At 47.0% G+C, this 72,089-nt stretch overlaps 1 protein-coding gene across 1 annotated transcript; it reads left to right on the top strand.

The window, feature by feature from the left end:
• Positions 1–40,581: 40,581 nt before the first annotated feature.
• Positions 40,582–61,428, top strand: LOC136573581 (ankyrin repeat domain-containing protein 33B-like). The gene is given in 6 exon segments (XM_066574852.1): positions 40,582–40,770; positions 40,999–41,247; positions 59,999–60,192; positions 60,250–60,501; positions 60,503–61,292; positions 61,294–61,428. Coding segments are annotated over 6 exon segments (1,809 nt in total).
• Positions 61,429–72,089: the final 10,661 nt, after the last annotated feature.

The following is a 72,089-nucleotide window of genomic DNA, read 5'->3' as shown; positions in this document are numbered from 1 at the left end:
CAACCTTTCAGTAATAGCGTTCTCAGCCTGCAGTGCCGTACAACCAGCTTTCACTGTGAAACTCAACTCTAAAATTTCCTAGCCTACTGCAAAGTAGTTCAGTCATACCGTTCTGTGTCCGCAGTGCATCAGACAGAGGTCTCACCGCTAAACAGTACTGTAATATTTCCTGGGCCACTGAAAAGTATTTCAGCTCTGCCACTGTGCAGAGAGTCTCACAATACCCTTTCCTTGGTGGGGTTGAGATAGCCGCAGTTACCAATACTATCCACTGGCTTTAGAGTCTTCTCCCACTCCATATTGCTTCTTTTATCTACAAGTCTCTGCGAGCAGTAAATTACCCCTAGGTATCAGCGCAAGTAGGCGGGTTAATTTTTTCAAGTCACAGCATAGAGCCTCCGCTATCTACAAGTCTCTGTGTGTGGTGAATTAGCCACAGTTGTCAGTGCTATACAGTGGAGTAATTTATTTGGGCCCTACTCTATTCTTAATCCGCCGTGATGAGGAATAGGGGTAAGGGTCGAGGACACGGACGCAGACTCGGATGTCCAAGCGAGGGTGTGGGCACAGGCTGAGTTCCTGGGCGGGGTGAATCACAGCTGGCTGCTGCGGGATTAGGAGAGAGGCAAGTTTCTGGGCTCCCCAGCTTCATATCACAATTTACGGGTCCGCGTGGTAGACCTTTATTATAAACAGAGCAGGTCCCATCGTGGATGGCAGAAAAGGCGTCCAGCAATGTATCGACCACCCAGTCTTCTACGCAGTCCACTACTCCCGGCCTAGGAACTGCAACTCTGAATCCTCTGGCTGCTGCTCCTTCCTCCCAGCCTCCTCACTACATGAAAATTACATATTCTAAGCAGGAAGACTCCCAGGAACTGTTCTCGGGTCCCTGCCATGAGTGGGAAAAAACGGTTCCTCTCTCACCTGAGGAGTTAGTCGTGACCGATGCCCAACCTTTGGAAAGTTTCCCAAAGCACCCCCTCGCAGCAAGCCTCAGTGCAGAAGGCTAGGTGTTCAAAGGGGTGGATGTTTTTAGTGACAGCGCAGACGACTGACAAACAGTGGTGTGCAACCTGTGTCGCACCAAGATGAGCCAGGGAGCCACCACTACCAGCCTCACCACCACCAGCATGTGGTGGCATATGATGGCCAAGCACCCCACAAGGTGGGACGAAGGCCGTTCACCGCCTCCGGGTCACACCACTGCCTCTTCCCCTGTGCCCCAACCTGCCACATAGATCCCATCCCCCTCTCAGGACACAGGCACGAGAGCCTCCCAGCCTGCACCCACACTATCACCTCCACTGCCCTCCACTCCATACAGCAATGTCTCTCAGTGCAGCATTCAGCTGTCGCTAACATAAACGTTGGAGCGAAGGCACAAATGCGCCGCCACCCACCCGCATGCGCAAGCTTTAAACGTGTACATTGCCAAATTAATTAGGCTGGAAATGCTGCCGTACAGGCTGTGGAAACGGAGGCTTTCAAAAACATGATGGCGGCGCAGGTCCTGCGCTACTCAGTCCCCAATCGCCACTATTTTTCCTGGTGTGCCGTCCCAGCCCTACACCAGCACGTCTCCCAAAAAAATAAATCATGGCCTCACCAATGCGGTTACTGGGAAGGTCCACTTAACCACGGACACGTGGACAAGTACTGGCGGGCAGGGCCACTATATCTCCCTGGCGGCACATTGGGTGAATTTGGTGGAGGCTAGGACCGAGTCAGAGTCTGGGACCGCTCATGTCCTACCCACATCCAGAATAGTGGGTCCTACCTCGGTGCTGGTATCTGCGGCGCTTTATGCCACCTCCTCCAAAACCTCCCCTCCTCCTCCTCCTCCTATGCCACCTCTACTTCTCAATTAAGAAGTGTGAGTACGTCGCCAGCTGTCGGTATCGTGCGGCGCGCCAGCACAGCGGTGGGCAAGCGTCAGCAGGCCATGCTGAAACTGATCAGCTTAGGTGAAAAGAGGCACACGGCCCCCGAACTGTTGCAGGGTCTGACAGAGCTGACCGACCTCTGGCTTTCACCGCTAAACCTCCAACCGGGCATGGTCGTGTGTGACAACGACCGTAACCTGGTGGCGGCTCTGCAGCTCGGCAGCCTCACACACGTGCCATGCCTGGCCCACGTCTTCAATCTGGTGGTTCAGCGGTTTCAGAAAAACTACCCCCACTTGTCTGACCTGCTCGGCAAGGTGCGCCCCTTCTGCGCACCTTTCCGCAAGTCCACCACGGACGCTGCCACCCTGAGGATCCTGCATCATCGGTTTCAGCTGCCAGAGCACCGACTGCTGTGCAATGTGCCCACACGGTGGAATTCTACGCTGCACATGTTGGCCAGGCTGTATGAGCAGCATAGAGCAATAGTGGAATACCAACTGCAACATAGCTTAGTGGTAGTCAGCCTCCCCAATTCTTTACCGAGGAGTGGGCCTGGATGGCAGATATCTGCCAGGTCCTCGGAAACTTTGAGGAGTCTACCCAGATGGTGAGCGGCGATGCTGCAGTCATTAGCGTTACCATTCCGCTGCTTTGCCTGCTGAGAAGTTTGCTGCAAAGCATAAAGTCCAACGCTTTGCAGTTGGAACAGGAGACGGGGGATGACAGGATGTCGCTTGATAGCCAGACCACCCTCATATCTATATTTCAGCGCGTTTTGGAGGAGTAGAGGAAGAAACAGCTGGGCACACTGCAGAGGTTACCCATGCTGCTTGCCTGTCATCTGCTCAGCGCGTATGGGCTGTAAAGGAGGATCCTGAAAGTCATCTTCCTAGTGAGGACAGCGATGTGTTGCACACTGGTACCCTGGCACGCATGGTTGACTTCATGTTAGGCTGCCTTTCTCGTGACCCTCGCATTAGACGCATTCTGGCCAAAACGGATTAATGGGTGTACACCCTTCTCGAACCACGGTATAAGGAGAACCTTTCCACTCTCATTCCCGAAGAAGAAAGGGGTACGAGAGTGATGCAATACCACAGGGCCCTGGTGGAAAAAGTGATGCAAAACTTCCCATCTGTCAGCTCTAGTGGCAGAGACACAATTCCGAGGGCCAACTAGCAGGGGAGGCGCGGAGATCAGGCAGCATGTTCAGCGCAGGCAGGGGACACTCTCCAAGGCCTTTGCCAGCTTTATGGCTCCCCAGCAAGACTGTGTCACCACTCCCCAGTCAAGGCTGAGTCGGAGGGAGCACTGTAAAAAGATGGTGAGGGAGTACGTAGCCGATCGTACCACCATCCTCCTTGATGCCTCTGCTCCATACAACTCCTCTGCTCCATACAACTATTGGGTTTCAAAGCTGGACACGTGGCACGAACTTGCGCTGTACGCCCTGGAGGTGCTGGCCTGCCCTGACCCTTGTGTCTTGTCAGAGAGGGTGATTAGTGCAGCTGGGGGAATCATCACGGATAAGCGTACCTGCCTGTCAACTGCCAGTGCCGACATGCTTAAACTCATATAGACGAACAAAGGCTGGATTTCCCCAGACTTTTCTTCTCCACCAGCAGAGAGCAGCGGAACATAAAGATTCTTTTCGCTGCAACCGGAGAAAAAAGCCTTCTCTACCACCGGAAAAAGGGGGAATTAGCTTTGTCAATCACTCTCAGATATTATTGCTCAACCTCCTAAAACAGCATGCCATCATGCTGAGCTCCCAATTTGTCTGCTGCCCAAAAGGTTCTGCTTATAATTTATATACAATTTTTCATAATTTCTAAAGTATTGATACTTTAACAGAAACCAATTTTTTTCACAGAGCTGCCTCCAGGCTCTGTTACAAATTAAGCAACAGCGAGCTCTATCTTTAAATGAGCAAATTTTTCAGGGGTACACTTGTACTCTTGGTACACCAATTTTTCTGGCCTTCGCCTATACTTTTGTCTAACAAATTTTTCCGGCCATCGCTTACACTCATGGTACACCAATGTTTCAGGGGTTCACATATACTCTTGCTACAGAAATGTTACAGGGGTCTGCCTATACTTTTGCTACAGAAATGTTACAGGGGTCTGCCTATACCTTTGCTACAGAAATGTTACAGGGGTCTGCCTATTCTTCTGCTACAGAAATGTTACAGGGGTCTGCCTATACCTTTGCTACAGAAATGTTACAGGGGTCTGCCTATACCTTTGCTACAGGAATGTTAAAGGGGTCTGCCTATACTTTTACTTCATGAATGTTACAGGGCTGTGCCTATTCTTCTGCTACAGAAATGTTACTGGGGTCTGCCTATACCTTTGCTGCAGAAATGTTACTGGGGTCCGTCTTTACTTTTACTACAGAAATGTTACTGGGGTCTGCCTATACCTCTGCTACAGAAATGTTACTGGGGTCCATCTATACTTTTACTACAGGAATGTTACAGGGGTCTGCCTATACTCTTGGTACAGGAACGATACAGGAGTCTGCCTATACTATGGGTGCACAACGACTTCTCATCGCGGTGTTTTACCTATCTGGCACAAATACACTGACTGACTAGGGCAGAAATGTGGGCCGTGGCCAGGGTTCTTGCCGGGGTGAAACTCTCCCATGTTTGGGCACTCTGATTTCTTGTAATACTATCTTTGTGCACTGACAGCATTGGCGAGCCCAAGGAACTCAAAGACTTCCCCTTGCGGTGTTAAGCTATCTGACAGCTACACTGAATGAATTGTGTGGGGACACATGGATTCCCCATTGCTATGTAACTCAGGGCACCTTGGGTCACACAAGGTGGAGGCTGGGACCGAGCCTGACCCTGGGCCCGCTCATGTGCTTCCCACACAGACTATAGTGGGTCCTGGTCATGGTTTCTTGGCCTTGTAATGCCACCTCCTCCTCCTGCTTGGGGTCAGGGGATAGGCACTGGGCAACATGTATTTTCTCTTGTGTTACCACAGTTATCTGAGGCACTGGTTTGGGCCAAACAAAAGCAGCGTTACTGCATTAATGAGACGTTCACAGCTGCACTAGCATCGGAGTCCGCTGTCGTGGCTTTCCTTTGTGGAACCACGGCTTACTCAATTTGGAATGTTTACACCCCTCCATATTAATTCTGAATTGATAATGCGCATAAGAAGTTTTCACACTGACACGAGGTTCAGCATGTATAGCTTCCTCAATTCTAACTTTAATGTTGGGCGTGTAGCCTCTTTTAAGAGTTTAACATCTGGGCAGGTCAAAAGATTACATAGATACAACGTATTGTTTAATTATTGGATAAGCATCTTGCAATTCTTCCATCCTCCGGTCATCTGTGATTGGCCATCAGGTGGTGGATGAAATGAGTGGGTTGTCTTGTGCCCACGTGTGGTTCCTTCGATATAATTGGCTGTTCCATCATGAGTTAGTAATAGCATAGACCTCCCATGTTATTTGCATACGTTTCCAGTAAAATTGCTTGGGTAATTATTGCGGTAGCTGTTTCAGACTGCGGTTGTCCATGTCTGAGTTATACTGTCTTCCAAAGTTGCAAAACAGATGGAAAATGTAACATGTTTATACTATATATTATCTTGTCAGCGTTTTGAGAACAGAAGTTTCATAAGAGGATGTATTGCATATTGCGTAAATGTAAGAACAGAAGGCAAACATGACATTTGGTTATACAGAATGTTAAATTCACTAATGTCCACTACCAAAGGCCCACAGTCCAAAATATAGAAATATTGGGTTTCCACTACAGACCCCCCTTGAAACTATCTGTTTCACTAAACTCGCCCTGCTCCGTCCCACCCCCACCGCTGACCTTAGACTCGCATTGTGTTGTACACTGGAGCTATTGCTGTCATGGGGGTATAGGATGGTTTGACATCATCGTATTCTGGATCCATGATGACGACGTTTGCGCTGACAGTGGGCTTTTTGTTGGACATCGTAGTGAGACAGGTGGACCAGGTAGTCATCAGGGTCGGAATACACTGTATGCAACGACAAACAGAAATTAGGATGACTATAAAGGTGACAAATATAATTAATAACTTCCTTATCAGAATAACCTCTTGTGTAGAACGTTCTGAAAACTCAGTAGAGTGGCGGTCTTTCACAACTGTCGCCTAGGCTGCAAATGCCCCTCTGATACCTAGGTGTGGGTTCATGGCAATCGGGTCTTTTGGTACATGTGGAGGTCTAGGCTACCACCTGGAATCTCGAGGCATTAGGTTAGGAGAGGTGCGACTTTTACTATTTCAGGTAAACACTGCATAACTTGTATAGAACCCCGCCTTCTTGACGCTACCTCGATTCATCAACAAGAGTGCAAAGTCAGGACTATCTAATTACTGATCAACATGACTGAATCTTTGTCTTATTAGTAAGTGCATTATCATATATATTAGTCTGGAAGGAAAGAGCTACAAGGTGATTGTTCCCACTTCCCTTTTCCAGAGGCGGCAAGGTAACAGGACCAGGGGCGTTGTAACACCGGCATGTTGCGTGGCATGAGCAGAGTGCACTGCAGATAAAATAAAGCAAAATCTTAGCGAAAACCTATCACAGTGTTCTAAATACACAATGTTTCAAAATTTATTTTATATATATTTTTTCCTTCTCCTGTTAGGTACCTTACTGAGGAAAACAGATTAAGGTTAGCTCTTTTTAGTTAGTGCGGTCAGCTTCTTAATGGCAACTGCGTCTTTACCTGCGGGTCACGTTTTGTCTGGAATGTAGCTACAAGTCTCCCCTATCATCTTACAGACACTCCCTTTTTTGGCTAAAATCGTACCTAGTGCCATTGTATTTTGAAAAGTCATAGTCGAGGTAGGTCCTATTCGTCGACTAGTCGCTATAAGGCGTCCCTAGTATAACTTATAAATCACTTTTAATTGTAATAAACATAATTAATCCAGTCAACATTTTATTTACCATAATAATCAGGAAAATTTTTTAAAAACTCGTCAGGTACCCCCCTTGGCTGTCTTATGACGTCAACGTACACGTGTAGGTCCAAACTATCACCAGGAGCCTCTCTTCTCACTCTAATGTGCTGTTACAATACTAGTAGTGTGCACAGGTACGCACGGATTGGGATTCCCTGATCTTCGCCCACACCAATGTCCCTCCTGGAGATAGTCCTGATGGTGAACACGTCCAGGCCGCCTACCCTGTCCCTACACTACCTAGTGACAAGACTGGAGAGAGCCGTCATACCTATGCAGAAAACAAGGGTAGACCAACATGACAGGATAACTACAGAACACAGACTGAGTTGGATCAAGATAGAGTAACTATGGGGGGTAACCTCATTATCTTCAATGCTGGATGTGGACAGGATGTGGAGGAGCATAAGGGCTTTATTAAGGCACACTCCCCTGTCCAATTACTTTCCAGACATGATGTCACATTATTTCACCTATGAAGTGTGTACCTTTGTTTACCTCATTCACTTCCGGTACCCTGTATCTGCAGATTACCTCATTCATGAGCTTCTGTGTGGTTATCTGCTCATTTACCTTAGTATCAGGGTGGACCTCCAACCTGAAAAAGACTCGAGCAACAACAAGCACATATTCATACTCCCCAACAGGTGTGAGCTGAGTGTGGTCAAATTGGCAATCTCTGAAATGGGTAGAGTGGTCAAGGCAAGTGTTATATGGCCACCTTACTTCTGTCCGGACTCGCATATGGCAAAGATCATGCTAACTGGACAAATGATGCAGCAGCTACAGAGAACCTAGGTGTCACCCATTCTTGTTCAGTGTCGCCGTCATCGCTGCTTTTGATTCTGTGTACCGGTTGGGCCATCATGGGGGACAGGGACCTCTGTAGGCAAGTTCTGTTGATTGTTCACCATACGCCGTCCTGTTCTGTCGCTCCCGTCTTTTAGCCCATCTGCTTTCTTTCCTCGTTGACTTGCAACTGTCAAGTCCTTGACATATCAAAGTCCAAAGTTTTTATCAAAGTCCAAAGTTTTTATCAAAGTCCAAAGTTTTTATCAAAGTCCAAAGTTTTTATCACTGACTCATGCTGTCAGTATCTATTCTTCTTTCTTCCACGGCTTGAGGGCCGCTGCCCTTTGCTGTGTTGTCGGCGAGGGTGTCATCTCTCGCTTCTCCATTGTAGAAATCGGTGTGAATTCTCCATTGCCAGGTAGTAGTAGTAGGGTTTCCATGAGACTCTGCACCGCTGCACCATTCTTAATTGGCTGTCCTACTGAGATAACAAGCTGTCTGGCCTTCCATATTGGGCCGTAATCATGAGCTATGCCAAATGCATTCCAGGAGTCAGTGTAAAGAGTTGCCGTCTTACCTTCTACCACTCCACACGCCTCAGTGAGGGCCTCCGATTCCGCTTCTTGCCCTGAGACATGCGGAGGCAGAGCTTCTGCGTTTAGGAAATCCTGTTGTGTGACCTCTGCATATCTGGTTCGGAATCATCAATCCTCACCCTGATACCATCTACAAAAGAAAGCTCAAAATATGCATCATTAACAGTGTATTCTAATAACAGAATTTGTCAGAATTTTGTTGCACAGAATCTTAAAAAACTTAAAAAAATAGCTGATCTGTTATACTCAGATCACCTATGCCTCCCCTCCCCCGTTTGAACCGGAATACCTGATTAAAAGAAGAGTAGCCGGGTTCAAGGTATTACAACATTGGGAAGAAATATTGGGGGAGGCATGGAAAGAGCACATTGTAGCCGGATCTAATAGGCCAGAGATAAGTGCTTGGGTTGCACTTGCATGAGTATGTTCTGGATGTCATTTGGGGTGTGGACCACTAGGGGGTAGTCCAATACCAACTTAGAAGATTTGTCAACCATTGCCTGTACTGCTGCCACCGCACAAACACATGAGGGAGCTCCTCGAGTCACTGGATCTAACCTCATGGCTGTGGTTGTCCTCCGTGCTTTTGTGTCAATACTGTCGTATGGGCGGCAGTATGAAACAAGGCCCAGAAAGGTGCGGAATTTGGCAACGGGTGTATGTACAGGTATGGCCTGGCCAGGAGAACAACCTTTCTTGCAGAATTTGGTTAGTCTTTGGATGCCTCCAGGCCTTCTACAACCTTCTGCAAGAGAAATTAACAGTGAAATTGTGGCCGGTCGGCAATTTTTTCCAAAGCATCAGCACACAGCACCTGGTATGCGTGGCTGACCCTTCACCCTTTTTTTTAAAAAATGTTTTTTAAATTTTTTTTAAACTAGGGAGATACTGTTTGACCCAGGGGTGTGTATCTGGCTCTCGTATATATCATCATGGTGGATATATTCAATTTCCCTATGCCTGTCTTGTGGGTGTCCCATAATTTGTCAGGAACCGTGGAAAGCTGAGTTTGGGACAGGAGAAAAAACAAAACTTTTTCTTCTGGCTATCTATGATTCTTACCCCCTCCTTGGATAAGAGACATGTTCTTGCATCATCTAGCTCCACCCCTCTGAATCAGGCTAATCCCTTACTTCCTTATTCTCTCATTCAAGGTTGGCAGTCCTCGGATACACATCACAACCCAATAAAGATAAAGTCTTATGCATCACACAATTTACATTTTACAAATTACGGGTCAATCTGCCCCGTTCCTCCTGTGGATACCTGGCCTTATCGTTACCTGCTTGTTTCCTATTCCTTGGCTTCTCTGCAGTTTCTCTTACTCCCTGTAGTTTATTTATTTATTTTATATTGTCTGCGAATGTACTTTACTGGTGCTGGGACGTTGTCAGGGCTAGTAACTTCCTCTTTTTAAAATCTCTCGCTCCCGTGACAGCCCAGCGACAGGATTATAAGGGAGAACGTGGCTAATTTTTACTTTTACAACAGTTTTTGTCCCAGACTTCCGGCGACCGGGCAGATGCAGTCTTAGATGCCGGGCATCTCCATCTGATTGGTAATGTACTGCAATTCTCTCTATTTACTAAACTGTTATATTGAACGCTGGTGTCTTTGGCGTGTGCTGATACAGACGCCATTTCAGCCCACCTTCTCTTCCTCTTTCTGACACTCAGGGAAATTCTAACGTCTAATGCATAAATCTTATGTTGTAACCTTACGGTCACAGCGGTGACCACCTAACATTGTATGTGGTTACAATTGAATTGGGGACTTGGCAAACATAGATGTATTTTCTTGTGGGCATGGTGGGCTACGCAGTTTGTTACAGTTTGTATTCTTAAGAGCCCCCTCAGGATGTGAGTGGCATATAACTTTTTACATTTGTCTGACAGACGTATAACAAAGATTAGATTACATAACAAGACATCCGCAGTAGTTATTTATTACAGCAGATGAATTTGCTTTGCCTCTATTCAGAGATACACACTTCCTCTTTTTAAATGAAGTAAGCAGCCTTTTTTTTTCTCTCTAAACAATTACGGGCACAGTTGAGCAGGACTGATACTAATTCTATATGATAGACAAACAAACTATTTCTATATAACAACTGAGCAGGATTAGCTCTACACAACAGACAAGCACACTAACTTTATATAGGTAGGACACACAGAAAGATTGCTTGATTAATCAATGATAACTTGACTCTCCACCCCTTCCACACTTTTCTGGAGGGTGTAAGAATTGACCTCGGTACAATGTTTGTTGCCTTTCAATTTCAATCATGGCTGCCAGATTCATGATTATAAAAGTCTCCTCAGACGCCGGACACAGTATGTCCCGCCCTAGAGTCTCTAGCATTTCTGTCGCTACACAGTTTATTAATCTACCCTCAGACGGAGGGATCTACTCGTGGACATTTAAACGATAAACAAATATTTGTGGACCACCATCCTCAAACAGTGGACCGTAACCACAGCGTTGGGCCGGGTAGGGATTATTTTGACTACAGATCTCCCATCCGAGGGTACTTATCGTCAATAACAATCCTTTTTGGCAATTTGGGCAAGACATGGGTGGTATACCCACACAATTAGACAGACAAACAGACGGAGCACCAGTACGGCTGGTTTAGTCTAAACTGCCCCTCGGGATACTGTCTGGCAGCCCCTCTCTCCTAGGTCTCTTACCAAACTCTACCGGAGCAGCGGTGCCTGTCCAGACGTTTGACCGTTTCCTGACTCTAAGGTTTTAAACACCAAACCTGACCCGAGCAGGAACACCCAGTCAAACTACCCCGACAGGTCCCCTTACTCTAAGGTTTTAGACACCAAACCTGACCCGAGCAAGGGGCCCCTGTACAGGGTCTTCCTCCCCCTTAAGGCAATTCACTGACCTTGCCAACCGACCATTACTCTCAAGACAACAGGCATGTAAACATTCCTTTTAATATCTTATGACAGGTTCTTATCGAGTGATCGAGACTTATAAAGTACCTGTCGTGCAGTTCCAAATCGTTCGGCCTTGACACGGCACATAGGCGAGCCTGGAGTTAGCCACACAGGTATAGATAATTAATTTATCTTACCGTGTTCTGATGATTTTATTGGGCCCACCAAGTCCAAGGTCGCATATGTCCGTGTCTTCTGTCCGAGCTCTATGGAACCTATCGATCACTCCCCGTACGGGCCACCAGCTGTCGCGGAACCTTCCTTTGTGGAACCACGGCTTACTCAATTTGGAATGTTTACACCCTTCCATATTAATTCTGAATTGATAATGCGCATAAGAAGTTTTCACACTGACACAAGGTTCAGCATGTACAGCTTCCTCAATTCTCCTTTAATGTTGGGCGTGTTGCCTCTTTTAAAGAGTTTAACATATGGGCAGGTCAATGGGGGACCCGAGCATTTTTGTATATCGCCTATGCTCGCTAAGGTTTTCATTTGTGAAAATCTGGGCAATTCAAGAAAGTGATGGGAACGACACAGCAACGGATAGGGCAGGCGAGGGGCTACATGTTGGGCTGCATCTCAAGTTCCCAGGTCCCACTATTAAGCCACAATAGCGGCAAGAGTGGCCCCCCCCCAACAATTTTTACTTCTGAAAAGCCCTCATTAGCAATGCATACCTTAGCTAAGCACCACACTACCTCCAACAAAGCACAATCACTGCCTGCATGACACTCCGCTGCCACTTCTCCTGGGTTACATGTGCCCCCCCCCCGCACGACCCAGTGACCACAGCGCACACCAAAGTGTCCCTGCACAGCCTTCAGCTGCCCTCATGCCACACCACCCTCTTGTCTATTTATAAGTGCGTCTGCCATGAGGAGGAACCGCAGGCACACACTGCAGAGGGTTGGCACGGCTAGGCAGCGACCCTCTTTAAAATGGGCGGGGCGATAGCCCCCAATCCTGTACAGAAGCAATGAGAAATATAATCCTGTGCCACCGCCATCAGGAGCTGCACACGTGGGCATAGCAATGGGGAACCTATGTGCCACACACTATTCATTCTGTCAAGGTGTCTGCATGCCCCAGTCAGACCGCGTTTTTTTATAAATAGTCACAGGCAGGTAGAACTCCGCAATGGGAATTCCGTGTGCACCCACAGCATGGGTGGCTCCCTGGAACCCACCGGCTGTACATAAATGTATCCCATTGCAGTGCCCTGGACAGCAGAGCTAACGTCAGATTAAATGCAGGTGGGCTTCGGCCCACACTGCATGCCCCAACCTGACCGGGGTTTTTAATTCATAGACACAGGAAGGTACAACTCCCTATTGTGAAGTCCCTGTGGACCGACAGCATGGGTGGGTGCCAGGAAGCCACCGGCGGTACATAAATATATCCCATTGCATTGCCCATCACAGCTAAGGTAATGTCATGTTTAATGCAGGTGGGCTTCGGCCCACACTGCATGCCCCAGTCAGACTGGGGTTCTTTAGAAGTGGACACATGCAGTTACAACTCTGTGTGGACCGACAGCATGGGTGGCTCCCTGGAACCCAACGGCTGTACATAAATGTATCCCATTGCAGTGCCCTGGACAGCAGAGCTAACGTCAGATTAAATGCAGGTGGGCTTCGGCCCACACTGCATGCCCCAGTCAGACTGGGGTTCTTTAGAAGTAGCCACAGGCAGGTACAACTCCCTATTGTGAAGTCCGTGTGGACCGACAGCATGGGAGGGTCCCAGGAAGCCACAGGCGGTACATAAATAAATCCCATTGCATTGCCCAGCACAGCTGAGGTAATGTCATGTTTAATGCAGGTGGGCTTCGGCCCACACTGCATCCCCCAGTCAGACTGGGGTTCTTTAGAAGTGGACACATGCAGTTACAACTCCGTGTGGACCGACAGCATGGGTGGCTCCCTGGAACCCACCGACGGTACATAAATATATCCCATTGCAGTGCCCAGCACAGCTGAGGTAACGTCAGCTTTAATGCAGGTGGGCAAAAAATTACTAGGATTACAATGTAGGCGAGGGCCCCAAAAAATTGGTGTACCAACAGTACTAATGTACGTCAGAAAAATTGCCCATGCCCAACCAAGAGGGCAGGTGAAACCCATTAATCGCTTTGGTTAATGTGGCTTAATTTGTAACTAGGCCTGGAGGCAGCCCAGTTAAAATAAAAATTGGTTCAGGTGAAAGTTTCAACGCTTTAATGAGCATTGAAACGTATAAAAAAAAATTGTTTACAAAAATTATATGACTGAGCCTTGTGGGCCTAAGAAGAATTGCCCGTTCGGCGTGATTACATCAGGTTTCAGGAGGAGGAGCAGGAGAAGGAGGATGACTATTATACACAGATTGATGAAGCTAAAAGGTCCACGTTTTTGATGGTGATAGAGAACAATGCTTCCATCTGCGGGTGCAGCCTACGTATTGTTTAGGTATCGCTGCTGTCCGCTGGTGGAGAAGAGAAGTCTGGGGAAATCCTGGCTTTGTTCATCTTGATGAGTGTAAGCCTGTCGGCACTGTCGGTTGACTGGCGGGTACGCTTATCTGTGATGATTCCCCCAGCCGCACTAAACACCCTCTCTGACAAGACGCTAGCCGCAGGACAAGCAAGCACCTCCAGGGCATACAGCGCGAGTTCAGGCCACGTGTCCAGCTTCGACACCCAGTAGTTGTAGGGGGCAGAGGCGTCTCGGAGGACAGTCGTGCGATCGGCTACGTACTCCCTCACCATCCTTTTACAGTGCTCCCGCCGACTTAGCCTTGACTGGGGAGCAGTGACACAGTCTTGCTGGGGAGCCAGAAAGCTGTCAAAGGCCTTAGAGAGTGTTCCCCTGCCTGTGCTGTACATGCTGCCTAATCTCCGCACCTCCCCTGCTACCTGGCCCTCGGAACTGCGCCTTCGACCACTAGCGCTGTCGGATGGGAAGTTTACCATCAGCTTGTCCGCCAGGGTCCTGTGGTATAGCATCATTCTCGAACCCCTTTCCTCTTCGGGTATGAGAGTGGAAAGGTTCTCCTTATACCGTGGGTCGAGCAGTGTGTACACCCAGTAATCCGTAGTGGCCAGAATGCGTGTAACGCGAGGGTCACGAGAAAGGCATCCTAACATGAAGTCAGCCATGTGTGCCAGGGTACCTGTACACAACACATGGCTGTCCTCACTAGGAAGATCACTTTCAGGATCCTCCTCCTCCTCCTCCTCAGGCCATACACGCTGAAAGGATGAGAGGCAAGCAGCATGGGTACCCTCAGCAGTGGGCCAAGCTGTCTCTTCCCCCTCCTCCTCATCCTTCTCATGCTCCTCCTCCTCCTCCTCAACGCGCTGAGATATAGACAGGAGGGTCCTCTGACTATCCAGCGACATACTGTCTTCCCCCGCCTCTGTTTCCGAGTGGAAAGCGTCTGCCTTTATGCTTTGCAGGGAACTTCTCAAGAGGCATAGCAAAGGAAAGGTGACTCTAATGATTGCAGCATCGCCGCTCACCATCTGGGTAGACTCCTCAAAGTTTCCAAGGACCTGGCAGATGTCTGCCAACCAGGCCCACTCTTCTGTAAAGAATTGAGGAGGCTGACTCCCACTGCGCCGACCATGTTTGAGTTGGTATTCCACTATAGCACTACGCTGCTCATAGAGCCTGGCCAACATGTGGAGCGTAGAGTTCCACCATGTGGGCACGGCGCACAGAAGTCGATGCACTGGCAGATGAAACCGATGTTGCAGGGTGCGCAGGGTGGCAGTGTCCGTGTGGGACTTGCGGAAATGTGCGCTGACCCGGCGCATCTTTCCGAGCAGGTCTGACAAGCGTGGGTAGCTTTTCAGAAAGCGCTGAACCACCAAATTAAAGACGTGGGCCAGGCATGGCATGTGCGTGAGGCTGCCGAGCCGCCACCAGGTTACGGCCGTTGTCACACACGACCATGCCCGGTTGGAGGCTCAGCGGCGCAAGCCAGCGGTCGGTCTGCTCTGTCAGACCCTGCAGCAGTTCGTGGGCCGTGTGCCTCTTCTCTCCTAAGCTGAGTAGTTTCAGCACAGCCTGCTGACGCTTGCCCACCGCTGTGCTGCCATGCTGCGCGACACCGACTGCTGGCGACGTGCTGCTGCTGACACATCTTGATTGCGAGACAGAGGTTGCGTAGGAGGAGGAGGAGGAGGGTGGTTTAGTGGAGGAAGCATACACCGCCGCAGATAGCACCATCGAGCTGGGGCCCGCAATTCTGGGGGTGGGTAGGACGTGAGCGGTCCCAGGCTCTGACTCTGTCCTAGCCTCCACTAAATTCACCCAATGTGCCATCAGGGAGATATAGTGGCCCTGCCCGCCTGTGCTTGTCCATGTGTCCGTTGTTAAGTGGACCTTGGCAGTAACCGCGTTGGTGAGGGCGCGTACAATGTTGCGGGAGACGTGGTCGTGCAGGGCTGGGACGGCATATCGGGAAAAGTAGTGGCGACTGGGAACTGAGTAGCACAGGGCCGCCGCCGCAATCATACCTTTGAAAGCCTCCGTTTCCACAACCCTATACGGCAGCATCTCCAGGCTGATAAATTTGGCTATGTGCACGTTTAACGCTTAAGCGTGCGGGTGCGTGGCGGCGTACTTGCACTTGCGCTCCAACACTTGCGCTAGCGACGGCTGGACGGTGCGCTGAGAGACATTGCTGGATGGGGCCGAGGACAGCGGAGGTGAGGGTGTGGGTGCAGGCCTGGAGACGGTAGTGCCTGTGTCCTGAGAGGGGGGTTGGATCTCAGTGGCAGGTTGGGGCACAGGGGGAGAGGCAGCGGTGCAAACCGGAGGTGGTGAACGGCCTTTGTCCCACCTTGTGGGGTGCTTGGCCATCATATGTCTGCGCATGCTGGTGGTGGTGAGGCTGGTGGTGGTGGCTCCCCGGCTGATCTTGGCGCGACAAAGGTTGCACACCACTGTTCGTTGGTCGTCTGCACTCTCAGTGAAAAACTGCCAGACCTTTGAGCACCTCGGCCTCTGCAGGGTGGCATGGCGCGAGGGGGCGCTTTGGGAAACAGTTGGTGGATTATTCGGTCTGGCCCTGCCTCTACCCCTGGCCACCGCACTGCCTCTTCCAACCTGCCCTGCTGCTGCACTTGCTTCCCCCTCCGAAGACCTGTCCTCAGTAGGCGTAGCAAACCAGGTGGGGTCAGTCACCTCATCGTCCTGCTGCTCTTCCTCCAAATCCTCCGTGAGCTCCTCCCTCGGACTTACTCCAATTACTACTACCTGAGTGATAAACAACTGTGTCTCATCGTCATCGTCCTCCTCACCCACTGAAAGCTCTTGAGACAGTTGCCGGAAGTCCCCAGCCTCATCTCCCGGACCCCGGGAACTTTCCAAAGGTTGGGCATCGGTCACGACAAACTCCTCCAGTGGGAGAGGATTTGGAACCATTGCTGCCCATTCTGGGCAGGGGCCCGAGAACAGTTCCTGGGAGTCTGCCTGCTCCTCAGAATGTGTCATTGTAATGGAGTGAGGAGGCTGGGAGGAAGGAGGAGCAGCAGCCAGAGGATTCAGAGTTGCAGCAGTGGACGGCGCAGAACACTGCTCATTTTCTAATAAATGTCTACCGCGTGCACCCATTCATTGTGAGATGAATGTGGGGACGCCAGAAACGTGCCTCTCTCCTAATCCCGCAGCAGTCGGCTGCTATACACCTGGATCAGGAGCTCGGCCTGTGCCCACGCTTATTGGCCTGTGGTTGGAGGCTGACTTCGCTTACGGAACGCACAGCAGAGGCAGGAAAGAATTTTGCGCAAGCCTGCTGTAACACTTAGCTGTCTGCGTATGAATTAGGACAACTACCCCCAGCAGAGACGCAGTACAGTCAGGACGGTCACAGGCAGCCCAAATAGATTTTTTTTCCCAAATTTTTTTGGAAAAGCCCACTGCCTATATAGACTGTATATGTCTTTCACTGTCCCTGCCTCACCACCACTACTGGCCCTGGACTATGTAAAATTACTGTAGACTGTTTCACTCTGGACAGGATGACAGCGGTGATGTAAGAGGCAACGCAGAGCCAGGAAAGAATTTTGCGCAAGCCTGCTGTAACACTTAGCTGGCTGCGTATGAATTAGGACAACTACCCCCAGCAGAGACGCAGTATAGTCAGGACGGTCACAGGCAGCCCAAAAAGATTTTTTTTTTCCCAGATTTTTTTGGAAAAGCCCACTGCCTATATAGACTGTATATGTCTTTCACTGTCCCTGCCTCACCACCACTACTGGCCCTGGACTATGTAAAATTACTGCAGACTGTTTCACTCTGGACAGGATGACAGCGGTGATGTAAGAGGCAACGCAGAGCCAGGAAAGAATTTTGCACAAGGCTGCTGTAACACATAGCTGGCTGCGTATGAATTAGGACAACTACCCCCAGCAGAGACGCAGTTCAGTCAGGACGGTCACAAGCAGCCCAAATAGATTTTTTTTCCCAAATGTTTTTGGAAAAGCCCACTGCCTATATAGACTGTATATGTCTTTCACTGTCCCTGCCTCACCACCACTACTGGCACTGGACTATGTAAAATTACTGCAGACTGTTTCACTCTGGACAGGATGACAGCCATGATGTAAGAGGCAACGCAGAGCCAGGAAAGAATTTTGCACAAGCCTTCTGTAACACTTAGCTGGCTGCGTATGAATTAGGACAACTACCCCCAGCAGAGACGCAGTACAGTCAGGACGGTCACAGGCAGCCCAAATAGATTTTTTTTCCCAAATTTTTTTGGAAAAGCCCACTGCCTATATAGACTGTATATGTCTTTCACTGTCCCTGCCTCACCACCACTACTGGCCCTGGACTATGTAAAATTACTGCAGACTGTTTCACTCTGGACAGGATGACAGCAGTGATGTAAGAGGCAACTCAGAGCCAGGAAAGAATTTTGCGCAAGCCTACTGTAACACTTAGCTGGCTGCTTATGAATTAGGACAACTACCCCCAGCAGAGACGCAGTACAGTCAGGACGGTCACAGGCAGCCCAAATAGATTTTTTTCCCCAGATTTTTTTGGAAAAGCCCACTGCCTATATCGACTGTATATGTCTTTCACTGTCCCTGCCTCACCACCACTACTGGCCCTGGACTATGTAAAATTACTGCAGACTGTTTCACTCTGGACAGGATGACAGCGGTGATGTAAGACGCAACGCAGAGCTAGGAAAGAATTTTGCGCAAGCCTGCTGTAACACTTAGCTGGCTGCGTATGAATTAGGACAACTACCCCCAGCAGAGACGCAGTACAGTCAGGACGGTCACAGGCAGCCCAAATAGATTTTTTTTCTCAGATTTTTTTGGATAGCCCACTGCCTATATAGATTGTATATGTCTTTCACTGTCCCTGCCTCACCACCACTACTGGCCCTGGACTATGTAAAATTACTGCAGGACGCAATGCTCTGGACGCAATGCTCTGCACGGCCGATATACAAAAAAAAAAAAAGTGCAACACTGCAAAAAGCAGCCTCAACAGTACTGCACACGGTCAGATGTGGCCCTAAGAAGGACCGTTGGGGTTCTTGAAGCCTAAAATCAATCCTAACACTCTCCCTATAGCAGCTCCGGCATCAGCAGCACTTTCCCTGATCTCTGTCAGAATGCATCTGTGGCGAGCCGCGGGAGGGGCCGATTTATATACTCGGGTGACACCTGATCTCGCCAGCCACTCACTGCAGGGGGGTGGTATAGGGCTTGAACGTCGCAGGGGGAAGTTGTAATGCCTTCCCTGTCTTTCTCTTGGCCAGAAAAGCGCGCTAATGTCTCAGAGATGAAAGTGAAAGTAACTCGAACATCGCGTGGTGCTCGCCTCTAGTAATGAGCATCTCGAACGCGCTAATACTCGAACGAGTATCAAGCTCGGACGAGTACGTTCGCTCATCTCTACTAAGGAGCATTTTTTCAAATGGGGTCTCTGGTCTGGTGGATTTAGAAGTTTTCTGGAACTCCCTAAAAGCTTGGAGTATGTGTGCCCTTTGTAGGAAAGAAAGGGAAAGCTGTGGAGCCAGGGTGTTCAGGATGTCCCCTGGCTGTCTGTGGGCCTGTGTTTGCAAGTCGCTTATCCTAAGGGGAGCAAAACTCTTACAGAGACTTCTGACTGCTCTGTCTGTAACCCAACCCAGGTGTTTGCTAAGTGTGCTTAGTGGAGCTGTGGGAGATGTGTCTGAAGCCAAGAAATGCCTAAGCTTGTCCCAAACCTCACAGGGTCCCCATAACAGCGGGTTGCAGTTTTTGGATCTGTATACATTTTTAGATGGATACCAGAGGTCCTCCAAGAGGGCATCCCCCTCCCTGCCCATAGTCAGGGAATGTAGCAGTTTGTCCCCAGAGGGGGAGACTAGATCCATCCTGTATCTAAGTTGGACTGCCTGATAATAGTCGTGGACGCATGGCAACCCAATCCCCCCCCTCTGTTTTCCTTTTGGTCATAAGGCTAAAGGCCAATCGGGGTCTTCTCTGTCTCCAGGTATATCCAGAAAAGGCAGAGCGTAGGGCTTTGAAGAAGGATTGGAGTAGGTGGATAGGGAGCATCCTAAGCTTATATAAGATTTGAGGTAGTACGTACGTCTTTAAGATGTTTTTCCTGCCGAACCAAGAGGCGTATGGTATGTCATATTTCTGAAGTAGGGATTTAAACTGGGTCAAGAGAGGTAAGAAATTGGCGCTAAACAGGTCTTCGATATTTTTTGTAATCTTTACTCTGAGACCATTCAAAGGGTGAGCTGAACTTCAACTGGGAGCAACGGGCTGAGGGAATAGAGATGTTTAAGATAGTGGATTTGGTGAAGTTTATCTTGAAATTAGATATGCTTCCAAAGGAGTTTAGAAGGGTAATCAAATTTGGAATTCCTGACTCTGGTTCGGATATTACAAACATAATATCGTCTGCGAATGCAGCCGTATTTAGGCTAATCGGGCCTACCTCCAGTCCCTTAATATCGGGGGATATCCTGACCATCCTCAACAGAGGTTCCAGCGTGAGGATAAAGAGAGTCGGAGAGAGTGGGCAACCCTGTCGGGTACCATTTCTGTTATTAAATGGAGGGAAAAGTGTATTATTGATCTTTAGTCTGGCATATGGTTCTTTGTAAAGGGAAAAGATTGCGGAAAGGAAAGGGGGTGGGAAGTTAAAGTGGGTTAGAACTCTCTCCATGTAAGTCCAGCTCACCCTATCGAACGCTTTCTCAGCATCTGTTCCAACAAGTGCTAAAGCTATGTTATGGGTCTGTGCATACCTGATGGCGTGGAGTAGTCTGTAACAGTTATCTCTGCCCTCTCTATTTTTGACAAAACCTGATTGTTCTCTGTCAATCAGCGAGGGAACTATGCTTTCTAATCTTTTGGCCAGTAGTTTAGCCCAGAACTTAACGTAGGCGTTAATAAGAGAAATGGGCCTGTAACTGCTACAGAGCTCAGAGTTTTGTTTTCCTTATGGATGAGCGTTATGTGCGCCTCCTATGCTTCTTTAGGTAATTGTTTTCCTAACATGGGAGCGTTCAGCAGATCTTTCAGTTTAGGGGGCAGAGTTTCCTTGAAAGTTTTATAATATAAAACTGGGAAGCCATCGAGGCCAGGGCTCTTGCCGGTAGGGCTATTTGTTACTATCTCCTCCACCTCTTGTAGAGAAATAGGAGATAATAGAGCCCGGGCCACGGCATCCCCCAGCTTGGGAAGGTTAACAGAGTTTAAGAAGTGGTCGATTTGTTCTTCGGTGCAATTAGGGTTTAATGTGGGATCCGGATTTTTTAGGTTATAAAGGTCTGCATAAAACCTTTGGAAGGTCTCTGCTATTCCTTTGTTGAGGAAGTGGACTTGCCAGAGTGGTCCTTGATAAAGGCCATATGGTTCTCAGTTTTGGCCTTCTTGATTAGGGGGGTGAGAAGCTTACTACCCTTATTGCCGTGAACGTAAAACTTATATTTGACGTAAAGATGCTTTTTGTTGTATTTGGATTCTAGCAAACGTTTAAGCTCTTGTCTTAGGTCCATCAATTCTTCTAGATTGTTTGTTACTTGGGATAATTTAGAGAGTTGTTTCAACTTCGAGATCCGACTAGGAGATTGTCTATTTCAACCTGTTGTTGCTTCTTAACTTTAGAACCCAAAAAGATGAACAGGCCCCTCATGTATGCCTTATGGGCTTCCCAGATAACCGGAAACTCTAGGTCTCCGGTGTTATTAAGTTGGAAAAATTCCTCCATCATACCGGAGAGGTGGTCCCTCTCTATCTTTGAGTCTAATAAGGAGGTGTTAAGTTTCCATATCCATTCCCTGTGGCCTTCTGCAGTGAGTTTAAGGTCTATGTGGATGGGGCATGGTCTGAAACAGTAATTGGTTCTATTTTTGCTCCCCATACGTTTGTCAGGATGTCCTGAGAGACATAAATGTGGTCTAGCCTCTGGAAAAAGGCATGAACTTGGGAAAAGTATGTATAATCTTTTGTTGAGGGGTTAATAGATCGCCACACGTCCACGACTCTCATGTCCTGGAGTGTTTTATTTAATTTTTTGACCTGCCTCTGGGAGATCCAGGATCTGCCCTTTGACGAATCAAGAAGGGGGTTGAGGAAGACGTTGAGATCTCCTCCTAAAACAATTGGCCCCTCGGCGAATTCTTTCAGGATGTTAAGTTGCTCAATCAGCCAGCTCACCTGGTTTGAGTTGGGTGCGTATAGTAACATAGTAACATAGTTCGTAAGGCTGAATGAAGACTATGTTCATCTAGTCCAGCCTGTTTAGCCTCCTGTTTTGTTGATCCAGAGCTAGGCAAAAAACCCCAAGAGCAGAAGCCAATTAGCCCTTTTGGGGAAAAAATTCCTTCCCCGACTCCCTAATGGCAATCAGACTGTTCCCTGGATCAACCCCTAATAGTCCCTACCTGCCTGTGTACCCCGATTAACAAATAACCTTAGATTTATAGCCTATAATATCCTTCCTCTCCAGAAAGACATCAAGTTCCCTTTTAAACTCCTCTAAGGATTTTGCCATCACTACGTCCTCAGGCAGAGAGTTCCACAGTCTAACTACTCTAACAGTAAAGAATCCCTTTCTATGTTGGTGATGAAACCTGCTTTCCTCTAAACGTAGCGGATGCCCTCTTGTTACTGTTGCAGTCCTGGGTGAGATCCTTGTATTGTCCCCTAATGTACTTATACATTGTTATTTGGTCGCCTCTTAACCTTCTTTTTTCTAGAGTAAATAGTCCCAATTTGGATAGCCTCTCTGGGTATTCCAGTCCCGTCATTCCATGTATTAGTTTAGTTGTCCTTCTTTGAACCCCCTCCAATACCGTAACATCTTTCCTGAGCACCGGTGTCCAGAACTGTATGCAGTATTCCATGTGGGGTCTGACAAGTGCCTTATATAATGGAAGGATAATGTCCTCGTCCTTCGCCCCTATACTTCTTTTAATGCATCCCAAAAATGTATTTGCCTTTGCAGCAGCTGATTGGCATTGGTTACTCCAGTTTAGTCTACAATCCACTAGTACCCCCAGGTCTTTTTCCATATCACTTTTCCCTAGCAGTATAGATTTGCTATTGTTAGTCTTTTATTGTTAATGGAACCTTTTAGGAACAATGACCTACCCATCTCATCTGAGTACTTGGCTTTGAGGGAAAACACGACAGACTTATGAAACATGATGGACACCCCTTTAGATGTGGAGACTGGATGTGTACTATGGAAGCACTGGGAGAAGGTTTTCCCAGGTAGGTGACTGCAATTGTTGGCTTTTAAGTGTGTTTCCTAAAGAAGCAAAAGCTTTGTGTTGTATTTTTTGACCAATTGGGAAACACTGTACCTTTTTTGAGGAGAATTTAGGCCCCTGACGTTGAAGGATGTGACTCTCAGTGACTCTGCGACCCCGGGGACGTCCATCGACAGCAAAAGTTGTAGAGTGATACTTTTGCACTAAAGAAGAGAGAAGTATAACTCAAATTACAAACTGTATACAAGGTGTCAGTGAGAGGAAAGAGATGATGCTGACGTTGTAGCCCGGTCTGTCTCTCTGGTAGCTTTAGTAGGTAAAAGTTGGGTGTGGGGGGGAGGTGGGGAAGGAAAGTTTAGGTGAGGTAGGAAATAGGAAGTCAAGAAGACAAACAATAACGATAACAATAGGTTGATGCATCAGCGATCTCTGGTGCTTAGATAGATACGGGTGAGCTCTACAGAAAAGATTCCGGAGCTCGTCCGTATGTGTGAGGCGGTGAGAAAATATGCAATAAAAACTGAGAAAATTTAACTTTCACCTGATTAGGAGGGGGGGGGGGGCACACATAGGCACTTTTTTATGGGGGAAGGGAAAAAAGACGAAACTTCTGGTGATCACAGTCAACATGGACCGATTAGACAGTCAAATTGACAGAGTCCAGAGTCCGGGCCCCCTCTAGTCTTCCAGGCGATCTTCTCTGGGAAAGCCAGGGGGAGTAAATTGAATGTGAGGATGGGGGGCGTGGCCTGGATGGCAGTGATGGCGGTCGACTTTCTGTGAGCTCCGTTACATAACCTCACCCGCAGCAACTCACAGCGACATAGGAGATCAGCACTCACCGAATTCAGCCGTCGGACAGCACCAGGAACCCGAGGATGTCACGTAGGAGACAGAACAAGCCGGGACCTAAGCGCCTCACAGATTTCTTCAGCGTGCGGGACAGAGAGGGAGAGCGGGAGCTGGAACTTGCAGCAGAGGGAGACCCAACTAGCAGAGGTGCAGGAGCAGCAAGCAGAGGGAACCCCACGCTCAGAAGAGGAGATAAGCGTGCCTCCTCCTGTCCCTCATCTCCAAATCGCCAATGCATGCGATCTCCTCATAAATTTAAAGAAACAGAGCAGGACAACACAAGTAAAAATAAAATGGCCCCGCTCAGCTCAGAAAGAAAAGGGGAGGGGCTTGCCATTAAAGCGCCATCTTCCACTTCACATACTCCACAAGCAGAGGAGACTGGGTATAGTTTCACCTAGCAACAGTCCAGAAAAGAGAAGACAGAAACCACAGGAGAATGAATCTGATCTTAATACTCAGGAAAGCAATAGCGACAAAGACAATGCAGACCCTATACTTAGCATAGAATGCTCTAGCCAAACTGCATCAGAATTCTTTATAAGAGACATGGTGCTTGCTCTCAGAGGATCACTGAAAAACGACCTAAGTGAGATAAACACCAGAGTCAGCTCTGCCATAGCAAACCTCGGCGACAGAGTAGATCACTTAGAGAATAAAACAGGAGAAATTACCAGCTCCCACAACGACCTCATAGATGCCCCTTATAAATTAGAAGATGAAGTTGAAACGCTCAAACAAAAACTAGCGGACTTGAAAGACCGCAATAGGTGCAACAACATCAAATTTAGGGGGATACCGGAGACGGTAAAACCAGAAGAGCTTAACAATTATGCCCAAGATCTCATTCAAACTCTCCTCCCCAACACTAACCCACAAGAACGGATTATAGACAGAATACATAGACTGCCTAAGCCAAAGAACATACCTGACAATGTACCAAGAGATGTGATCGCCAGATTACATTTTTACAGCACTAAAGATGCGCTAATGAAAATTTCAAGAATTGCAAAAGAGCTACCATCTCCATTCGGGAGTATTAAACTGTATTTAGACTTTTCACAACTTACGATGATAGCCCAAAAAAATCTCTCAGCGATTACAGCAGCTCTCAGAGAAAGCAAAATTCTCTACAGATGGGGGTTCCCCACCAAACTCATAATAAACAAAGAAGGCAAAATGAACATCATCACCACTTCCGAAGAGGGCTTGTCTTACTGAAAAAGTGGAACATTCAGGTCCCGAAAGACCCTAACCCCCTCCTACGTGACCAAAGAATGGTCTCAAAAACAAGCAAGGCACTAGACGGAACGCCATCTACACCTTCTTCTTAACACTTTGTCCTCAAAACAAAGTAAATAGGGTGACATCCAACACAGGTCGGTCTCTTAACACCCTAATCTCTGGCCTTTCGTACGTGGGCTTTGGTTGTTTACCAGCCCCGATCAGGCCTGTTTTTCTATCTTTGTTATACCATTACAAGATGGTTATCCAAAAAGTGAAGACCATCAGTTCAGTTACGAAATGTATCTTTATACCCCCTTCTACCCTAACTCGGATCCACTTACAGGACTCATCTTTCCACATTGGGAAATATTATCAAGCCCTACGCCATTATTCTAGGAATTACTATCGAAACAAGCACTCAGCACACAAAGGTTTCCCCTTAAATAACAAATGGAGTTAAACTTACTCTCTCTAAATGCCAGAGGCCTGAAAACGCCTTTCAAAAGATCCGCTCTATGGAAGGAAGCTAGAGATTCAGCTGCAGACATCCTTTGTGTCCAGGAAACTCACTTTGCCTAAGACAAGGCTCCTCTTATGTCCCATCAAAAGTTTCCCAAGATATTCCTAGCAAACGCCGCCAAAAAGAAAGCCGGAGTCATGGTAGCAATAAGAGACTCACTAGACTTCAAACTAATCGAGAAGATAACGGATGAGGATGGAAGATTCATCATACTGATTTGTAAGATCAACAGACTTCTGTTGACATTAGCTAACATATACGTTCCCAACTCCAAACAAATTACGTATCTGAACAAGGTGATGAGAAAAATCAAAAGAGTTCAACAAGGTAGTCTAGTGATATTTGGCGATTTTAACCTAATAGCTGATGATACCCTAGACACTAGCTCATCGAGTAGAGGCAGAAACCCAACCTTATCCACCTGGATCCATGGATCAAAATTATATGATTTTTTCAGATGCCTGAATGTCAGTTCTAGAGAATATACTTTCTACTCTTTCCGACACAAGTCATTCTCTAGAATCGACATGTTTCTGGTGGACCTCCCTAACCTCAAGAGAACTCTAGAAGCAAAAATTGGAACCACATCATAGTCAGACCATGCTCCAATCACTCTCAAACTAGAAATAGGCCCCCAGATCACTTCATTTGGAAATTGGAGAAACAATGTGTTCCTAATGAAGGAACCAAATTACGAAAAGAAAGTCAAAAAAGCAATAGAACAATACTTTAAATTTAACGACTCCCCAGAAACATGCCGATTTACCCTTTGGAATGCTCATAAGTCTGTTGTTAGAGGGATAATGATCCAGCAGGGCTCCATTTATAAAAAAAGAAAGAGATAAGCAATAGAGATGAGCGAACGTACTCGTCCAAGCTTGATACTCGTTCGAGTATTAGCGTGTTCGAGATGCTCGTTACTCGAGACGAGTACCACGCGATGTTCGAGTTACTTTCACTTTCATCTCTGAGACGTTAGCGCGCTTTTCTGGCCAATAGAAAGACAGGGAAGGCATTACAACTTCCCCCTGCGACGTTCAAGCCCTATACCACCCCCCTGCAGTGAGTGGCTGGCGAGATCAGGTGTCACCCGAGTATATAAATCGGCCCCTCCCGCGGCTCGCCACAGATGCGTTCTGACAGAGATCAGGGAAAGTGCTGTTTTGCTGGAGTTGCTATAGGGAGAGTGTTAGGAGTATTTTAGGCTTCAAGAACCCCAACGGTCCTTCTCAGGGCCACATCTAACCGTGTGCAGTAGTGTGGACGCTGCTTTTTGCAGTGTTGCACATTTTTTTTTTTGTATATCGGCCGTGCAGAGCATTGCGCCCTGCAGTAATTATACATAGTCCAGGGCCAGTAGTGGTGGTGAGGCAGGGACAGAAGACATATTTATTGAATATAGGCAGTGGGCCTTTCCAAAAACATTTGGGAAAAAAAATCTATTTTGGCTGCCTGTGACCGTCCTCAGTGTACTGGGTCTGTGCTGGGGGTAGTTGTCCTAATTCATACGCAGCCAGCTAAGTGTTACAGCAGGCTTGCGCAAAATTATTTCCTGGCTCTGTGTTGGCTGTTAGAACACCGCTGTATTCCAGTCCACAGTGCAACAGTCTGCAGTTATTTTACATACTCCAGGGCCAGTAGTGGTGACGCAGAGAGAGAAGACATATACAGTGTATATAGGCAGTGGGCCTTTCCAAAAACATTTTGGAAAAAAATCTATTTGGGCTGCCTGTGACCGTCCTCAGTGTCCTGGGTCTGTGCTGGGGGTAGCTGTCCTAATTCATACGCAGTCAGCCAAGTGTTACAGCAGGCTTGCGCAAAATTATTTCCTGGCTCTGTGTTGGCTGTTACATCACCGCTGTATTCCAGTCCACAGTGCAACAGTCTGCAGTTATTCTACATACTCCAGGGCCAGTAGTGGTGACGCAGAGAGAGAAGACATATACAGTGTATATAGGCAGTGGGCCTTTCCAAAAACATTTGGGAAAAAAAATCTATTTGGGCTGCCTGTGACCATCCTCAGTGTACTGGGTCTGTGCAGGGGGAAGTTGTCCTAATTCATACGCAGCCAGCTAAGTGTTACAGCAGGCTTGCGCAAAATTATTTCCTGGCTCTGTGTTGGCTGTTACATCACCGCTGTATTCCAGTCCACAGTGCAACAGTTTGCAGTTATTTTACATACTCCAGGGCCAGTAGTGGTGACGCAGAGAGAGAAGACATATACAGTGTATATAGGCAGTGGGCCTTTCCAAAAACATTTGGGAAAAAAAATCTATTTGGGCTGCCTGTGACCGTCCTCAGTGTACTGGGTCTGTGCTGGGGGTAGTTGTCCTAATTTATACGCAGCCAGCTAAGTGTTACAGCAGGCTTGCTTAAAATTAATTCCTGGCTCTGCTGTGCGTTCCGTAAGCGAAGTCAGCCTCCAACCACAGGCCAATAAGTGGCACATTTAATTACAGCGTTCTGTTTCTGCACTACTGGTAATACAGCATGCTGAGGGGTAGGGGTAGGCCTAGAGGACGTGGACGCGGGCGAGGACGCGGAGGCCCAAGTCAAGGTGTGGGCACAGGCCGAGCCAGTGCGGTTGCCAGGGGTAGAGGCAGGGCCAGACCGAATAATCCACCAACTGTTTCCCAAAGCGCCCCCTCGCGCCATGCCACCCTGCAGAGGTCAAGGTGCTCTACGGTGTGGCAGTTTTTCAAAGAGACGCCTGACGACCGACGAACAGTGGTGTGCAACCTTTGTCGCGCCAAGATCAGCTGGGGAGCCACCACCACCAGCATGCGCAGGCATATGATGGCCAAGCACCCCACAAGGTGGGACAAAGGCCGTTCACCGCCTCTGGTTTGCACCACTGCCTCTCCCCCTGTGCCCCAACCTGCCACTGAGATCCAACCCCCCACTGAGGACACAGGCACTACCATCTCCTGGCCTGCACCCACACCCTCACCTCCGCTGTCCTCGGCCCCATCCAGCAATGTCTCTCAGCGCAGCATCCAGACGTCGCTAGCGCCACTGTTTGAGCGCAAGCGCAAGTACACCACCACGCACCCGCATGCTCAAGCGTTAAATGTGCACATTGCCAAATTGATCAGCCTGGAGATGCTGCCGTATAGGCTTGTGGAAACGGAGGCTTTCAAAAGCATGATGGCGGCGGCGGCCACGCGCTACTCGGTTCCCAGTTGCCACTACTTTTCCCGATGTGCCGTCCCAGCCCTGCACGACCACGTCTCCCGCAACATTGTACGCGCCCTCACCAACGCGGTTGCTGCCAAGGTCCACTTAACAACAGACACGTGGACAAGCACAGGCAGGCAGGGCCACTATATCTCCCTGCCGGCACATTGGGTGAATTTAGTGGAGGCTGGGACAGAGTCAGAGCCTGGGACCGCTCACGTCCTACCCACCCCCCGAATTGCGTGCCCCAGCTCGGTGGTGGTATCTGCGGCGGTGTATGCTTCCTCCAGTAAACCACCCTCCTCCTCCTCCTACGCAACCTCTGTCTCGCAATCAAGATGTGTCAGCAGCAGCACGTCGCCAGCAGTCAGTGTCGCGCGGCACGGCAGCACAGCGGTGGGCAAGCGTCAGCAGGCCGTGCTGAAACTACTCAGCTTAGGAGAGAAGAGGCACATAGCCCACAAACTGCTGCAGGGTCTGACAGAGCAGACCGACCGCTGGCTTGCGCCGCTGAGCCTCCAACCGGGCATGGTAGTGTGTGACAACAGCCGTAACCTGGTAGCGGCTCTGCAGCTCGGCAGCCTCACACACGTGCCATGCATGGCCCATGACTTTAATTTGATGGTTCAGCGCTTTCTGAAAAGCTACCCACACTTGTCATACCTGCTCGGAAAGGTGCACCGGGTCAGCGCACATTTCCGCAACTCCAAGACGGACGCTGCCACCCTGCGGACCCTGCAACATCGATTTAATCTGCCAGTGCACCGATTGCTGTGCGACGTGCCCACACGGTGGAACTCTATGCTCCACATGTTGGCCAGGCTCTATGAGCAGCGTAGAGCTATTGTGGAATACCAACTCCAACATGGACGGCGTAGTGGGAGTCAGCCTCCTCAATTCTTTACAGAAGAGTCGGCCTGGTTGGCAGACATCTGCCAGGTCCTTGGAAACTTTGAGGAGTCTACCCAGATGCTGAGCGGGGATGCTGCAATCATTAGCGTCACCATTCCTCTGCTATGCCTCTTGAGAAGTTCCCTGCAAAGCATAAAGGCAGACGCTTTCCACTCGGAAACGGAGGTGGGGGAAGACAGTATGTCGCTGGATAGTCAGAGCACCCTCCTGTCTATATCTCAGCGCGTTGAGGAGGACGAGGAGGAGGGGGAGGAGCATGAGGAGGAGGGGGAAGAGACAGCTTGGCCCACTGCTGAGGGTACACATGCTGCTTGCCTGCCATCCTTTCAGCGTGTATGGCCAGAGGAGGAGGATCCTGAAAGTGATCTTCCTAGTGAGCACAGCCATGTGTTGCATACTGGTACCCTGGCACACATGGCTGACTTCATGTTAGGATGCCTTTCTCGTGACCCTCGCGTTTCACGCATTCTGGCGACTACGGATTACTGGGTGTACACACTGCTCGACCCACGGTATAAGGAGAACCTTTCCACTCTCATTCCCAAAGACGAAAGGGGTTCCAGAATGATGCTATACCACAGGGCGCTGGTGGACAAACTGATGGTAAACTTCCCATCCGAAAGCGCTAGAGGTCGAAGGCGCAGTTCCGAGGGCCAGGTAGCAGGGGAGGCGCAGAGATCAGGCAGCATGTACAGCGCAGGCAGGGGAACACTCTCCAAGGCCTTTGACAGCTTTCTGGCTCCCCAGCAAGACTGTGTCACCGGTCCCCAGTCAAGGCTGAGTTGGCAGGAGCACTGTAAAAGGATGGTGAGGGAGTACGTAGCCGATCGCACGACCGTCCTCGGTGACGCCTCTGCCCCCTACAACTACTGGGTGTCGAAGCTGGACACGTGGCCTGAACTCGCGCTGTATGCCCTGGAGGTGCTTGCTTGTCCTGCGGCTAGCGTCTTGTCAGAGAGGGTGTTTAGTGCGGCTGGGGGAATCATCACGGATAAGCGTACCCGCCCGTCAACCGACAGTGCCGACAGGCTTACACTCATCAAGATGAACAAAGCCTGGATTTCCCCAGACTTCTCTTCTTCACCAGCGGACAGCAGCGATACCTAAGCAATACGTAGGCTGCACCCGCGGATGGAAGCATCGTTCTCTATCACCAACAAAAACGGGGACCTTTTTGCTTCATCAATCTGTGTATAATATTCCTCCTCCTCCTCTGCTCCTCCTCCTGAAACCTCACATAATCACGCCGAATGGGCAATTTTTCTTAGGCCCACAAGGCTCAGTCATATAATTTTTCTAAACAATTTTTATACGTTTCAATGCTCATTAAAGCGTTGAAACTTTCACCTGAACCAATTTTTATTTTAACTGGGCTGCCTCCAGGCCTAGTTACTAATTAAGCCACATTAACCAAAGCGATTAATGGGTTTCACCTGCCCTCTTGGTTGGGCATGGGAAAATTTTCTCAGGTACATTAGTACTGTTGGTACACCAATTTTTGGGGGCCCTCGCCTACAGTGTAATCCAATTAATTTTTAGCCCACCTGCATTAAAGCTGACGTTACATCAGCTGTGTTGGGCACTGCAATGGGATATATTTATGTACCGCCGGTGGCTTCCTGGCACCCACCCATGTTGTGGGTCCACACGGAGTTGTAACTGCATGTGTCCACTTCTAAAGAACCCCAGTCTGACTGGGGCATGCAGTGTGGGCCGAAGCCCACCTGCATTAAGCACGACGTTACCTCAGCTGTGATGGGCAATGCAATGGGATATATTTATGTACCGCCAGTGGCTTCCTGGCACCCACCCATGCTGTGGGTCCACACGGAGTTGTAACTGCATGTGTCCACTTCTAAAGAACCCCAGTCTGACTGGGGTATGCAGTGTGGGCCGAAGCCCACCTGCATTAAACACGACGTTACCTCAGCTGTGATGGGCAATGCAATGGGATATATTTATGTACCGCCGGTGGGTTCCAGGGAGCCACCCATGCCGTGGGTCCACACGGAGTTGTAACTGCATGTGTCCACTTCTAAAGATCCCCAGTCTGACTGGGGAATGCAGTGTGGGCTGAAGCCCACCTGCATTAAGCACGACGTTACCTCAGCTGTTATGGGCAATGCAATGGGATATATTTATGTACCGTCGGTGGCTTCCAGGGAGCCACCCATGCTGTGGGTGCACACGGAATTCCCATTGCGGAGTTGTACCTGCCTGTGATTATTTATAAAAAAACGCGGTCTGACTGGGGCATGCAGACACCTTGACAGAATGAATAGTGTGTGGCACATAGGTTCCCCATTGCTATGCCCACGTGTGCAGCTCCAGATGGAGGTGGCACAGGATTGGATTTCTCATTGCTTCTGTACAGCATTGTGGGCTATCGCCCCGCCCCTTTTAAAGAGGGTCGCTGCCTAGCCGTGCCAACCCTCTGCAGTGTGTGCCTGCGGCTCCTCTGGCAGACGCACTTATAAATAGACATGAGGGTGGTGTGGCATGAGTGCAGCTGAAGGCTGTGCAGGGACAGTTTGGTGTGCGCTGTGGACACTGCGTCGTGCGGGGGGGGGGGGGGGGGGTTGGGCAGCATGTAACCCAGGAGAAGTGGCAGCGGAGTGTCATGCAGGCAGTGATTGTGCTTTGTTGGAGGTAGTGTGGTGCTTAGCTAAGGTATGCATTGCTAATGAGGGCTTTTCAGAAGTAAAAGTTGTTGGGAGGGGGGGGCCCACTCTTGCCGGTATTGTGGCTTAATAGTGGGACCTGGAAACTTGAGATGCAGCCCAACATGTAGCCCCTCGCCTGCCCTATCCATTGCTGTGTCGTTCCCATCACTTTCTTGAATTGCCCCGATTTTCACAAATGAAAACCTTAGCGAGCATCGGCGATATACAAAAATGCTCGGGTCGCCCATTGACTTCAATGGGGTTCGTTACTCTAAATGAACCCTCGAGCATCGCGATAATTTTGTCCCGAGTAACGAGCACCCGAGCATTTTGGTGCTCGCTCATCTCTAGTAATTATCAATAAACAATTTTTTATTATCAATTCTGCAGTCCTATTTTGGACATTAGTTTTGGGTTTACACTATAGGGGGGACGGAACAGTAAGAAAAAATTGGAACTAAGTAAAAGGTCATTGCTTGTAGTGGAACTATAGGCATTAGGAAGACAAACCAGAGACTGATGCAGGAGTGTAGTCGGGAGGAAGGCCAAGATCTGAACTAATCCAGAAGTAGGGCTGTACATAGTAGCCAGATGTTAAGGGGATGGGACTTAACCATTGTTGGAAACGAGGTCAAGCTCGGACTGGCCCATTTTAGAGCTGGTGAATTCCCTGGTCAGACCCTGAGCCAGATGTACTGGCAGATTACAATGAATTGCAGGCAGCACACTGCAGTATGCTGGACAACCACCAGGGACTGAAGGCTGGAGACGGCCCAGTTAGTAAAATCTGTAGTCATTCAGCAGGATGCAGGAGTGATCATGTGGAAAACTGCATTTGCTAAGTTTCCTTCCAGCCTCAGTGTGTGTCATGTTGGTACTGGTACTACTGGATAGCATTAGAGGTCACCGATACATCCAGCCAATAAGCAGCGGTACCTGGGACCTCTAATGCTACCAGTGGTCCCGGCGCCGACATGACACGCAGTGAGGCTGAAGGGAAAATTACAAAAGCAACTCTTCTCTTTTCCAACAGTCTGGAGTTGGCCCTGCTGTGCTTCTCCCTCCTTCCATGCTGCTGGCCTCACAGGCAAAGGACCGTAATTTCTGCCGTCAGGGGCCAACAGACTCGAATACATTTTGCTCATTTGGCAATCATATAAGTCATCCTAAAACACAGGTCAGGCACATCGGTTTAGTATAGATCTAGACTTTAAAGAAGAAAGGGTTACCCTGCATGCAGACTTTATGGAGGACACAGACAGAAACCAGGGGCTGTGAGGAGTGTATGTCGGGGTAGGGGGTTCCAGGATTCCTCTCCTCTGTATTCCCCATCCCCCCACACACACCTGTAACATGGGATGTTACGGACTTTGTTTTATCTCTTCATTACAAAGTTGTAATCTACAAAAAGTGCCTTCAGGAGCCGCAGTGTCAGATACAGAGACAGGGAGGGAGGGGTATAAAACATTAGGAGTAATTATTTATTCACTAACATCTGTTATATGGTGACAATTTACAGTATCCATCCATCCAATTGTGAGAATGGGAGTCCATTTCCTGCGCACTGCATTCTGCATATACTCAAAGGGGATATCTGACTTTTTTTTTGTTAAAAAAAGGGCTGCCCATGATGAAAAATAACAAACAGCCATAAACTCACCTTTCCTGGCTCTCTGCATGTCACATGCTGCAGCTCTGGGTCTCCGTTATGATATAATGTTTACAGGCTGCAGCAGCATAAAGCTATGTGATTGGCTGTCTTGCTTGTGTACGGGACATCACAGGTTCCTGCAGTTAATCATAAACCTCAGTGCTTGAATGGCTATGTAATTGGTCATAGTCATCCTTTGACATCCCGTGCAACCTTTTTAAAACAAACAAAGCTAACTTGAAATTGACGTATTTAGAGAATACAGTGGCGGGGAATTTGTGATCAATGGTCAGGTATTATTTATATGTACCTGTACAGTGGGCCCCCAGAATTAATTTTATCAGGATTTAGTATCAGGAATAGTCAATAGCAAGGGACGCTGTTGCACCTAGTAGGAGGAAGGGGAGATACTCTGGCACAGTGTGGGTCTAGCTGGGTTTAAAAAGCAGTATTTATCAGCCAATTGTCATTGATATGGGATTAGCTGTATCAATGTTGTGGCCACCAGTGATTACGAAATAGCTACAGTGAACTGCTCCCGTAACTCTCAATAATGTTTATGAGAGATTCAGAAATGGCAAAGACCAGGCAGTTTGATTGATTTTATAATCCTGGACACCAGCAGTCATGGAGGTGAGCCAGGATTTGGTTGGGAAACCCCCATTATGGAGATTTTGGGGTCCAGAAATTCTTTAAATCCTTTTACTTTTTACATTTTGTTATGTTGTGACTTTGTACAAATTAAAAAAAATTCCACATCATTCTGCACTCAATACTACATAATGACTAAGTGTAAACAGAATGTTACAAATCTTTGTAATGTTTCTCTTTAATGAAACACTAATATTTTGCATTGCCATAAGTATTCACACCCTGTGCTCAGTGCTTTGGTGAAACATCTTTGGAAGTGATTGCAGCCTCCGGTCTTCTTGGGTATGATGCCACAAGGTTTGTACATCTGGATTTGGGAATTTTCTGTCATTCTTCTCTGCAGATCCTCTTTAGCTTTATCAGGTTGGATGGGGATAGTGTATGGACAACCATTTTCAGATCTCTCCATGTTTGATCAAGCTCAAGTCAAGGCTCTGGCTGGGCCACTGAAGCACATTCACAGTGTCACTCTCAAACCACTCCTGTGTTGTATTGGCTGCATGCTTAGGGTCATTGTCTTGCTGGAAGGTGAAACTTCTATACAAATAAACTTACCTTCCTTTTTTATTTCAGCCACCTATATCTGATCTCATTAGTCTATCTCTTAGGGCTTATTCCGACGTGCGTATATCGGCTGGGTTTTCATGCCCGGCCGATATACGCTGTTCCTCTTTGCAGGGGGAGTAGGTGGGCCGGAAGCAGTGCACTAAGCTTCCACCCCCTCTCTGCCACTCGCCCCTGTTTGCAATGGTGGGAGTAGGATGGGCGGAACTAAGTTACGCCCCATCCCCTCTCATTGCAAATAGTGGTGAGGGGCAGAGGGAGGGCAGAGAGGGGACGGGAGCTCAGTGCACTGCTCCTAGCCTGCCTCCCCCATCCTGCAGAGAGAGACAGTGTATATCGTTCGTCCCAAAATCAGGAACCATAGGCAGTCCTCTTTTCCAAATGTGGCCATCCTCTACTATAATTACTGAAAATGAGTTGTGAATCCACCTAACAGTTGCCTTGTTGACCCCGTATTAGGTCATTTTTTCAATGAGGATGGTATGAAATACTTTGTCAAATGCTTTAATAAAGTCAAGATGTACTATATCTACCACATTTACCTTATCAACCCAGTCAATGATTCTGTCATAGAGAGAAAATAGATTACCATATATACTTGAGTGTCAGCCGACCCAAATATAAGCCGAGGCTCCTCACTTTACCACAAAAAACTGGGAAAAATTATTGACTCAAGTATAAGCCTATTGGGGAAATGCAGCGTTGTTCTCCCGTTGCTTTCAGTGGGGCCACTGCTGTTGGTGGCCCCATTGAGAGCAACGGTCTACTAGCACTCCTGCAGTGGTTTTTCAGGGAAGGGCTTTAAATATAAGCCCTTCCCTGAAAATCATTCCTAGTTGTAATAAAAAAAATCTATATTCACCACTCTGCTGCCATCGGGGCTCAGATGCACCTAGCCACTTGGGTCCCATCACTGTAATGAAGTTCTTTCAGCAGGCGGGGATTTAAAATCCACGCCTGCTAAAAGGGCTGTATCTGATTGGCTGAGCGCTCAGCCAATCACAGACAGTGCTCAGCCACTTTTTGAATGACAGCTGAGTGCTGCCTGTAATTGGTTACAGTGCTGAGCCAATCACAGGCTGAGCATTATGACCAATCACAGGCAGCATTCAGCTGGCATTCAAAGAATGGCTGAGCACTGTCTCTGATTGGCTGAGCGCTCAGCCAATCAGATACAGCCCTTTCAGCAGGCGTGGATTTTAAATCCCCAACTGCTGAAAGAACTTCATTACAGTGATGGGACCCAAGCGGCTAGATGCACCTGGGCTCCGACAGCAGCGGAGTGGTGAATATAGATTTTTTTTTTACTACAACCAGGAATCGCAGCAGCCGCGGACCCATTGAAAGCAATGGAAAACATCACGATCTTCTGCCATAGCTGTGACAGCTGTGGCAGGGGATTCTTCACTCCCCATGGGGAGTCCCTGTAAGTAACACTGTAAGTGGGACCTTCACTCGAGAGTAAGCCAAGGGGAGCCTTTTCAGCAAAAAAATTGTGCTGAAAAAGTCGGCTTATACATCAGTATATATGGTAATCTGGCATACAAACCCATGTTGCTCTCCTGACTAGGCCACAAAATCAATTTTGACCCAAGACTAAACTAATTTAGATGAGAAAGCTAAATATATTCTGGGCTCAGAATATAGGTGTGTTACACTGTACCGGCACAGTCACATCGGCTTACTGTGTCTGTGTATTATGCTTATAATACAATATGCAGAGCTAAAAGTGCATAAAAGACATAGTAAACACACAATTCACGCGTACTTGTAGCATACTGCATATTACCTCCACTTCATAGGCTTCCTCAGGCACTACACATGGCTCCAGATTCACTGCACTTCTTATCACACTCATTCATTATATTAATCTCTGCCCTAAACAGTTAACTTCATATAGTGCCCTCTAGCACAGACCGTATATTATGTTGTGATGTTGGACATCATCAGGACCCAATCTGGTAAAGCTGAAGGATGCCAGAACGGTTAGTGCTCATTCACATCAGCTCTAAGGAGTTCTGTGGTATGAGGACATAGAAAAATTAATGTACATTAACTGCTATTGCCTCTCTATTATCAGCCAGAGAGAGACCTGGAGTATATTGTAAGTCTCCTCTGCTCCCACTGTTGTAATTTGATAGTAAGATTGCCCACATTGCATTCTAACCCCCCTTGGTATGACACTGTTCTCCTCAGCATGCATCTGTATGTACGCGGGTATAAGAGATAAGATGAACCAATAAGTGTTAGCCTTTAATAAGACTGCCCACACTGTATAAGGCTGTTAGAATCCTATTTTCAAGCACTCTAGGAGAAGGATGTGAATCGACCAGAGCCTGTGCGCACATAAAATAAAATAACTATTTCCTGAGAAGATCCTGAGTTGTATCAAATCTCCTATTTCAGTTCCGTCTTCCTGCTCCATTTGTGGAAGAGAAAAATGGCAGCCCATTACTGAAGAGTACCATCAAATTACAGAACAAAGTAGCAACTGGCTACTGTAAGGGGTCGCGGTTACAACTTATCCAATAGTGAGCTCATGGGCTCATGGGCCCTGCCATAAACTGCATCACTGTCATGGGTTGGCTCTGTGACGTTCAGAGAGGAAAAGTCAAGGCTGCAGACTCCCTCAGTGTAGGTTACTCCCGACCACTGAGAGACTGCAGTTGTGATTTGTCTCTGCAGGATGTATGGCTGGTCCAGCTAGCGGTGGCTGATAGTGTAGAAGGTTGCAGCCTGTCTTAGCCTTAAAGGCATGTTCCATCCATGCAGTCTATGGCTGCTCCCTCATGCCCTTTACAGTATATGCACACAGAGGTCAGTTAAAGTCTCCTCAATATATACAAGAAGATGAGGTAGATTCTTCTCAGTTAATACAAATAGAGGTGATGGAGATTCTCTTCAGTATATGCACATGCAGATAAGGTAAATACTCCTCAGTATACAAATCCTTTCCCCAGGCTTTATGCTTTCTGAGAAAAGAACTATGTCATGTATTGCAGATTTTCAAAGTTTTTCATGCTTCGAATTGAATATTAAAGTTATGACACCTATACCTTTCCTATTTTTGACCTAACAAATGGTTGTGGCAAATTTCACGTTGTGCGGTACATATATATTTATATATATATATATATATATATATATATATATATATATATATATATATATATATATATATATATATTATTAGTTACTTTAAATAGGGATCACTTACTTTGGTGCTTAGAATTGAATAATCAAGTTGCGGCCTCTTTACATTTCAAATGTAGGATCTATAGAATGGTCATGCCAAATTTCAAATTTGTACGACACCTGGAAGTTAGAGAATTAGACACTTACTTTTGCACCTACCGTGTTTCCCCGAAAATAAGGCACCCCCTGAAAATAAGGCACTCCCTGAAATTTGACAGAAGTCCCAAATATAAGGCACCCCCGATAGTAAGGCATAGTAAAGTGTGCAGGCAAGTCAAGAGGCCTGTCCCCTGCTGCCATCCCCGTTGTCTCCTACCTCCAGATGTATAGGTAGATCTGCAGACAGTCTGCTGTTATCCTGTCCCTGCTGTGCTGTACGAGTGTGCTGTTGTGAGCTCCCTTAGCTGGCTGGAAAAGTCCATACTGTACGTTCTGTTCCTGCTGTACACGTCGGCTGTGATGAGCTCCCCCTGGTGGCCGGAAGCTGCAATACTATCCCTGCTTACAGGTGGTCCAGGACCTTCTGTCTGCAGGAAGGTACGTTACTTTACAGCCCTTATTTTTTTATGGTTGTGTGTGTGAGTCAGGCACCCTGTGTGTGATTCTTAAGACTGGGTTCTCACAGAGTGTATTTCCAGCGGAAATCTTGCAGTTTGGCCACAGCGATAAACAGCGAGATTTCTGCTGGGAAAACGCTGCTTTAAAACCCATGGCACTCAGCCGCTTGTTTTGAAGCGACCTGGCTGCATGCTTTTCCGTTTCTGTGGCCGGTGAATCCGCACCACAACACAGGCTTCTCCCAGCTTTGCTGTGACAGATTTGCTGTCCCATGTGGACGAGATTTCTGAGAAATTTCGTCCACAAAGCTGGCCAATTGAGGGATTAGCGGCCACAGACGGATTTGCTGCTGCGAAATAAGACACCCCCTGAAAATAAGACGTAGCGCATATTTGGGAGCAAAAATTAATATAAAACGCGTCTTATTTTCAGGAAAACAGGGTAGTATTAAATAATCAAGTTGCAACCCTTTTACTTTTACTATTTAGGATCTAAAGAATGGTTATGGCAAATTTCAAGTTTGTGCAGTACAGATGTGTGTTATTAGTTACATTACACAGAGGCTCACTTACTTTTTAACTTATAATTGAATAAACAAGTTGCAACCCCTTTATTTTTCCTATTTAGGATCTAAAGAATGGTCATGGCAAATTTTATGTTTGGTCGATAATGGAAAGTTAGAGAATTAGATTAGGTACTTAACCTAGGAGATCATTTACTTTTGTGCTTAGAACTAAATAATCAAGTTGTTACCCCTTTACTTTATATACGACCTAAAACATGGTTGTGCCTAATTTCAAGCTTGGATGACACCGGGAAGTTAGAGAATTAGTGGTGAGTCAGTCAGTCAGAAAGTCAATCAGCAGCTGGTATAAGTTATACATCTCCCTGTGTATAGTGATATAGACCATGCTGGCATGACCTGGGTATCTCCTGTATATTATTTCACACTTTATATACAATTTAAAAAAAACGTGTCAGAAACCTGCACATGGTATTGTTTAAATCCACAACTGTTTTTCAATAGTGTATGCAGTTTTTTAGAAACACGTGGTTTTTGAATACTGCATAGAGTTTTTTTGATGTGTTTCAAAAATGCAACAAACACCCTGAAAACAGCATAGGGGCTACAAACTAATTTTCACATAGTCCAGGAAATGAGTCATGTTTAGAAAGTTTATGCCAAGTGGTCTACCTTATATATGTAAGTTCATTTTGCAGCTGTATGCATCACGGTTTAGATATACGTACGGGTACAAGAGGAGGGGGGACCCGAGCTGCACTTTTGCACCTGGGCCCTTGAGCTTTTAGCTACACCCCTGGTATGTATCATCAACATGTTGGTGCCTCTGAGCTCAATAAGCTTTTGACTGCTGATCAGCTGCCTGATTCCATTCACGGATGGGCATCTAACAGTTCTGAGAGTGTTAATAGGGTCCACATCCTCACCAAAAGAGTCAACGTCCCAAAACAGTTAGACTCCTGCTCAATGTTAGTTTTAGCCCTGTTGGATTGATCAATATGATAGATAGATAAACATAAATAACAATAAATATATTATAAAATATTCCTACAGATGCTGAGAGCTGTATTAAATGCCAAAGTGATAAATGGCCAAATGAGAAGAGAGACTGATGTCTGCCCAAAGTCATGGAATTCATCTCTTACCAGAATGACACAATGGCTTCTATATTTTCCAGTGTCTCGGTCTTTGGATGTCTTGTGACCGGCTTCATATTTAGAATATTTATTTCCCACCGGAACACTCCTATTGTTAAAGCTAATAACCGGAACCTGAGTTATCTCCTCCTGGTCTCCATCATCCTCAGCTTCCTCTCCATCTTCTTGTTTTTAGGTTGTCCCAGTGACGTAACTTGTAGATTCCGGGAAACCAGTTTTGGGATTTTTTTCTCAGTAGCCGTCTCTTCACTTCTCGCCAAGACTGTTATGGTCTGCGTAGCATTTAAGTCTACCAAGCCTGGTAGCCCCTGGAGAAAATGGCTGAATGTGAAACTGCCCTATACCATAGTGCTGTTGTGTTCATCTTAACAAGTTGTCATCTGTGTTATCTGGTTGTCTCTTTTTCCTCCATTCCAGGACTTTGACACTCAGTCTTATCCTGGAAAGATCATCATTCAGTGTAATGAAGGCTCAGATGTTTGCTTCTACTCCATGTTGGGTTATATGGGGCTCCTGGCAGTGGTAAGCTTTGTTCTAGCTTTCATGGTGAGGACCTTACCAGACAGTTTTAATGAAGCCAAGTACATCACCTTCAGCATGCTGCTATTCTGCAGTGTCTGGATCTCCATGATCCCAGCTTATTTGAGCACCAGAGGGAAATACATGGTAGTGGTGGAGATATTTGCAGTGATGGCGTCCAGCACTGGACTTTTAGGTTGTGTGTTTTTCCCCAAATGTTTTATTATTATGTTTAAATATGAAATGAATAGAAAAACTGATCTGCTGGGGAAAAGGAAGTAATCTTGAAAAAATATGACCCCCTGATAATAAAGAGTAGTACAGCTTGAACATATCTTGTCAAACCACCACTTCTGGTAAAGTGACAGGTGACCCACCGACTTATTATATCTCTTCAACCCACCTCCTCCCCACCTCTTGTAGAAGTGTAAGTGGCGATACCCTTAAGTACAGTTTATCAAGCCACCCCATCCCTGGAGTAGTGAAGGCCCCAGCCTATGACTTATCAACATTTTCCTGGGAAAAAAAAATTATATATAAATATATATATGTATTTTTTTGTCCCGGCTGTGGCCTTTAGTTGCATTATGTACCAAGTGCAGCATGTTAGATCTAGGAATAACAGTGCCCCTGTAAATAAATTTGCTTTTATCATTCCATGTTGTAATATTTTTGCTCTGCAACAGTGTGTTTAGTAAAAACGCAAAATCTTTTTTGAAACAGTGTGGGAAGTAATTACACTGTAAAATAACATCTGTTACCCATATCACTGGATGCTGTCTCCCCTTTTCACCCAGTGTAGCTCAATGCTGGTTAAGCCTGATATTGCAGAGAGGATTGTGTGTGATGCCGTCCAGAATAACAATGAAGCATGCATGTTTGTGCGACCAGAATGTGGGCGACTCCACCTAAATTCTACAAGGTCCCAGTATTTCAATTATAAGCAGTACTTCCCGGTAGTGTTGTTGGCAGTTGTTGATAGTAACTATCATTTTCTGCTTGTAAATATTGGGGCCTACGGAAGCATTTTGTATGCTCTCATTTTCAGGGCTTCCAAAATCAGTCAGCAGTAGAGATGAGCGAACACGTTCGGCCCCGCCCCTTTTTCGCCCGAACACCGAACTTTGCGAACACTTCAGTGTTCGGGCGAAAAAGTTCGGGGGCCGCCGTGGCAGCGCGGGGGGGTGCGGCGGGGAGTGGGGGGGAGAGGGAGAGAGGGCTCCCCCCTGTTCCCCGCTACTGCCGCCCGCGCCGCCGCGCATCTCCCCGCCCCCCGGCGGCACCCGGACCTTTACGCGCGAACACTGCAGTGTTCGGCAAAGCCGGTGTCCGGGTGCGGATGTGTCCGTAACGGACACGTTCGCTCATCTCTAGTCAGCAGCTTTGTGACGACCAGCTATACTTGCCAGAACCATGGGTTCTTCCTGGCTTGTTATCTCCATTTGTCATTGTGGGGGATGAGAATTTGGTCTCAGGTTTCATGTCTTATGTCTCTTTGTTCATAGGGAGATGGACACCAGGAGGCTGGTGTTTAATTATCTTCTCACCAATGCTGGGCGTTTCATAAATTGTGACTTCGGGGTTCTCACCAACAAGTAGAGAGTTTTCCACAGTGCCCTTTAGCACTGACAAAATTGGTGCAGTAATTAGAGCCTGAGTGGTTTTGCATAATTATTAGAGATGAGCGAACGTGTTCGTCCGAGCTTGATATTCGTGCGAATATTAGGGTGTTCGGGATGTTTGTTATTCGTAACGAACACCATGCGGTATTCGGGTTACTTTCACTTCCTTCCCTGAGACGTTGGCGCGCTTTTCTGGCCAATTGAAAGACAGGGAAGGCATTACAACTTCCCCCTGTGACGTTCAAGCCCTATACCACCCCCCTGCTGTGAGTGGCTGGGAAGATCAGATGTCACCCGAACATAAAAGTCGGCCCCTCCCGCGGCTCGCCTCAGATGCCTTGTGAGTTAGATGAGGGACAGTGCTGCTGGTACCGGAGCTGCTGTAGGGAGAGAAATAGCAGTTAGTGTAGGCTTCAAGAACCCCAAAGGTCCTTATTAGGGCCAGTAATACCTGTGTGTTGGCTGCTGTTAGCAGTGCCTTTTTTTTTTTTCTCAAAATCGCCTCTGCAGAGCGTTGCACCCGGCATTAGGGACAGAAGTGTTGGATAGGCAGGGAGAGTGTTAGGAGTGAGTGTAGCCTTCAAGAACCTCAACGGTCCTTTCTAGGGCCATATTTAACCGTGTGCAGTACTGTCCAGGCTGCTGTTAGCTGTGCTGCATTTTTTTTTTCTCAAAATCGCCTCTGCAGAGCATTGCACCCTCCATTGATACTACAGGGAAAGAATTGTGTAGGCAGGGCCACAACACAGTTATTATTCATTGAATATACACAGTGGGTCCTTTTGGTGTAAAAAAAGGGAACCGAAATCTATTTGTCCTGCCTCTGTCCGTCCTAAGGGCTGTGGACACGTGTGAGCTGCGTGTACAACGTTAAAAAATCAGACGCACCCAGCTACGGTTTACTGCTGGCTTCGCCATTTGCTTTCCTTAATTGGGAAAAAAATACCTGCTCTGCCAGAGTTAATAACTCTGCTACCCTCAAGTTCTGTGACAGATTAGCAGGGACACAGCACAGTTATTAAACTTAGATTATTCATTGAATATACGCAGTGGGTCCTTTTGGTGTAAAAAAAGGGAAAAAATTATATTTGGCCTGCAGTCTTGCGCCAATTTATTTCCTGCCTGTGAAATCAAATCACTGGTAATACAGCATGCTGAGGGGTAGGGGTAGGCCTAGAGGACGTGGACGCGGCCGAGGACGCGGAGGGCCAAGTCAGGGTGTGGGCACAGGCCGAGCTCCTGATCCAGGTGTGTCGCAGCCGACTGCTGCGCGATTAGGAGAGAGGCACGTTTCTGGCGTCCCCACATTCATCGCCCAATTAATGGGTCCACGCGGGAGACGGTTATTAGAAAATGAGCAGTGTGAGCAGGTCCTGTCCTGGATGGCAGAAAGTGCTTCGAGCAACCTATCGTCCACCCGCAGTTCTGCGCCGTCCACTGCTGCAAATCCGAATCCTCTGTCTGCTGCTCCTCCTTCCTCCCAGCCTCCTCACTCCACTACAATGACACCTGCTCAGGAGCGGGAACACTCCCAGGAACTGTTCTCGGGCCCCTGCTTAGATTGGGCAGGAGTGGTTCCTCTCCCACCAGAGGAGTTTATCGTCACTGATGCCCAACCATTCGAAAGTTCCCGGGGTCCGGGGGAAGAGGCTGGGGACTTCGGCCAACTGTCTCAAGAACTTTCTGTGTGTGAGGAGGACGATGACGATGAGACACAGTTGTCTTGCAGTGAGGTAGTAGTAAGGGCAGTAAGTCCGAGGGAGCAGCGCACAGAGGATTCGGAGGAAGAGCAGCAGGACGATGAGGTGACTGACCCCACCTGGTGTGCAACGCCTACACAGGACAGGTCTTCAGAGGGGGAGGCACGGGCAGCAGCAGGGCAGGTTGCAAGAGGCAGTGCGGTGGCCAGGGGTAGAGGCAGGGCCAGACCGAATAATCCACCAACTGTTTCCCAAAGCGCACCCTCGCGCCATGCCACCCCGCAGAGGCCGAGGTGCTCTAAGGTCTGGCAGTTTTTCACAGAGACGCCTGACGACCGACGAACAGTGGTGTGCAACCTTTGTCGCGCAAAGCTCAGCCGGGGAGCCAACACCAACAGCCTCACCACCACCAGCATGCACAGACATATGATGGCCAAGCACCCCACAAGGTGGGACGAAGGCCGTTCACCGCCTCCGGTTTGCACCCCTGCCTCTCCCCCTGTGCCCCAACCTGCCACTGAGATGCAACCCCCCTCTCAGGACACAGGCACTACCGTCTCCTGGCCTGCACCCACACCCTCACCTCCGCTGTCCTCGGCCCCATCCACCAGTGTAGTTCAGCGCACCGTCCAGCCGTCGCTTGCGCAAGTGTTGGAGCGCAAGCGCAAGTACGCCGCTACGCACCCGCACGCTCAAACGTTAACCGTCCGCATAGCAAAATTCATCAGCCTTGAGATGCTGCCGTATAGGGTTGTGGAAACGGAGTCCTTCAAAAGTATCATGGAGGCGGCGGCCCCGCGCTACTCAGTTCCCAGTCGCCACTACTTTTCCCGATGTGCCGTCCCAGCCCTGCACGACCACGTCTCCCACAACATTGTACGCGCCCTCACCAACGCGGTTACTGCCACGGTCCACTTAACAACGGACACGTGGACAAGCACAGGCGGGCAGGGCCACTACATCTCCCTGACGGCACATTGGGTGAATTTAGTGGAGGCTGGGACAGAGTCAGAGCCTGGGACCGCTCACGTCCTACCCACCCCCAGAATTGTGGGCCCCAGCTCGGTGGTGGTATCTGCGGAGGTGTATGCTTCCTCCACTAAAGCACCCTCCTCCTCCTCCTCCTCCTCCGCAACCTCTGTCTCGCAATCAAGATGTGTTAGCAGCAGCATGTCGCCAGCAGTCGGTGTCGCGCGGTGTGGCAGCACAGCGGTGGGCAAGCGTCAGCAGGCCGTGCTGAAACTACTCAGCTTAGGAGATAAGAGGCACACGGCCCACGAACTGCTGCAGGGTCTGACACAGCAGTACGACCGCTGGCTTGCGCCGCTGAGCCTCCAACCGGGCATGGTCGTGTGTGACAACGGCCGTAACCTGGTGGCGGCTCTGCAGCTCGGCAGCCTCACACACGTGCCATGCCTGGCCCACGTCTTTAATTTGGTGGTTCAACGCTTTCTGAAAAGCTACCCACGCTTGTCAGACCTGCTCGTAAAGGCGCGCCGGCTCTGCGCACATTTCCGCAAGTCCCACACGGACGCTGCCACCCTGCGCACCCTGCAACATCGCTTTAAGCTGCCAGTGCACCGACTGCTGTGCGACGTGCCCACACGGTGGAACTCTACGCTCCACATGTTGGCCAGGCTCTATGAACAGCGTAGAGCTATAGTTGAATTCCAACTCCAACATGGGCGGCGCAGTGGGAGTCAGCCTACTCAATTCTTTTCAGAAGAGTGGGCCTGGTTGGCAGACATCTGCCATGTCCTTGGTAATTTTGAGGAGTCTACCCAGGTGGTGAGCGGCGATGCTGCAATCATTAGCGTCACCATTCCTCTGCTATGCATCTTGAGAAATTCCCTGCAAAGCATAAAGGCAGCTGCTTTGCGCTCGGAAACGGGGGCGGTGGAAGACAGTATGTCGCTGGATAGTCAGAGCACCCTCCTGTCTATTTCTCAGCGCGTAGAGGAGGAGGAGGAGGAGCATGAGGAGGATGAGGAGGAGGGGGAAGAGACAGCTTGGCCCGCTGCTGACGGTACACCGGCTGATTGCCTGTCATCCTTTCAGCGTGTATGGCCTGAGGAGGAGGAGGGGGAGGAGCATGAGGAGGAGGGGGAAGAGACAGCTTGGCCCACTGCTGAGGGTACAGATGCAGCTTGCCTGTCATCCTTTCAGCGTGTATGGCCTGAGGAGGAGGAGGAGGAGGAGGAGGAGGAGGAGGAGGATCCTGAAAGTGATCTTCCTAGTGAAGACAGCCATGTGTTGCGTACAGGTACCCTGGCACACATGGCTGACTTCATGTTAGGATGCCTTTCTCGTGACCCTCGCGTTGCACGCATTCTGGCCACAACGGATTACTGGGTGTACACACTGCTCTACCCATGCTATAAGGAGAACCTGCCCACTCTCATTCCCGAAGAGGAAAGGGGTTCGAGAGTGTTGCTATACCACAGGACCCTTGCGGACAAGCTGATGGTAAAATTCCCAGCCGACAGCGCTAGTGGCAGAAGGCGCAGTACCGAGGGCAAGGTAGCAGGGGAGGTGCGGAGATCGAGCAGCATGTACATCCCAGGCAGTGCAACAGTCTTTAAGGGCCTGGCCAGCTTTATGGCTCCCCAGCAAGACTGTGTCACCGCTCCCCAGTCAAGGCTGAGTCGGCGGGAGCACTGTAAAAGGATGGTGAGGGAGTACGTAGCCGATCGCACGACCGTCCTCCGTGACGCCTCTGCCACCTACAACTACTGGGTGTCGAAGCTGGACACATGGCCTGAACTACCGCTGTATGCCCTGGAGGTGCTTGCTTGTCCTGCGGCTAGCGTCTTGTCGGAGAGGGTGTTTAGTGCGGCTGGGGGAATCATCACAGATAAGCGTACCCGCCTGTCAACCGACAGTGCCGACAGGCTAACACTCATCAAGATGAACAAAGCCTGGATTTCCCCAGACTTCTCTTCTCCACCAGCGGACAGCAGCGATACGTAAGCAATACGTAGGCTGCACCCGCGGATGGAAGCTACGTTCTCTCTCACCATCCAAAACGGGAACATTTCTGCTTCATCAATCTGTGTCTAATATTCCTCCTCCTCCTCCTGCTCCTCCTCCTTAAACCTCACGTAATCACGCTGAACGGGCAATTTTTCTTAGGGCCACAAGGCTCACTCATCTAATTTTTCGAAACAGTTTTTATATGTTTCAATGCTCTTAAAAGCGTTGAAACTTTAACTTGAACCAATTGTTCGTTAAACTGGGCTGCCTCCAGGCCTAGTTACCACTTAAGCCACATTAACCAAAGCGATTAATGGGTTTCACCTGCCATCTTGGTTGGGCATGGCCAATGTTTACTGAGGTACATTAGTACTGTTGGTACACCAATTTTTTGGGGCCCTCACCTACAGTGTAATCATAGCAATTTGTATGTTCTTCGCCTGCACTCATGGTACAGAAGTGTGTGTGGGGTTGGCCTACACTTTAGCTACATAAATGTAACTTGGGCCTTGGCTATACTAAGGCTACTGAAATGGAACTAAGACTGCGCTCCCACTATACTGCTGCTTTAGAATTGTTACTGGGGCCTGTCTTGAGTGCTACTATTGCTGACATGGAACGAAGACTGCGCTCCCACTATACTGCTGCTTCAGAATTGTTACTGGGGCCTGTCTTGAGTGCTACTATTGCTGACATGGAACGAAGACTGCGCTCCTCCTATAATGCTGCTAGTGACATGTTAGTGGGGCCTGTCCTAATGCTACGGCTGAAATGTTACGAATTATGGGCTCTGCCTATACCGCTGCTAATGGTATGTCTCTGGGGTGTGGAAACAGAGGCTTCCCAAAGACATGATGGCGGCGAGGCCATTTCCCACCAACGCGGTTACTGTTAAGGTGCATATAACCACGGACACATGGAGAGGACACGTAGTGCCTCAAAAACATCCCCCTCCTCCTCCAACAGGGAAAACATTCTTGGCAAATGCCTTTGCATTGGTTCGTCTGGTGGCAGTCCAAGAATTTCACCTTTACCGACACTACAAGAGAGCCCCCCCACCATCCCCCCGCCACGGCCCACTTAATCCTGGCCACATTCCGTAAACCAACAAAATAAAACCGCGCTACTAGGTCCGCAGTCACCACCACATTACCACCAACGCGGTTACTGATAAGGTGCATATAACCACGGACACGTGGAGAGGACACGTAGTGCCTCAAAAACATCCCCCGCCACGGCCAACTTAATCCTGGCCACATTCCGAAAACCAACAAAATACAACCGCGCTACTAGGTCCGCAGTCACCACCACATTACCACCAACGCGGTTACTGTTAAGGTACATATTACCAGTCTGACTGGGGCATGCAGACACCTTGACAGAATGAATAGTGTGTGGCACATAGGTTCCCCATTGCTATGCCCACGTGTGCAGCTCCTGATGGCGGTGGCACAGGATTATATTTCTCATTGCTTCTGTACAGCATTGTGGGCTATCGCCCCGCCCCTTTTAAAGAGGGTCGCTGCCTAGCCGTGCCAACCCTCTGCAGTGTGTGCCTGCGGTTCCTCCTCATGGCAGACGCACTTCTAAATAGACATGAGGGTGGTGTGGCATGAGGGCAGCTGAAGGCTGCGCAGGGACACTTTGGTGTGCGCTGTGGGGGGGAGGGGGGGGGGCGGTTGGTCAGCATGTAACCCAGGAGAAGTGGCAGCGGAGTGTCATCCAGGCAGTGATTGTGCTTTGTTGTAGCTAGTGTGGTGCTTAGCAAAGGTATGCCATGCTAATGAGGGCTTTTCAGAAGTAAAAGTTTTTGGGAGGGGGGGGGCCCCACTCTTGCCGCTATTGTGGCTTAATAGTGGGACCTGTGAACTTGAGATGCAGCCCAACACGTAGCCCCTCGCCTGCCCTATCCGTTGCTGTGTCGTTCCCATCACTTTGTTGAATTGCCCAGATTTTCACACATGAAAACCTTAGCGAGCATCGGCGAAATACAAAAATGCTCTGGTCGCCCATTGACTTCAATGGGGTTCGTTATTCGAAACGAACCCTCGAACATCGGGGGAAGTTCGTTTCGAATAACGAACACCCGAGCATTTTGGTGTTCGCTCATCTCTAATAATTATTGCTGGGACATTTATGCACGTTGGAATTCAGAAGTGGCTTCAACTCCAACTCTCCCTGCGTACAAGTAACCAAGAGAACTGTTCTTTTCAAACAGTATTATTTTTTGAAGCTGGTTGCACTTCCATTTTTGTTTATAGCTGGATATTTATTGGCAGATGTTGAGTAATGGACTCGCAAGACAACGAGGACCCTTGACGTGGGTTTTAAGCTTAACCTAATTTGGCAAACTTGCACCTCTTTTGTTTTTCGTTATAGTCACTTTAGACACTTAGCCTATGTGTAGAGGTTTGCCAAATTAGTAACAAATATCTAGTAATTGTTCTCAACTAGCCCACTAAATCATAATAGTGATATAAAGACAATGTGAAACCAAATTTCTCTTTTTTCAGGTACTAAGCAAACCATGTGTTGTGTGTCACAAGCTGACTGTTTAGAAATGTGTAGGACAGCACTGGCTGTGTCATTACCAGGTGGAGAGCACAGTATTGTAATATTGGCACCCTAATTTTGGTAGATCCAATATTGCTTTCAGCCATTGTGGGAAACTACATGCCAGCACAGCATCTGAAAGCAATGCAATAGCCAACATTTACCAGGCTTTTGCACCTATGTTGTCACATTACTTCCCTTGGCAAGTAACAGGGTCACTGTTTTTCATACTTTCAGAAAAGTTTTTTTTTTTTTTTTTTTTAAAGCAAGGCCTATTATGCACACATGCAGCTGGTTACCCTGTCAGAAAAAAATAAAGTACTACAGCATAGTATTGGAAACTTGTTTATAGCTCACAAATGTAAAAAAGTACAGTAATATAATGTTAATAAAAATGTGGTTCTTAGCAAACGTCTCTAATGAAACAGCGAGACAAAATATTTCACTATTCATGAAAAAAACTCCTCCACAGAATGGTCGTCAAATCCCACTGGGGCCAGGCTGGGGAAGACTTTCCACCAATGATGAATGACTAGGATGGGGTACTAAGGATAGGGAGTAGAGATGAGCGAGCACCAAAATGTTCGGGTTCTCGTTACTCGAGTCGAGTCTTTCGTAATGCTCGAGAGCTTGTTTCCAGTAACGAACCCCATTGAAGTCAATGGGAGACTCGAGCATTTTTCAAGGTAACCTATGCTCTGCATAGGAGAGGGTGTGTGATTCACCTGAAAATATCAGAAAGTGATGCAAACACCACAGAAATGGATAGGCAACAGCAGGGGCAGCATGCATGGATTCATCTGAAGCTCCCAGGTCGCACAATTAAGCCAAAGAACCTGTTGGTCACCCCCCTAACAATTTAGTTGGGCCAGACCATAATCAGCAAGGCACACGTGCTGGCACATCTTAGCTAAGAACCACACTAGGTGGAATGAAGGCCAATCACTGGCTGCGGGTGACACCACTGCCTCTTCCTTTGTGTTATATGCTGGCATTGCTGTCCAATCCCCCCCCCCCCCCCATCCAGGACGCAGGCACGAGCCTGTATTCACGGCGTACTGAAATTTCTTCTCAGCGCAGCATCCAGCTGTCCCCATCCCAGACAGGGGAAGGCGCACCCCTTCGCCTACTTTACCAACGGGAGCTCCGCGACGCAGTAGGCCGGTCCTTCCGGCTCCTGACGTCCCACGGAGCAGCATGTGGAAGAGGAGCGTCCCTCTCCTCTCGTCCTGGGGGTTCAGGTCAACCCGCCTTTGTCCTGGAGTACTGGCGGAGAGCTGGCGGTCTTTGATCTAACTTCTCAAAGCGCTGAGAAGGAGTGGGGACGAGCACACTGGAATCAATGCACCGCAGCCGCCCCTCTGCCGCCTCTCTTTGGAGAAGAGCCATGGAGTCCCCAAATCCCCTCTCTGCCTGTCCGACCATGGTAGCTGGCTGGGCGGCCATCTGACTCGGGCACACCCTCCGAGCAGTACTTGTCTACGTGTCGGTCGTTATGCGGACCTTCCCAGTAACCGCGTTGGTGAGGGCACAGTTTATGTTGCAGGAGACGTGCTGGTGTAGGACGGCACACTGGGAAAAATAGTGGCAATAAGGGACCGAGTAGCGGGGGACCACCATCATGTTTTTGAAAGCCTCCGTTTCCACAAGCCTGCATGGCAGCATTTCCAGGCTGAGTAATTTGAACGCTGCGCTGAGAGACATTGCTGGATGGAGTGGAGGACGGTGGAGGTGAGGGTGTGGGTGCAGGCCGGGAGGCGCTTAGTCTGCATCCTGGGAGGGGGATTGGATCTGTGTGGCAGGTTGTGGCACAGGGCAAGAGACAGGCTCTGTCCCTACCTCTACCCCTGGCCATCCCACTGCCTCTTCCAACCTATCCTGCTGCTGCACTTGCTTCCCCCTCTGAAACCCTGTCTTCAGTAAGCTTAGCAAGCCAGGTGGGGTCAGTCACCTCATTGTCCAGCAGCTCTTCCTCCGAATTCTCTGTGACAATGTACACGTTTAAAGTTTGTGCATGCGGGTGGGTGGTGACGTATTTCTGCTTTTGCTCCAACGCTTGTGTTAGCGACAGCTGAACGCTGCGCTGAGAGACATTGCTGGATGGCGTGGGGGACGGTGGAGGTGAGGGTGTGGGTGCAGGGTGGAAGGCGCTTGGTCTGCATCCTAGGAGGGGGATTGGATCTGTGTGGCAGGTTGTGGCAAAGGGAAAGAGGTGGTGGTGTGACCCGGAGGCGGTGAATGGTCTTTATCCCACCTTGTTGGGTGCTTGGCCATCATATGCCTGCGCATGCTGGTGGTGGTGAGGCTGGTAGTGGAGGCTTCCCTGCTGATCTTGGTACAGTACAGGTTGCACACCACTGTTCGTCGGTCGTCCGTGCTCTCACTGAAAAACATCCACACCTTTGAACACCTAACCCTCTGCATCGAGGCTTGCCGCAAGGGGGTGCTGTGGGAAACAGTTGGGGGATTCTTTGCTCTGGCCCTGCCTCTCCGCCTGGCCACCCCACTGCCTCTTCCAACCTGTCCTGCTGCTGCACTTGCCTCCCCCTCTGAAACCCTGTCCTCAGTAGGCTAAGCAATCCAGGTGGGGTCAGTCACATCATCATCATCATCAAACAGCTCTTCCTCCGAATCCTCTGTGCGCTCCTCCCTCGGACTTACTGCCCTTACTACTACCTCATTGACAGACAACTGTGTCTCATCATCCTCATCCACAAAAAGCTCTTGAGACAGTTGCTGGAAGTCCCCAGCCTCATCACCCGTACTTGGGGAACTTTCCAAAGGTTGGGCATCAGTCACGACAAACTCCTCTGGTGAGAGAGGAACCGTTTTTTCCCACTCAGGGCAGGGACCCGAGAATAGTTCCTGGGAGTCTCCCTGCTCAGAATCTGTCATTTTCCTGGAGTGACCTGGCTGGGAGTAAGGAGGAGCAGCCAGAGTATTTAGAGTTGCAGTCCCTAGGCTGGGAGTAGTGGACTGTGTAGAAGACTGGGGGTTCGATACATTGCTGGACACGTTATCTGTGATCCATGACAAGACCTGCTTACATTGCTCTGCTTCTAATAAAGGTCTACCATGTGGACCCGCAAATTCTTTTTTTTTTTTTAATCCAAGATTTTTATTTAGTTTTTTTCCATAAAGTAATACAGAACATGCAGTAATGGATCACATTAGTAAAAGGGGAAGGTATGGCAGGTGATGTGGATCCTTCATTACTAATAGCCATATATACAGAAACTAAACATTGAACAGTAGTTCTTGCATAGGATGTTGGTCGCTCTCCTAAATACCTCTGTCTTGTTTAATCAAGGCGACATTAAAAAAGAAACATGAAAAAAAAATGTATACATGGGGGGGTAGACAGAAGGGGTGAGAGGGAAGAGGGGTGAGGTGGGAGAGCGAAAGAGGGGGGGGGGTGTTTCTCAGTTCTACATCTTCCGTTCGCCACTCCCCACCCTCCGTTCCCTGTCCAGGGTTGCAGGTCACATCAGGTCACATCCTCATTCTGAGCTATAACCCGACTCTCCTAGTTGAAGTCTGTTGTTGTGAAGATATGTGTTGAATAGATTGATATTGGTATGGTATTAACACTGTTACTCGTCTTCCTCCTTATTTGCCCTCATTTAAGGGAACGCCAGGGGCTCCATATTTGCACAAATCAATCATGGTCACCTTTGGACCAACTCGACAGTTCCTCAAGATTACAAATCAGGTCCACTTTTTCTTTCCATTAACTTAATGAGGGAGGAGTCTTCTGTATCCATAGCAAGGGGATTAGGGCTTTTGCTGCGTCTATTAGAAGCGCAATCAGTTTGTTTTTTAGTGGTTGAAAATTTGCTGAAGGCCTCCAAAGGAAGATAATATCCGCTGTCAGCACTAGATTTGGAGAAAGACCTTGTAGCGCTTTTTCTACCTCTCTTCAGAAAGGGGCTATGACCGAGCATTCCCACCAGGTATGCAAGTAGGAGCCTATGTCAGAGTTGCATCTCCAGCATTTATTGTGTGGTGCTAATTTATAAGCGTGCAGCCATTGCGGTGTTTTGTACCATCTTACTAACAGCTTCTAATGGCTCTCCTGTAGTAAGATGCAAGGGGAAAGACCAAAAGTTGTTTTCATGATAACTTGAGTTTCCTCTGAAGAGAGTGAAATATTCAGTTCACTCTCCCAAGAGAGCAGAAAGGCTGCTTTTGTGGGAATAGTTGGAGAAATGAAGCGTCTCTTTAGGTTTGCTAGTTTCCTCTGTCCCGAGACTTTCTCTCCCAGGACCCCTTCAAATGTAGTCCTAGGTCTAGTTGACTTAGAGGTGTTCAGGAACCCCTTGATAGCATTAATAACATGCGCTTTTTGTAGGACGGAGAAGCTATGCTGGGGGAGAAGGGTCTGCAAAACCTCTGGAGGTTTTTTATGAGCTTGAGCCTGAAGATCTCCTACTGAGATTCCCTTGAATCTCTTCCAAATACTGGCTGTCGTCAGATTTGAAGGGGGGCGCCGTGGGTGAGTGGGGGGTTTGCAGCGGGGAGTGGGGGGGAGAGGGAGAGAGAGAGGGCTCCCCTTTGTTCCCCGCTGCTACCCCCTGCTCCGCCACGCCTCCCCCCGCCCCCCGGCGTCCCCCGAATCTTTTCACCCGAGTACGGAAGTACTCGAAAATCGCGGTGCTCGATCGAGTAATTACTCAAAACGAGTATATTCGCTCATCTCTAGAAGGGATCTTAAGCAACCTACATATTACGCGTAAAGGCATTGCTGGGGAGGGGTTCCGGGCCAGAAAATTCCCAAGTTCGCCCAAGGTCTCGCAGGGGCCTCAGAGAAGCAGGTCAAGGTTGTACCTCTTAGACCTCGCTTTGGGGGGGGAACCAGAGGACCTCCACCGAGGATTCTCCATACGTTCCTTCAGCCAATAACAATAAGGATGGGTCTCTTACGGGCTAAATGAGCTCCATCCAATAATTTAGTTGCACCGCTTTATAGAAATCTTCAATGCAGGGAAGGTCCATTCCGCCCTCATAACGCTGTTTTATCATAAGGCCGTAGGCCAGTCGTGGCCTCTTATGCCTCCAAACGTAATCCGTGAAAGCTCTCTTGAGGACTTTAAAGAAAGATTTTGGGAGACAAATCAGGAGCATACGAAGTTTATATAAGATTGACGGGAGTATATTGGATTTTAGAATATTTTTCCTGCCAAACCAAGAGATGGAAGGCAAATCATATGAATGGAGTATATCCTTGACCTTGGTTATCAGAGGATGGAAATCATGCATATACAAATCTTCAGGTTTCTTGGTGAGCTTGATACCTAGGTAATCAATAAAAGAGTTAGACCAAGTGAAGGGTGAGCTGGACTTTAGGGGGCTGCATCGTGATTCTGGGATAGAAATGTTCAGGATTGTGGATTTTGAGAAGTTTACTTTAAAATTTGATAAGGAACCAAATTCTTCCAGAAGCGAGGCAAGTCTAGGGATCCCACTCTCTGGTTCGGTAACGACAAACATAATGTCGTCCGCAAAAGCTGCAGCAGATATGTAGAAGGAGCCTACTCTCAGGCCTTTTATCGGTGGATCCTGTCTCACCCTCTGGAGGAAGGGCTCTAGTGCGAGAATAAAGAGGGAAGGAGAGAGAGGGCAACCCTGATGGGTTCCCTTGCGTATGTCAAATGGGGAGGATAATATTTCAATAATTTTCTGTCTTGCATACGGTTTAGAGTAAAGTGAAAAAAATTGAAGCAATGAAGGGGGAATGGGGGGTGGGGGGGTTAAATTGAATTGTCTGAGGGCTGCTTCTAGATAAGTCCAGCTCACCCTATCGAACGCATCGGTCCCTAGAAAAGCCAGAGGGATGTTTTGGGATTGGGCATATCTTGCTATATGTAATAGTCGGAGACAGTTGTCCCTTCCCTCCCTCCCCTTGACAATTCCTGCTTGTTCCTTATTAATCAGTATAGGGATAAAGTCTTCTAGCCGTTTGGCCAGTAACTTAGCCCAAATTTTAACGTCTAAGTTTATTAATGAAATTGGCCTATAGCTGCCACATAGTTCAGGGTTTTTCCCTTCCTTATGTAGCAGTGTAATGTGGGCTTCTAAAGATTGTTTGGGGAGAGATTTACCTTGCGATAAGGCATTACATAGGTCTCTGAGGCAGGGGGGTCAGTATTTCTCGGAAAGATTTATTATAAGCTGTGGATAGGCCATCTGGGCCGGGACTCTTCCCGCCGGGCATGAACCAAGTATGTTTTCTATTTCTGCACAAGTAACCGGGGTCATTAATTTGTTAGCTTCTATTTCGTTTAGTTTGGGAAGATTAAGAGTATTTAAGTAATTATCTATTTCATCTCTTGTTTTTTGTGAGGCTTTTTGTGAGGCAAGGTTACCGCCATGGCCACTCAAGTCATACAGTCTTGAATAGAATTTTTGAAATTCATTAGCTATTTCTGAAGTAGAGGATACAACTTTATCTGCCTGTGTCTTTATTGCTGAGATATGGTTTCTGGCGCGTGCCTTTTTGAGTAAGGCAGTCATAAACCTACTACCTTTATTTCCATGCGCATATACTGTATGCTTAAAGTACAAGGGTCTTTTGTCGTACCTAGCTTCTAAGCAGTTTTTTAGTTCACATCTCAGGGATATTAATTCCTTTAAATTGTTTTTAGAATGAGAAATTTTGACTGTTTGTTCAAGCTTCACTATTTGGTTAAGCTTACTGTTGATTTCTTTCTGATGTTGTTTTTTCACTTTCATCCCTAATGCTATTAAGAGACCTCTTGTGAAAGCCTTATGGGCTTCCCATATAATAGGTATTTCTGTATCATCTTTTGTATGCCCAAAGAGAACAGGATTACTATGATCAAAAAATTTGGAATAGTAAAAGGTGTGTGGCTTCACTTATTATTTAACAATATAAAATAACTGGATAAAAGGTCCAACTGTGGACTGTCCTAAAGGACAGATTCCAATTCGGTAGCCAACTGGAAATAATGCCCAACTGGTCAAGACTGGTTAGGAGGAGGATCAGCGTCCATTGTTTCAAGTGTCACTCAATATGGCCTCCTCTCTGCTCTTCTTCTTTTTGTTTTTTGGTGATTTCGGATTTCTGACCAATTGCCACATCTCCGGTGTGGGTAGCTGGGTGAACTTTGGCAGGTCCGGCAAAGGTAACCAGCAGGGTAAGTCTATTGGCTCGATTTCCAGGTGTTGCCAGCAGCTCTGGAGGTCATCGGGAGAGTGAATATTGAAGCGCTTGCCTTATAGCTGAAACCCAGGTCGAAAGGGAACAGCCAAGCATATTTTATGCTTTTCGATCTTGGGGCATCAAGAAGAGGGCGTAGCGCACACCGTTTCATCAGTGTAGATGGAGCCAGATCTTGACAAATTTGAATAGGGGCACCTTCATATTGTAAATCTTTGCAGTTTCTTGCTGCTCTTAAAACTTCCAACGCGTCTTGAAAGGACAGTAATTTGCAAATTATGTCCCTGGGAGGATCGGTATTGGTTGGAGGCGGTCTCAACGCTCTGTGTATACGTTCGACGATGATAGAAGTCGCTCTATCCGCTCCTAGTAAGGAGGCAAAAATCTTCATTGCGACTTTGTCTAGAGCTTCTGCGGCCCAAGACTCTGGAAGTCCTTTTATACGTACATTATTACGTCTATTACGGTTCTCTAGGTCTTCCTGTGTACTGGAAACCCAATATATCTATATTTTGGGTTGTGGAGCTGTGTAGTGGACAGTGAACCTGTTTTTATATGTTTAGCGTTCTGTATACTAAATGACAGTACTTTTCCATTGCCCGCTCTTCTGATACAAATATAGATATATATTCTTTCATGTATCTACTTCCTTTAATGAAACTTCTATTCTCTAAACTCTGCTGACAAGCTAGTATTTAGCAAAAACATGCTATATTTTCTCCGTGTGCTTTGTAACTTTAGAAGAAGTAAAGTCAGACAAAAAAAAAAACAAAGTCTGAAGCAGCTACCGCAATAATAACCCAAGCAGTTTTACTGGAAACTTATGCAAATAACACGGGAAATTTATACAATTAATAGTTCAAGCTGTAATATCCAATCATATCGGAGGAACCACACGTGGGTCCAAGACGACCCACTCATCTCGTCCTGCTACCACATGATGGCCAATAACAGATGACCGGAGGATGGAAGAATTTCAAGATGCTTATCCAATAATTAAACAATACGTTGTATCTATGTAATCTTTGACCTGCCCAGATGGGCAGATATGTTAAACTCTTTAAAAGAGGCTGCGCGCCCAACAATAAAGCAGAATTGAGGAAGCTTATACATGCTGAACCTGTGTCAGTGTGAAATCTTCTTATGCGCATAATCAATTCCTAATTAATCTGGAAGGGTGTAAATATTCCTAATTGAGTAAGTCGTTGGACGCAAAAGGAAATCCACGACAGTTGGTGGCCCGTACGGGGGCGCTCTAATAACTATGTATAGATATATCAGGGGTCAGTACAGAGATCTCTCACATCATATATTTATACCCAGGACTGTAACAAAGGGGCGCTCTAATAACTATGTATAAAATATCAGAAGTCAGTACAGAGATCTCTCGCATCATCTACTATACCCAGGACTGTAACAAGGGGTCACTCTAATAACTATGTATAATATATCAGAAGTCAGTACAGAGATCTCTCGCATCATCTATTATACCCAGGACTGTAACAAGGGGGCGCTCTAATAACTATGTATAGATATATCAGGGGTCAGTACAGAGATCTCTTCCATCATCTATTTATACCCAGGACTGTAACAAGGGGGTGTTCTAATAACTATGTATACATATATCAGGGGTCAGTACCGAGATCTTTCCCATCATCTATTTATACCCAGGACTGTAACAAGGGGGTGTTCTAATAAATATGTACAGATATATGAGGGAGTTAGTCCTGATATCTCTCCCATCATCTATTATACCCAGGACTGTGACTATAATAAGGGGCCCCCATCTGCATCTAGAGGAAAGAAGGTTTCTGCACCAACATGGATGGGGCTCTCCACTGTAAGAGCAGTGAGACTATAGAAGTCTTTGTCTGAGGACACAGGGATGGCAAATTTGGTAAAAGAGTCCAAAAGGGGCGTGGACGCCTTTCTCGAGTGTTACAATAATGCATGTTATAATCACTAAATACTTCAGAAGGCTTGTGGATTCAGAGATTGATTACAATTGCTAGACTTGGAGTTGAGAAGGTATTTTTTCCTTAAATAAGGAGAATTAGCTTCTACTTCATTTGGATGTTTTGTCTTCCTCTGGATCAACATCGGGGATAATAGGCTGAACTGGACAGACATTAAGTCTTTTTTCAACCTAACATGCTATATTACTAGGTCCTTCTTTTATATTTTCCAATATCTTTTGAATCCATTTCTATCTTTGGTTAGAGATACGCATGATGAATCGCTACAAAAAGCTGCTAAAATGCGTGAAACTAAGCATAATTAGAGTTATCAGAATTTGAAACAATAAAGATTCTCACCTGTTAGTTTTGCATGCCTATCTTTCTGTTTTGCAGGACCTAACATCAACAGATGCACATCTCCAATTTAAATCTCTATTTAAATGTGCTCTGATGTCAACATGCTAAGCTGGATTCTCAATTTTCTCAGAAATGATGATAGGATTAAGGAGATGGACTTCTCCAAATGTCTTTTCCTCCATTCAAGGCAGCTGCTAAGGACCTGTTACATGTTATGCCTTTGCTGCATAAAAAGTATTTACATCTTTATCTAAAAGAAATGTACGTCTAGTTTGAGTTATTTTATGAAGCTTCTGCATGCTTTAATATGAGGTTGTTATACTGAAGTGGATCATCTTCCATTCCTAAATATAAATGGTTCTTTTATCTGGGACACAGAACATAGAGGGAGAAGCAAAGACTGCAAAGCGAAAGTCAGGGGTGCCTACAATTGTAGAAGAGAACAATTCAACTGACCTAGCAAAGGAAAAACAGGAACTGGAGGAAAAGGATGACAATATTAATGAAGAACAAGATAGCCTTGCATAGCGGGGTACGGGGGGCCCTCTACTACAGCTTCTTGCAGCTGTTCCCACTTTGGAGAATTGTATTACCACATGCAATTCCAAATTAATTGCTGGTGAAGAATGTGAAGAATATGATGAGTTTTCTGATGTTCGAAGCATTGCTTCAGATGACTCCTTTTATCCACCAGATTGTGAGACTGGTGGTTATTGGCAGCACAGTGAAGAAATTGAAGAAGAAGAGGAGTTTGAAAATGGAGAACTTGACAGTCTTAGTTATAACAGTTTGGAGAGCCTAGCAAGTCTTGAACCGCTGACTCTGTTTAAAGCATGCAGCAGCAATAATGTGATTATTTTAAAAGCTCTTATGCGCCAAGGCTTGACTAATGAGGAAGTTGGGGAGACAGACAAAAACAACAGAACTGGACTTCTTGTTGCATGTTATCAAGGTTATGTGGATATTGTAATAGCTCTATCACAATGCCCTTATGTTGATGTGAACTGGCAAGACAATGAAGGAAATACTGCTCTCATAACAGCGGCACAAGCAGGACATAACAATCACAAACTATTTGCTGAATTATTATCCTGACCTGGACCTCGAGAAGATAAATGTTCATGGATTCACAGCATTAATGAAAGCGTCAATTCAAGGCAGAACAGAATGTGTCCAAGCATTGATGTTAGCGGGTGCTGATATTCAAGCAGTGGATCCAAGTCGTCAGTTCACCTCTAGGGAATGGGCAAGATTTACAGGGAGATATGATGTAACCTATCTTATGCAGAAACTCTTAGATAGGCCGTCTCCGGAGCAATTTAGTCATCAGTTCCAAATGGAATGGCCTAAAATGAAAGAACTTCTTGCCAAGGCTGCAGAACCAAAAACATGTGTACAGAAAATGTCAGACTGTATGAAATCAGCATTTAATTTTAACTATTATAATGATCCTGAGGAGGATGGTGTGCTTGATCACATGGTCAAAATCACAACAAGCATGAACAGTCTGTTTGTTGCAGTTAGTTGCAGAACAGTGTGTCCAGATAGCCCCCCATGTGTTGGGAAACATAGATACTCTGTGCAGGAGATCCTAAGAAAACAGAGAGCAAACAAATTAAAAGCTTCCGACAAAAAACACACAAAGACCCATGAAAAACTTTTTAATAACTCGTGTGTTACTGTAGTTTCCAAGAAAAAGGAGAGAAGAGCTAGTCTTCAACCACATTTATCACAAATGACTGATGTGAAAGCTGCTAGAAGAAACAGTCTTTTACCATTAAACTTACTAAGAAGCAGTGTGAGGCCAGGACTCATAATCCCAAAGGTTCGCATCAGCAAGGCCCCTGCGCCAAACATTCTATCCTGATAAGGTAAGGAGGCACAGCAGCATGAGAGACAATACTTACTTACAGATTCCAAGATGGCGTTACAAGGAGTTAAAAGAAGAAAAGAAAAAAGCAGAAGAAGAGGCCTCCAAAGACTAACCAAGTTCTGCAAGAAAGGTTGTTCTCCTGGCCAGGCCATACCTGTACTTACATCTGTTGCCAAATTCCGCACCTTTCTGGGCCTTGTTTCATACCGCCGCCCATACAACAGTATTGACACAAAAGCACGGAGGACAACCACGGCCACTGGGATACTACTCCATGAGGTTGGATACAGTGACTCGAGGAGCTCCCTCATGTGTTTGTGCGGTGGCAGCAGTACAAGCAATGGTTGACAAATCTTCTAAGTTGGTATTGGACTACCCCCTAGTGGTCCTCACCCCAAATGACACCCAGAACATACTCATGCAAGTGCAACCCAAGCACTTATCTCTGGCCTATTAGATCCGGCTACAATGTGCTCTTTCCATGCCTCCCATATTTCTTTCCGATGTTGTACTACCTTGAACCTGGCTACTCTTCTTTTAATCGGGTATTCCGTTTCAAACGGGGGAGGGGAGGCATAGGTGATCTGAGTATGGCAGATCAGATATTTTTTAAATTTTTTAAATTCTTTGCAACAAGATTCTGATAAAAAAAACTGTTATTAGAACCCACAACCTTTGAATTAGAACCACTGTTAATAATGCATATTTTGAGTTTTCTTTTGTAGATGGTACCAGGGTGAGGATTGATGACTCCGAACCAGATATGCAGAGGTCACACAACAAGATGTCCTAAACGCAGAAGCTCTGCCTCCGCATGTCTCAGTGCAAGAAGCGGAACCGAAGGCCCTCACTGAGGCGTGTAGAGTGGTAGAAGGTAAGACGGCAACCCTTTACACTGACTCCTGGTAAGCATTTGGCATAGCTCATGATTACGGCCCAATATGGAAGGCCAGACAGCTTCTTATCTCAGTAGGACAGCCAATTAAGAATGGTGCAGCGGTGCAGAGTCTCATGGAGGCCCTACTACTACTACTACCTGGCAATGGAAAGCTCACACCGATTCCTACAATGGAGAAGCGAGAGTCGACATCCTCGCCGACAGCACAGCAAAGGCAGTGGCCCTCAAGCCGTGGAAGAAAGAAGAAAAGATACTGACAGCATGAGTCAGTGGCAAAAACTTTGGACATTGACAAAACTTTGGACATTGATAAAACTTTGGACATTGATATGCCAAGGACTTTACAGTTACAAGCCAACGAGGAAGGAAAGCAAAATGGGCTAAAAGACGGGAGCAACAGAACAGGACGGCGTATGGCAAACAGTCAGCAGAACTTGCCTACAGAGGTCCCTGTCCCCCATGATGGCCCAACTGGTACACAGAATCAAAAGCAGCAATGACGTCGACACTGAATGAGAATGGGTGGCACCTGGGTTCTCTGTAGTTGCTGCATCATTTGTCCAGTTTGCATGATCTTTGCCATATGCGAGTCAGGACAGAAGTAAGGTGGCCATATAACACTTGCCTGGACCACTCTACCCATTTCAGAGATTGCCAATTTGACCACATTCAGCTCACACCTGTTGGGGAGTATGAACATGTGCTTGTTGTTGCTGGAGTCTTTTTCAGGTTGGAGGCCCACCCTGATACTAAGGTAAATGAGCAGGTAACCTCACAGAAGCTCATGAATGAGGTAATCTGCAGATACAGGGTACCGGAAGTGAATGAGTTAAACGAAGGTACACACTTCATAGGTGAAATAATGTGACATCATGTCTGCTCTGGGTGTATCCCTGGCCTTTTACACACTCTACCATCCTTAGAGTAGTGGAAAGGTGGAGAGACTTAGTGGCACGCTAAAAAGGGAGAAGTGGAAGAAGGAATACTCTATAACTACTTAAGTGTTTTGCACCAGAGAGAGTATTACTGACTACCCTGGAAACTACACCTGCCAGACAAATGGGCAGGGTGGAGGGAGATTTTTGAGGAACTCACTAACGGGTATCGCTCTTCCTACGGTACAACAGGAGGGGAATGGAAGTAGAATTAGGTCCAGTCCTTAGGAGACGTTTACTGGCTTTGTGGAGACATGAGGTGGAGGACCCGCCTGGAAGGTAATTGGACAGGGGAGTGTGCCTTAGTAAAGCCCTTATGCTCCTCCACATCCTGTCAGACAGCATTGAGGATAATGAGGTTACCCCCAATAGTTACTTTATCTCGATCCAACTCTGTCTGTGTTTTGTGGTTTTCTTGTCATGTTGGTCTATCCTTGTTTTCTGCATAGGTACAGCGGTTCCTTCCAGTCTGGTCACTAGGTAGTGTAGGGTCAGTGTTGGCGGCCTGGACCTGTCCGCCTTCAGGGCTATCTCCAGAAGGGACATTGTTGTGGGTGAAGATCAGGGAGTCCCACGCCGTGCGTACCTGTGCATACTACTAGTATTGTAACAGTACACTAGAGTGAGAAGAGAGGCTCCTGGTGGTAGTTTTGACCTACACGTGTACATTGACGTCATAGGACAGCCAAGGGGGGTACCTGACGAGTTTTTAAAAAATTAGAGACCACGTTAAAGCTAGATTCGAGTCCATTTTTCCTGATCATTATGGTAAATAAAATGTTGACTGGATTAATGATGTTTATTAATGACTTTTCAAAATAGAATGGCCTTAGGTACGATTTTAGCTAAAAAGGTGAGTGTCTGTAAGATGATAGGGGAAACTGTACCTACATCCCAGACAACACATGATCCGCGGGTAAAGACGCAGTTGCCATTAAGAAGCTGACCGCACTAACTAAAAAGAGCTAACCTTTGGGACCAGTACTCGCCATGGATGAGCGGGTAGCAAAGGATCCTGGCTCAGATGGGCGTCGCCATTGTATGTGAACTGATTTTGCTTTATTTTATCTGCAGTGCACTCTGCTCATGCCATGCAACATGCCGGTGTTACAACACCCCCGATCCCGCTAACTTGCCACCTCTGGAAAAGGGAAGTGGGAATAATCACCTTGTAGTTTTCCTTCCAGACTGATAGATATGATTATGCACTTACTAATGAGACAGAGGTTTAGTCATGTTAATCAGTCATTAGATAGTGATAATTTTGCACTCTTTGTGGATGAATCGAGGTAGCGTCAAGAAGGCAGGTTCTACACAAGTTATGCAGTGTTTACCTGAAATAGTAAAAGCCGATCCTCTCCTAACCTAATGCCTCGAGATCCCAGGTGGTAGCCTAGACCTCCACATGTACAGAGATGCCGTAAGGGTACCTATGAGGGTACCAGATGAATATAAAGCCAGTGATCAAGTTAAAGCAGAATGGGTCTGGTCCTGTGGTAAGCTTTCCTACACAAATATCCCCACCAATATTCCAGGAGGGCCGTGTGCACTGTCCTGGCTAAGTATCCTTATGTACCAAAGACCCGATTGCCATAAGCCCACAACCTTTGAGCCCACACCTAGGTATCGGAGGGGCATTTACAGCCTAAGCGACAGTTGTGAAAGACTGCCACTCTACTGAGTTTTCAGAACATTCTACACTAGAGTTTATTCTGATAAAGAAGTTATTAATTATATTTGTCACCTTTATAGTCATCCTAATTTCTATTTGTTGATGGTATGTACAGTGTATTCCAACCCCGATGACTACCTGTTCCACCCCGATGACTACCTGCTCCATTGTGTGCCTACCACGATCTGGGACATCAAGGAGGGTCAATAGTTGAGAATGATATGTGGTAGTGTAGGAACAGTTAGTGTAGTGAGTTTAGTGAAACAGATAGTTTCAAGGGGGGTTTGTAGTGGAAACCCAATATATCTATATTTTGGGTTGTGGAGCTTTGTAGTGGACAGTGAACCTGTTTTTATATGTTTAGCATTCTGTATACTAAATGACAGTACTTTTCCATTGCCGGCTGTTCTGATACAAATATAGATATATATTCTTTCATGTATCCAATGTATCTACTTCCTTTAATGAAACTTCTATTCTCTAAACTCTGCTGACAAGCTAGTATTTAGCAAAAACACGCTATATTTTCTCTGTGTGTTTTGTAACTTTAGAAGAATTAAAGTCAGACATAAATAACCACAGTCTGAAGCAGCTACCGCAATAATAACACAAGCAGTTTTACTGGAAACTTATGCAAATAACACGGGAAATTTATACAATTAATAGTTCAAGCTGTAATATCCAATCATATCGGAGGAACCACACGTGGGTCCAAGACAACCCACTCATCTCTTCCTGCTACCACATGATGGCCAATAACAGATGACCGGAGGATGGAAGAATTTCAAGATGCTTATCCAATAATTAAACAATACGTTGTATCTATGTAATCTTTGACATGCCCAGATGGGCAGATATGTTAAACTCTTTAAAAGAGGCTGCGCGCCCAACAATAAAGCAGAATTGAGGAAGCTTATACATGCTGAACCTGTGTCAGTGTGAAATCTTCTTATGCGCATAATCAATTCCTAATTAATCTGGAAGGGTGTAAATATTCCTAATTGAGTAAGTCCTTGGACGCAAAAGGAAATCCACGACACCTGTAAGATGAGTACTTTGTTAAGCTGGCCATGTTGATCTTTTAATGCCAGCGGCAGCTCTAGGGAGTGGGTTGTGATAGATGATGTGGAAGATTCTAAATCATCAATCCTCCTCCCCATACTTCTGACCTCCTCCTTTATCTCATTAAGATCAGCCATTACAGGGCATAGAGCTGAAGAAAGTAGCTCTTTCATAAATCTCCTTCAGATTCTCTCACCATCTTCCCCTTCTAATGAATCCTCCGTCTCTCTGTCAGCCACAAGCGCTGCTGCAGTCTGCTGTGACGGCGCCATCTTGCCTGCTGCATGTGGAGAGCGAGCGGTCCGTTCCTTCAGGAATCTTTGTACGTCTGATTGCCCTCTGACCGGACGGGGGGTTCCCTCGTGGTCTCCCCCCTTTTCTCTACCTGTCTTGAGCATTTTCAAAGCGGAATCGCTGCTGATAAGGGCCCTGAAGTGTGCCGTTGTAACGGAGCTCTGGGATCAAGCGGCCATTACACTCGCAGTCAGGCTCCACCCCCAGGGACCCGCAAATTCTGATATGACGTTCGGGAGTGTAGAGACTTAGCGCTCTCCTAATCCCTCAGCAGCTGTCTGTGATTCACCCCACCCAGGACCTCGGCCTGTGCCCACACCCTCACTTGGACGCCCGCGTCCGCATTCACGTCTTCGACCCTCACCCCTACTCCTCATCATGTCAGATTAAGGATAGAGCAGGGCCCAAATAAACTACCCCATTGTATAGCCCTGAGAACTGTGGCTAATTCACCGCACACAGAGACTTGTAGATACCGGAGGCTCTATGCTGTGACTGGAAAAAATTAAACGGCTATCTTGCACTGATACCTAGGGATCATTTACCGCTCACAGAGACTTGTAGATAAGAAAGGCTGTATGGAGTGGCAGAAAACTATTAACCCAGTGGATAGTGCTGATAACTGCGGCTACCTCAACCTCCCCAAGGAAAGGGTATTGTGAGACGCTCTGCACAGGAACAGAAAACTATAAAGCCAGTGGATAGTGCTGATAACTGCGGCTACTTCCCTGTTCCCAAGGAAAGGGTATTGTGAAACGCTTTGCACAGGGGCAGAAAACTGTAAAGACAGTGGATAGTGCTGATAACTGCGGCTACTTCCCTGTACCCAAGGAAAGGGTATTGTGAAACGCTTTGCACAGGGGCAGAAAACTGTAAAGACAGTGGATAGTGTTTAGCGATGAGAACTCTGCCTAATGCACTGCACACAGCGAACGATATAGCTGAAATGCTCTGCAGTGGTGCAGGAAAAATTAACGTACTGTTTAACGATGAGAACTCTGCCAAATGCACTGCACACAGGGAACAGTAGCTGTGAAATGCTCTGCAGGGGCCCAGGGAATATTAGCATAGTGTTTAGCGATGAGAACTTTGCAGAATGCACTGCATTCAGAGAACAGTATAGCTGACATGCTCTGCAGGGGCCCAGGAAATATTAGCATAGTGTTTAGCAAACAGAACTCTGCGGAATGCACTGCAAAAAGGGAAAGGTAGCTGTGAAATGCTCTGCAGGGGCCCACAGAATACTGGCGTACTTTTTAGCGATGAGAACTCTGCCGAATGCACTGCACACAGAGAATGGTATAGCTGAAATGCTCTGCAGGGGCCTAGGAAATATTACCATAATGTTTAGCGATGAGAACTCTACCAAATGCACTGCACACAGTGAACAGTATAGCTGGAATGCTCTAGAGGGGTCCAGGAAATATTAGCGTAGTGTTTAGTGATGAGAACTCTGCCGAATGCACTGCACACAGAGAACGGTATAGCTGAAATGCTCTGCAGGGGCCTAGGAAATATTACCATAATGTTTAGCAATGAGAACTCTACCGAATGCACTGCACACAGAGAACAGTATAGCTGAAATGCTCTGCAGGGGCCCAGGAAAAATTAGCGTACTGTTTAGCAATGAGAACTCTGTCGAATGCACTGCACACAGAGAACGGTATAGCTGAAATGCTCTGCAGGGGCCCAGGAAAAATTAGCATACTGTTTAGCGATAAGAACTCGGCCTAATGCACTGCACACAGAGAATGGTATAGCTGAAATGCTCTGCAGGGGCCCAGGAAATATTAGCGTAGTGTTTAGTGATGAGAACTCTGCTGAATGCACTGCACACAGGGAAAGGTAGCTGTGAATTGCTCTGCAAGGGACCAGGAAAAATTAGCGTACTGTTTAGCGATGAGAACTCTGCTAAATGCACTGCACACAGAGAATGGTAAAGCCGAAATGCTCTGCAGGGGCCCAGGAAATATTAGCGTACTGTTTAGCGATGAGAACTCTGCCTAACTTTTGCCAGCATGCGCCTGAGGCGAGCTGCAGGCGGGACCAGTTTAAGTACTCGGCGGTCACCTGATCCCAACAGCCACTCACTGCTGTGGACGTGCAGAGGGCTGGCACGCCACAGCAGGAAGTGGTAATGCCTTCCCTGCATGTTTATTGGCTAGAAGATGTCGCTAAACATGCGGGAAAGGGAAAAGAAATTGACTCGAGTAACGGGTGGTGTTCGTCTCGAGTACCGAGCATCTCATGTACCCTAATACTCGAACGAGCATCAAGCTTGGACGAGTGTGCTTGCTCATCTCTATACTTGACTCAGCAACTCTTTTAGAATAGTGGGATATATACAAGGTAGCCAGAGGTTCATTCGACTAAGTTGTCCTGGTTTCCCATTTACAATTACTGCAATATTTTCTGAAACTTTTTAGTCTAGGAAAAGACGAAAGATGATGATGGAGCTGGACATTCAGTGTGCCACATTTATTTGTGCATCGGAACATGGAAAGTGTAAGAGGCCTCATGTGAAGTGTTAAAAGGAATTTGTCTCAACTTTTCTGTGAAGGTTGATTTGTATCCTTTAATCCTTGTACTGATCTATTCTGTAATTCTTTCTCTGTTAATCCTGAATCTTTATCTAGTTTTCAGCTTTGAACATTATCTTTGTAGCTTTTAATATGTCTGTTACACAAATGTGAAAAAAAGTGAAAGTAGTGCCCGCGCTCCGTGCCTAGCCGCTTGGAAAGGACTTAATACTCTGATAAAGATATCAAGTCTGAATACAATTTCTTTATTAGCTACGCATTTCGGCAAACATATTATGCCTTTCTCAAGCTATGGATACATATAAAACACAAACGGGTTTAAATACAAGCAAAAACACTTAAATTTCATTTAGCATTTATATACACTGATATCTATCATCAATTTTTTTTTAGCTATATTTATCATGTGTTTATTAATCCGATCATTTTTGGGTTGCCGAAGGCTATTAAATTTTTTTGTTTTATTTCTTTTAAAAATAACTCTAGCTTGTGTTTTTATTGTTTTTTTGGAAACATGATCTTGTCTAATAATTGCCCATTATTTATTTTTTTTTTTTTGAGAATACCCTTTGTAAGGAAGGTTGGAAGAACAACATGCTGTTTCGTCAATTTAAACACATCAAAAGAAAATGTACACAAAAAAAGGATTACATTAAGCAAACAGAAATTATAAGAAATAGATTCAGAGAAAAACATTATCCAATTGAATTGATTAATAATTAGAGATGAGCGAGTGTACTCGGAAAAGCACTACTCGCTCGAGTAATTTGCTTTATCCGAGTATCGCTGTGCTCGTCCCTGAAGATTCGGGTGCCGCTGCGGCTGACAGGTGAGTCGCAGCGGGGAGCAGGGGAGAGCGGGCGGGAGAGAGGGAGAGAAAGATCTCCCCTCCGTTCCTCCCCGCTCTCCCCTGCAGCTCCCCGCTCCGTGCCGGCACCCGAATCTTCAGGGACGAGCACAGCGATACTCGGATAAAGCAAATTACTCGAGCGAGTAGTGCTTTTCCGAGTACGCTCGCTCATCTCTATTAATAATGCAGTCAACAAATTGGAGATAGAAGAAACAAAAACCACTATATCAATGGAGGAAGCAGTTCAGCAAAAAGAGGAAAAATGTAAAGAGTGCAGTGCGTTTTTAACAAAATATAGCAATAATAGCGGTGACATAAAATGTAAACTATAAAAACACAACCTAGAGTTATTTTTAAAAGAAGTAAAACATAAAAAAAATTAATAGCCTAAAGCAGCCCCCCAAAATTGGATTAATAAACACATTATAAATATAACTAAAAAACAATTGAAGATAGATATCGGTGTATATAAATGCTACAAAAAACATGTAAATGTTGTCCTTTAATGGGACACGAAAGAAAGAAGATAACATTAGGAGAAGAAAATATCGCAATCAAACAAAGAATGACTTGCAGTTCAAAGAGAGTTATATCTTCTATAATGCCATTGCGGCTTGCAACATGTAGGATGAACTAAAAATATACTACAAACCCACATAAACCTGCACGGTATCAATATTAAAAATAACTTCAGCTGATCTCCGATGTCCCGCCGCAAGTCGACCCAAGCACAAGCAGGATGGCTAGAAGAGTTCTTCACCGCGCACGGCAGCGGCCCGCGGGATACTGCAGCTGAGGTCCCGACATCATTTCTCTCCTTGCCGGGAGAAGGAGAATACCCAGCTTCTCACTCCTCCTCACCGCAGGACCTGTCACCCATCCTAGAGGACTCCTCCGAGATGAGCACTTTACATAAGTCCCCGGGAGGAGCAGTTCCCCCGATAGCACAGGCATCCAGGGAAAACAATCCCAACGAAGAAGCACAAGGTGCTCGCAAAATGGCGCCGGCTATGCAAAATAAAGGCTTCTCCTATGTTTCCTCATCTGCTAGCCCTCTTAAACAACATCCAAAGTTATCAGGAGAAACGGCAGAAAAAACATATATGCCTCCTATAAATGACTGTATATCCTCAATGCTTACAAGAGAACAACCGGTAACAGAAGCCTTTATAAAATAAACCAGCTGATATACCCGGCTTCGCCCGAGTTAATTTGGTACTGGTGTTTATCTGGTGTTCACACGGAAAGTCTTATGAAGTTGTGGTCAATTTGGAGATACTGAGGAAAAAAATATGTTCACCATTTCTCATGGTTCTTTGCGATATCCAGGAAACACCATGTGGAGGTAACCATGTGACGTTTCCTTTATATAAAATGACATCAGGAAGTGAGAGAATTGAATAATCTAGTTGGGACCCATTAGCTTTTCCTATTTATGACATAATCAATGCTCGTGAAAAATTTAAAGTTTCTATGACATCTGAAAATTAGAGAATTAGACTTTGCACGTAAAATTTGAATGCTAATTATTTTGCACTTAGAATTGAATAATCGAGTTGCGACCTATTAGCTTTTGCTATTTATGACATAATCAATACTCGTCCCAACATAAGCAATGCTTGTGCCAAATTTCACGTTTTTATGACATCGGGAAATAAGAGAATTAGATTACGTAAGTAAAATTTGGACGATAATTCTTTTGCGCTAGATTTGAATAAACAAGTTGTAACCCATTAGCTTTTTCTATATATGACATAATCAATGCTCATGCCAAATTTCAAGTTTTTATGACATCGGGAAGTGAGAGAATTATATTACTCACATAAAATTCTGACACTAATTCTTTTGCGCTAGAATTGAATAATCGAGTTGGGACCTCTTTACTTTTCCTATTTTGGACATAATCTATGCTAGTACCAAATTTCATGTTTCTATGACATCAGGAAGTTGGAGAACTAGTGGCGAGTCAGTGAGTTAGTGAGTGAGTCAGTGAGGGCTTTCATCTTTATATATGGTGTTCACATGGAAAGTCTTATGAAGTTGTGGTTACTTTGGAGATACTGAGGAAAAATATATGTTCACCATTTTGCATAGTTCTTTGCGTTACCCAGGGAACACCACATGGAGGTAACCATGCGACGATTCCTTCATATAAAATGACATTAGGAAGTGAGAGAATTGAATAATCGAGTTGGGACCCATTAGCTTTTCCTATTTATGACATAATCAATACTCGTCCCAAATTTCAAATTTAATTTTGAATAATCAAGTTAGGACTAGAGATGAGCGAACGTACTCGTCCGAGCTTGATACTCGTTCGAGTATTAGCGTGTTCGAGATGCTCGTTACTCGTGACGAGTACCACGCGATGTTCGAGTTACTTTCACTTTCATCTCTGAGACGTTAGCGCGCTTTTCTGGCCAATAGAAAGACAGGGAAGGCATTACAACTTCCCCCTGCGACGTTCAAGCCCTATACCACCCGCTTGCAGAGAGTGGCTGGCGCGATCAAGTGTCACCCGA

The sequence above is a fragment of the Eleutherodactylus coqui genome, chromosome 7, assembly GCF_035609145.1.
Source record: "Eleutherodactylus coqui strain aEleCoq1 chromosome 7, aEleCoq1.hap1, whole genome shotgun sequence".
Classification (NCBI taxonomy): Eukaryota; Metazoa; Chordata; class Amphibia; order Anura; family Eleutherodactylidae; genus Eleutherodactylus; species Eleutherodactylus coqui.
This window is presented reverse-complemented; position numbering and strand designations above follow the sequence as displayed.